Here is a 72,089-nt window from a genome sequence, read left to right as displayed (position 1 = left end):
CAACGAAAGTAAATGTTGGTTCTTTGAAAGAGTAAACAAAATCGACAAACCTTTAGCCAGACTCACAAAACAAAAAAGGGAGAAGACCCAAATAAATTGGATAGTAAACGAAAGAGGAGATATCACAACAGACACCGCAGAAATTCAACATATCATGCGAAGCTTCTATGAACAACTATATGCCACCAAGCTAGAGAACCTGGAAGAAATGGACGATTTCCTAGATACCTACCAACTTCCAAAACTAAGTAAAGAGGAAGTGGATAACATGAACAGGCCCATCACAGCTAATGAAATTGAAACAGTTATCAATGATCTCCCCAAAAATAAAAGTCCTGGACCAGATGGTTTTACAAATGAATTCTACAAAACCTTCAAAGAAGAACTAATACCTCTACTTTTAAAAGTCTTCCAGAAGATTGAAGACACTGGAATACTCCCTGCCAGCTTCTATGAAGCCAACATCACCCTCATACCAAAAGCAGACAGGGACACAACCAAAAAAGAAAACTACAGACCAATATCTCTGATGAACATAGATGCGAAAATATTGAACAACATTCTATCCAACCGGATACAGCAGTATATCAAAAAGATTGTTCATCATGACCAAGTGGGATTTATCCCAGGCATGCAAGCTTGGTTTAATATACGTAAATCAATGTGATCCACCATATAAACAAAAGCAAGACCAAAAACCACATGGTCATATCAATAGATGCAGAGAAAGCCTTTGGCAAAATACAACATCCCTTTATGATCAAAACACTACAAAAAATGGGAATAGATGGAAAATTCCTGAAGATAGTGGAGTCTATATATAGCAAACCTACAGCCAACATCATACTCAATGGTGAAAAACTGGAAGCATTTCCACTCAGATCAGGTACTAGACAGGGCTGCCCTCTATCACCATTACTATTCAACATAGTTTGGCAGTTCTTGCCATAGCAATCAGGCAGGAGCAAGGAATTAAAGGCATACAGATTGGAAGAGAAGAAGTCAAACTCTCCTTATTTGCAGATGACATGATAGTATACATGGAAAAACCTAAGGAATCTACCAAGAAGCTTTGGAAATCATCAGGTGGAAATCATCACAGTAAGGTGTCAGGCTATAAAATTAACATTCAAAAGTCAGTGGCATTCCTCTATGCAAACACTAAGCTAGAAGAAATTGAAATCCAGAAATCGATTCTTTTTACTATAGCAAAAATAACAATAAAATATCTAGGAGTAAATCTAACCAAGGAAGTGAAAGACTTGTATACTGAAAATTATGAGTCACTTCTCAAAGAAATTGAAAAAGACACAAAGAAGTGGAAAGATATTCCATGTTCATGGGTTGGAAGAATTAACATCATCAAAATGAATATATTACCCAGAGCCATCTATAAATTTAATGCTATCCCCATCAAGATCCCAACCACATTTTTTAGGAGAATAGAAAAAATGCTACAAATGTTTATCTGGAACCAGAAAAGACCTAGAATTGGCAAAACAATCTTGAGAAAAAAGAACAGAACCGGAGGCATCACACTCCCAGATCTCAAACTGTATTATAGGGCCATTGTCATCAAAACTGCTTGGTACTGAAACATGAATAGACACACTGACCAGTGGAATAGAATTGAGAGCACAGAAATGAGGCCCCACACGTATGGACATCTAATCTTTGACAAAGGGGCCAGACTATTCAATGGGGAAAGCAGAGTCTCTTCAACAAATGGTGTTGGAAACAATGGGTTGAAACATGCAGAAGAATGAAACTGAACCACTGGATTTCACCAAATACAAAGTAAATTCCAAGTGGATCAAGGACTTGGATGTTAGACCACAAACTATCAGATACTTAGAAGAAAATATTGGCAGAACTGTTTTCCTCATAAATTTTAAAGACATTTTCAATGAAATGAATCCAATTACAAAGAAGACTAAGGCAAGTATAAACCTATGGGACTACATCAAATTAAAAAGCTTCTTCACAGCAGAAGAAACCACTGCCCAAACCAAGAGACCCCTCACAGAATGAGAGAAGATCTTTACATGCCATACATCAGAGTTTAATAACCAACATATATAAAGAGCTTGCCAAACTCAACAACAAGACAACACATAACCCCATCCAAAAATGGGGGGAGGCCTTGGACAGAATATTCACCACAGAAGAGATCCAAAAGGCCGAGAAACACATGAAAAAATGCTCCAAGTCTCTGATTGTCAGAGAAATGCAAGTAAAGACAACAATGAGATATCACTTCACTCCTGGGAGAATGTCATACATCAGAAAAGGTAATAGCAGCAAATGCTGGAGAAGGTGTGGGGTCAAAGGAACCCTCCTACACTGCTGGTGGGAATGTCAATTGGTCCAACCTCTGTGGAGAACAGTCTGGAGAACTCTCAGAAGGCTAGAAATGGATCTACCCTATGACCCTGCAATTCCCCTCCTGGGGATATATCCTAAGGAACCCAGCACATCCATCCAAAAAGATCTGTGTACACATATGTTCTTGGCAGCACAATTTGTAATAGCCAAAACCTGGAAGCAACCCAGGTGTCCAACAACAGATGAGTGGCTGAGCAAGTTGTGGTATATATACACAATGGAATACTACTCAGCTGTAAAAAATGGTGACTTCACCGTTTTCAGTCAATCTTGGATGGACCTTGAAAAAATCATGTTGAGTGAAATAAGTCAGAAACAGAAGGATGAATATGGGATGATTTCACTCTCAGGCAGAAGTTGAAAAACAAGATCAGAAAAGAAAACACAAGTAGAACCTGAAATGGAATTGGCATATCGCACTCTGGGGTGGGTGGGTGGGGAGAATACAGGTCCATGAAGGATGATAAATGACATAGTGGGGGTTGTATTGTTAAATGGGAAACTGGAGAATGTTATGCATGTACAAACTATTGTATTTACTGTTGAATGTAGAACATTAATTCCCCAATAAAGAAATAAATAAAAAAAAAAAGAAAATGGCTTCCAAATCCTACCTAGAGACAGATAACTTACTACAATAAGCCCTTACCACCTTTGGTCAGGTTGGGCCCCTAATGCAAATCAGATATCTTGTCTAGACTAGTTCTGTGGTTACAACTATGACTGGTCATGTCGTTGAAGGAATCCATGGTTTAACTGAAAGACAATTTATGTTAAGGTCAGATTTTTCCTTCCCTTCTATTCTCCTTTTTGTTTTTTGTTTTTCTGGAATTAATGTGCAAGCTTAAATTAAATTTAATTAATTTATCTACCTGTACATGTGGGAAATTTTTCTCCTGTCTAGGGCTATTTGAATATGTATAACATTATTTGTGGGTCATGCAAATTATCAGTGTAAAAATTAGTACTTAATATTGCCTCCAAAAAGGCTCCAGTTGACTTAGCAGGGCCAAGTGAAATGATTTGGGTCAGGTGTTCCCTCATGCCTATATTAATGAGTGAGAAAGAGAGGAGAGGGAGAGAAAGGCTGAGCCATAAACCATCGCTGTGGCATATGTGGTGCCAGGGACTGAATTCAGAACTTCATGATTAAAAATACTGACCTCATGCTTGCAAATTGGTTATTTTACCTATTGTTCTACCTCCCAGGCTACAGCGCAGAGGCTTGTGATTGGTCAGAATAACTGGCATAAAAAGAAGCTCATATGTATTCCAGGAAGGGAGCATAATTATTTTGGAACATATAAAATTTAATTATATTCATTTATTTGACAGAGATAGCCAGAAATTGAGAGGGGGGAGATAGAGTGGGAGAGAGTGAGAAAGAGACACCTGTAGCTCTGCTGGACCACTTACAAAGCTTTTCCCTTGCAGGTGGGGAACAGGGGTTTAAACCCATGTCCTTGCCCATTGCAACATATGCACTGAACCAGATGCACCACCACCCGGTTCCCACATAACTATTTTGCAGAGGACTTTCAGGCTTAAGGCTTCGACATCCCAGGTTCAATTCTTAGCAGTGTCCTAAGCCCCAGATGGACAGTGCTCTGGTTAAGAAACAAATGAAAAAGAGCTTATAGGACACATGACTACTTCCTCATGTGTGTGGTGGCTAGGGAAGGGCACTGTTGATGGCAGTTTGGAGAGAATCCTCATTAGGTGCTGCTGGTATTGGCAGCAGACAAGGATTTAGCTTAGAAGTTACCTACCACCATCTAGAGACTGTGTCCATTGCCTCACTGACAGAAAGCTATCAAGCTCAATGCTGGACAGATCCAAGAAAGAACTAAAGCCATTCACAACACCATGAAACAGGAAAGCCAACTGTGCTGTTTGGGGGAGTGAATGGCTTGGTTACAGAGCTTAGATATTTGTTCCACCACAGTTTTAAGTCAGTACACATCTTCCACAAGAATATCTTGTTCTGAGGCTTCACAGAGAAAGGAGTTGCTTACTTTGAAACCACTGACTAGATTCTTCACAATGAAGATGACATCCTTAGAAATTTTCTTGCAAAATATTTTACCAGCACCCTGATATTTTTCTTTAATGTTCCTTTTAAAAAATTTTTTTTAAATAACACTGTTCTTTTATTTATTGGCTAGAGACAGCCAGAAGTCAAGAGGAAAGGGGGTGATAGAGAGGAGGAGAGACAGAGAGACACCTGCAACCCTGCTTCACCACTTGCAAAGCTTTCCCCCTGCAGGTGGGGACTGGGGGCTTGAACCTGGATCCTTACGCATTATTAACATGTGCGCTCAACCAGGTGCACCACCACCTGGCCCCTTTAATGTTCTTTTTTAAAAATATTTTTAATTGGGGGATTATTGGTTTATAATAAGTACCGTTATTGGGACATGTGTAAAATTTCTCAGTTTTCTGCAAGACACTTTCACCTCCAGTCAAGGTCCTCCTTCTCTAGGACCTGAACACCCTCCCCCCCCACCAGAGTCCTTCACTTCACTGTAATACAACAAACCCAGCCCAAGTTCTGTTTTGTGTTTCCCCTTCTGTGGTTATTTTCCACTCTTTCATGGGAGCTCACTCACTTTCTTCTTAAATCCAAACCATCCTCTTGCTACATACAAGGTCAAGTGCTAGGAGGTACCCCAGTTGGTAGGACACACAGATTACCATACGTGAAGACCCTGGGATTGAATCCCTGTATTAGTTCCATGAATGGTGGAATAGTGCCGTAGCCTCTCCCTTCCCCAGCCCTCCCCAATATATGTATGAAAGAAGAGGAAATCAGCCTACAAGTGGTGGAATTATGTATACTTCAGGTCCTGGCACAACACAGTAAGACAAAAAACTAGTACCTTAAGAGTTGGCAATTCAGGGGGCAGGAATAGAGTGGAAAAGTCAAGAAGCAGCTATGAAACATGTAAATATGGTTTGACTCAGATGGTCTTCTTGTTGGCTCCAGGTAGCAGCAAGAAACTCATAGCCATCCACTTATTGTGAATTTAAATAGCTTTACTTACTGTGTGTATAGGAGAATTTTCACTGTGTATTTTCAGCCACAAATGACTTTAATAATTTGAATGGGATCACCTTTATAGATTCTTTTTTTCTTGAAAGATTTTTTCTGTCTTCATCGGATGAAGATATAATTCAAATATTTTCAATACTGAACCCCAGGAACTTGGGTGAACTGGCAAGAGAACACACAAATCCCTAAGAAATGTGTTAAGTGGTGGGATTATAATTTCTTTACATTTTGGTAAGATTAGCCCAGACTAACGCCATTCTTGGTATTTAATTTAAAAAAAAATATTTATTAATTCCCTTTTTGTTGGCCTTGTTTTATTGTTGTAGTTATTATTGTTGTTATTGATGTCATCATTGTTGGATAGGACAGAGAGAAATGGAGAGAGGAGGGGGAGAGAAAGATAGACACCTGCAGACCTGCTTCACCACTTGTAAAGCAACTCCCCTGCAGGTGGGGAGCCAGGGGCTCGAACTAGGATCCTTACACCAGTCTGTGCGCTTCACGCCACATGTGCTTAACCTGCTGCACTCCCACCTGACTCCCTATTCTTGGCATTTTAAATTTTGTTGTTGGAGATACTTTGAGGAGATGTGAATGTTGAAGTGTGTGAGCCTTAAAAGTTTTCAGAATTGTAAACAGCAATGTAATTCTGTATGTCTTACTCAAACATCCAAAGTCTGATGTCCCCCTGTGTGTGATGTCAGCAACAGCCCTGTTGTTGGTAGGTGCCCATTACCACTCCCTCCCTCCATTCCCAGAAAGAAAATGAATGTCTCAGTCCTATAGGGTTCAAAACGTATTTGTTGAAATATCTGCTGAGTGGCCTAGGAGATGGTGCAGTGCGTAAAGCAGTGGGCCTGGAAGTTTGTGGCCCTGAGTTCAGTCTGGAGCACTGCATATGCTGGAGTAATTCTCTAGTAGTATTCATTGACAAGTAAATAAATATTATCAGTAAATAAATCTTCTGAAAAGAGAATAGTTGTTGACCATAGTAAAGCAAGTAGTGGAAAGATAATAGTCCTTCTTGGGGTGGGAGGGTCAGCTTTAGGTTCCTTTGCAAGAAGGGGTGAGAATATAAGACAATGGCACCCAGAAGGTAAAAGCCAGAAACAAAACAGAAGCAGAACAAGAACGACAGTTTGCAAGACAAAGAATACAATGTCCTACTTTGATTCTCAAACATGGTTCAGCCCAGGCCCAGGGCACACCCCATTAATCTGCAGCCTGTTTCATAGAGGGGAGAAAAGGTGGTGGAATGCATTTAGATATCACAAAGAAGGTAATCAAACCTTTCTGTGTGACTTGGACTTGCCTGAGACTAAAATATGTCCAAAGTTGTTTTAGGACAGGAGGAATGAGCAACTCCCAGGACCTGTCTCTTGCCCTTAACTCACTGGTTCTGTGACCACATCTAATCCAAGATTTTCTATTCATTCCCCCCCCCCCCCCAAATGCTCTGCTCCTAACACATTGGGGAAACAGAGAAATAACTTAATTTATCTGTTAAAATTGAATCATCTGGTTCAGCTTCCTTGTTTTATAAATGGGAACACCTTAAGATAAGAGACGTTAATTAGAGTCACGGGAAATAGAGCGGCATGTTAAAGCAAAGAGTTTGTAAGTCCAAGAACCCAGAAGTCAAGTTCAGTTCAGGGCAGTATCACAGAGCTGAGCAGTGCTCTGGTCAGTCTCCTCTCTTCTCTTTCTCTCTCTTTTTCTCTCTCCCTCCCTCTTACTCTCTCATAAAAAATAAATTTAAAATAGAGATTAAATATTCTATGACTGATATAAGAAAGTGTAGAATTTTATTTATTTATTTATTTGCTTATTTATTTAGCCTCCAGGGTTATTGCTGGGGCTCAGTGCGCTGCTCCTAGAAGCCATTTTTTATCTCCATTGTTGTTACTGTTATTGGGTAGGAGAAAGAAAACTTGAGAGAAGTGTGGAAGACAGAGAGGGGGAGAGAAAGATAGACACCTGCAGACCTGCTTCACCACTTGTGAAGCGACTCCCCTGCAGGTGGGGAGCCGGGGGCTCAAATCGGGATCCTTGTGTGGGTCCTTGTGCATCATGCGTGCTTAACCCAGTACAACCTCCTGGTCTCCTAATTCCTTTTATTTTTTATTACACCAGGATGTATGAGAGTGACTTCTAGTGCATTCCCCTTAATGCTAGTTTTTCCTTGTAAATTTTTTTTAAAAAAGGCTCTTTTTGCTTAGGTTTCATAAAAGTGATACACATATTTGGTTATTAAAAACCTTGGTAGGGAAAATAGCAGAAGAGAAAGGACTAGCTAGTCATGCAGCATCAGCCACGAGTCCGTAAACGTCAGTTCACCAGCATTTAGCATTCATGCCGTAAGATCCAGGGAGAAGAGAAGAAGATGTAAAAGAAAAGCAATCTTTTCTCCCCCCAAAAATATTTCTCGTTTCATTATGATTTGTGAAATGCTTGATTTTAAACGAATCATATTAAATGGCACTGGAACATTGGTGGTGAGTTTTACCCTCTGTTTTTAGTAGTATTTATTCATTTGTTTATTTTTTATTATTTAAACCTTTCCTTTCTTGCACGCTTTCTGTCTCGTTCTTTCTTTCTTTTAGCCACGACTCTCAATGTTGGGGCTTGGTGCCTGCACAATGAATCTGGTGCTCCTGGTGACCGACCATTTTTCTTTTTCAAGTTTATTTTAGAGCAAAATTAAGAAGGTGAGGAAGAGGTAGATAGATAGAGAGGGAGAGGGAGAGGGAGAGGGAGAAAGAGAGAGAGAGAGAGAGAGAGAGAGAGAGAGAGAGAGAGAGAGAGAGAGAGAAAGCTGTAGCACTGCTTCACTGCTTGTAAAGTTTCCCCTCTGCAGGTGAGAGGACCATTGCCTTGAACCGAAGTTCTTGCTTATAGTAAAGTGTAGGTGTAGTTAAGTGTGCCACTCCCTAGTCCCTCCAGTAGCATTTGGGAGTATTGAAACTATACTTCTAATCTTATAATATTGTACGCCACTATTAAATAAAAAATGTAAAGTTGCCATGACAGGACGCGTGTGCGTGCGTGTGTGTGCGTGCGCACGCACACACACACACACACACACACACTCACACACCCACACCCACACACACACACAAGCAGAAGTATCCTCTAGAATACTGGGTTTTTAGAAGTAGTGCAGCAATTCTCTGCATTCATGACAGTAGGTACCACTGCTTGAGTTGCTAGAAAAACCCCCAACCCTTCTCATTTTTTTTTCAATGATGGAAAAGCTTGACTTTAATGTTTGGAAAAAATGATAAAAACAGATGAGACTGCATTATTTGATTCAAAAAATGGGTGGCATTGGAGGTGCGTATGCTAAGTGAAATAAGACAACTACTAGATGGCTCTGTACATGTGTAAGATAAAGAATGAACTTGAGAGAGGCAGACTGGGAGTATGGACTGACCAGTCAACGCCCATGTTCAGCGGGGAAGCAATGACAGAAGCCAGACCTTCTACCTTCTGTAACCCACAATGACCCTGGGTCCATGCTCCCAGAGGGATAGAGAATGGGAAAGCTATGGGGGGGGTGGGATATGGAGATTGGGCGGTGGGAATTGTGTGGAGTTGTACCCCTCCTACCCTATGGTTTTGTTAATTAATCCTTTCTTAAATAAAAAAAAATATATATATATATAAAAAAAAAGAAAAAAAAAGAATGAACTTGCAAAGCAAGAAAATGCGGGGCCAGGCGGTGGTGCACCTGGTTGAGCACACACATTACAGTGCACAGGGACCCAGGTTCAAGTTTCTGGTCCCCACCTGCAGGGGGAAGGCTTCACAAGTGGTGAAGCAGGGATGCAGGTGTCTCTGTCTCTTTTCCTCTCTATCTTTCCCTCCCCTCTCAATTTCTCTCTGTCTCTATCCAATAATAAATAAAGGAAAGGTTAAAAAAAACCCTTAGAAACCAAAATAAAAAATGGTAACTAAACTGTCTCAGACTTTATGAGAACTATGGTCGTTAGGGATTAAGCACAGGACACTAGCACACACCACATGTGGGTATGTGTGAAATTATGCCCTTAATGTATTATTATGTATACAGCACTGTTAAATTACTAATAACAAAAATTTAATTAAAAACATAAATATGTTTATGAATAAAAAGGATACTTATGGTATGTCTGGGGTCATAGAAGAAAGGTAAATATAAAGAAATGGCTCAAGTCTTTCATGGCTTGTAAGTGCCCGAGACAATACCAAAATACTTTAAAAAATTTATTTATTTATTTATTTTCCCTTTTGTTGCCTTTTTTTATTGTTGTTGTAGTTGTTGTTGTTACTGATGTCATTGTTAGATAGGTCAGAGAGAAATGGAGAGAGGAGAGGAAGACAGAGAGGGGGAGAGAAAGACAGACACCTGCAGACCTGCTTCACCACTTGTGAAGCGACTCCCCTGCAGGTGGGGAGCCGGGGGCCTCCAACTGGGATCCTTATGTTGGTCTTTGTGCTTCGTGCCATGTGCACTTAACCAGATGTGCTACCGCCCAACTCCAAACATAATACTTTTGAGGACAATAACAGAATCCTTAGAACAAATGTATATAGCCTCCTAGACTGATATTTGGAGGGACCATCCACCCACTTCTCAATCTTTTCTGGTATCTTACTTTTTCAGGTTCATATATGGCTTTATAATCACAGGTCAAAATTAAAGTAAATAAATTGTTTGATGTTCCTTTAAAACTAAATGTAATGCTTAGAACCATAATTAGCATTTTAGTATAATAATCGCCTAGGAATAAACTGGTTTTGAAGTTTAATTGAAATGTTTCACACATTTCTGTACCTTTTGTAATCTGTGGAATTTACTTTGGCATGCTTAAATTATTGGAGTGCACTTTGTCATGCTAGATGAATGAATGACACTGAGGAAATACGGAATAACTTTTTTTTTTTTTTGGCAAGGAAGTACTACTGTATGTCAATGCAAATGAACAGGGGTAGGTATATTGTATAATATAGTTCATTTGGAGAAATGCTGTCACCTCTAAGATACTTTAAAATATAAGGTAACAGGATAGGACCTAAGATCCCCAAAGAAATACTAATTTGACAACAATAGGGGTGTGACTTTCAAGGCTGAAATAGCTTATTTCTGCTAAGAATTAGGATTTTTCAGTAGGTTATCATTTAGGGAACTGCATTTTCTTTGTGATGTTTACAGAAATCCACCTGTCCTTTTCAGGACAACCAGAATCTTAGCTATTTATATTTCAATGAGTACACCTTCATTAACTGAAAATGGAGACTTTGAGTTTTCTAGTTTGGTAAAGTATATCCAATTTCCAAATCATGCCTTTCTTTTAAATATCTCTATTTTTCTATGCAAGTATTTGTACACTATGATAAAAAGATAGAAATGAGTAATAACTTAGTGAGTCCACAATTTCTATCAAACTGCATGCATTAACCCCTTATGTTAAGCTGATTCCTAATCTTTTTTTTTTTTTTTTTTAAGGAGAGTGTTAATAAGTGTGATCAGAAGATTCCAAGGAGACTCTCATCTTCCCACTTGTGGGATGATAACTAGAGTTCTTTCCAGGAACAAAAATGTGACTGACTTTTCAAGAAAATAGTGAACAATTAGTACTAGATTTAGACAAATTAAAAAAGGTATTTTTCTTTGAAGGAATCCAGAATAACCTTGGGCTATGTGGGAGGGGATCGTGCTTTATCACTCATCAAGCATGATTGGTGCATGAATCACAATTACCTGAATGTATTTATGAGTGGCTCCAATCCAAGCATGTCGTTTTGTCAACAGTAGAGAGGTCAGGGGTAGAGGTCCCACTGTCAATCAAGTGAAGGTGTTAAGTATATAGAAAATAATCTACCATATTACACATGACCCATGTATAAATGCACTCTCTGTTTTCTTTAGTTATTTAATTTTTAAAAAAATTATCTTTATTGGATAGAGACAGCCAGAAATTGAGAGGGTAGGGGAGACAGAGAGGGAGAGAGAAAGAGAGACACCTGCAGCACTGCTTCACCACTTGCAAAGCTTTCCCTCTGTAGGTGGGAACTGGGGGCTCGGACCTGTGTCCTTGAGCACCGTAACGTGTGCTCCATCACCCAGCCCCAGTTATTTAATTTTTGCCACCAAGCCTATTAGTGGGGCTTGGTGTTTACTTGATGATACCATAGCTCCCGGTGGCCACCCCCAGTTTCTTTTTTTCCCCCTCTTCTACAGAGGTAAGAGAAAGAAAGAGAATGATAGAGAGGGAGAGAGAATGGGAGAGAGATGGAGGACAGACACCAGACACCTGTAGCACTGCCCCACTGCTTATGAATCTGAACACCCTGCACTTGGGTGCTGGGGGTCGGAACCCAGTTCTTTTCTCATGGCAGTGTCTGCTCTCTGCCAGGTGAGTCATTACCAGGCCCCCACTTTACATGTTTTGATTTAAAAAAAAATATTTTTAGGGAGAGTCAGGCAGTAGTACAGCGGGTTAAGCACACGTGGCGCAAAGTACAAGGACCAGAATAAGGATCCCGGTTAGATTCCCCTGGCTCCCCACCTGCAGGGGAGTCGCTTCACAGGCGCTGAAGCAGTTCTGCAGGTGTCTATCTTTCTCTCCCCCTCTCTGTCTTCCCCTCCTCTCTCCATTTCTCTCTGTCCTATCCAACAACAATGACATCAATAACAACAATAATAACTACAACAATAAAACAAGGGCAAAAAAAGGGAATAAATAAATATAAAAAATAAAATAAATATTTTAAAACTTTAATATGTTAAGACAGAGAAATTGAGAGGGAAGTAGGACAAAGAGGGACAGAGATAACCTGTAGCGTTGCTTCACTACTTGTGAAGCTTTCCTCCTGCTGGTAGGGACTGGGGACTTGAACCCCAGTCCCCCAGTCCTGGTGCATGATAATATGTACACTTAACTAGGTGCACCACGGTCCTGCCCCCTAACTTTGTATGTCTTTAAAAGTGAACATTTCTGCATTTAAATTATATCATCTTCCTTTGTATTGTTAGCAATATGCATCCTAACTTGACTTTTCCTCTCATATGAACAAAATATAAGATTTAAAGAGCATTTTGATATCAAGCACTTTAATATAATATATGCATCAGAGAAACTGACATACATTTTTCTGGTTTTAAAATACATTTAAGCACAATGTTACTTTTTTGCTTTATTCTTTATAAAAAATTGTGAGGCAGGACAAAAGAGCTCGCAGGGGCTGACTCAGTGGTAGAGCAAATACCATGCATGGAGAGGCATGGTTTCACCCCTAGCACCATGTACGTAACAAGCAGAAAAAGACCAAACACCACAAATCACAAAGTCATGTTTTTGGTCTCTCTCACAAAAAACCCAAAACAATAAAAGAGGTCTTCTGTGGAAAACGGGTTGGAAGTTCCTGAAAACATTATCAACAGACCTATCATATGACCCAGCAGTTCCTCTCTGAGGAGTCCATCCAAATACCTATCGGAACAGGCCTATGCATACTCATGTTTATGGCAGTATTATTAGTAATAGCCGATGCTTGAAAACAGTCCAAATGTCCACCAATGAAAGGTTAAAGACATCATGGCATATATACACAATAGAATAGTACACAGCTATAAGAAATGACCATGTATTTCCATTTGCAACAACACAGAAGAAAGTACAAGGAATCATACTGAGCAAAATAAGTCAGAAGGAGGATGACTACCAGATGATTTCATACACAGATGGACTCTAAGAGGCAAAGTAAAGGACAGTAAAGGATGATTCCTCATTGGAATGTAATCTAATACAACAGATTCGGGAACTCCCCAGGGGGAAGGCAGAACTCCCTATAATGGAATAAGATGGTTTGGTTGAGAGTGAAATGTGTTGATGCACATTATAAGAGTTTTAGTGCCCTTGTTAACTAGGTAGTGTAGGGAAAGGCTGGTTATACTTTAGTAGGTATACTTGGTCTCATTTACCTGTGTAAGCATAGATTCTCTGGATGGTGGGATGATAGACAGCTTTTATTTCCTTCTAATTCACTATACTTTATGAAATAAGTATGTAATCACTCTAGAACTAAAAATGCAGCTTGATGCATTGGGGGGAGGGGCTTTTGTGTTAAACATGAAAATACGCTTCTGAGTAGATGATGAAAATCTGGGGTGAGTAACTTGTAGGAAGAGTAGGAGAAATCTCTCAGTACTGAGACCTCAGTTGTGCCAGCAAGATAGCTCACCTGTATTGCGTACCTGCTTTTTCAGGCAGATAACCCAGGTCAGAGCCTAGCTTCCATTATATTGATGGAAGAATATACCACTTCATTGCTGTGGTATCTTTCCGTTTTCCTTTCTTTCCTTTGTCTCTCTGTTCCTGTCTCTTTATAGCTGAAAAAAAAATTTGGGGTGGGGGCTGGATGGTGAAAACAGACAAAACAAAACAAGTTTTTGATAAGTAAGAAAGCGGCAAGCTGAGGAGGCTGTCAGACCTAAAAAGTAAATCTAATGATAAGCTACATCTGCTTTTTGGTTTATAAAGTTCGATCTTTAAACATTTCCTAGCTAAGATAAATAACTTTCTTACAACAGGATATGTTGCCTAAGGGTTGTTGCTCTCCAAGATTATCTCCTGACGGGCAGCAGAAACAAACCAAGATGAAAAAAAAAAAAATGAGTCCTCAGTTGTGAGAGTGAAGAGATGTAGGTCAGGGTTGACAGCGCAGTGACTGGGGCATAACTCATGTCAGACATTCTGTGAGTGCAGTGTGTTTAAAAGTAAACACACAGTGCTTTGTGACCATTCTAAACATCTTCTAAGAGTGTGTCTGTGGCCATTGTCTTCACTTTTGTCATGAAGATACATTTCTTAATTGACTTGCGTGGAAGGCTACTACTGACACTTTAAGGGGGTGGGATACGGAGTTCTGGTGGTGGGAATTGTGTGGAGTTATGCCCTTCATATCCTATGGTTTTGTCAGTGTTTCCTTTTTATAAATAAAATTTAAAAAAAAGGTGAGTAAAGAAGAAATAGTTTCTCTTCTGAATACTTGCAGATATACAAGAGAAGAATTGAAAATCTTAGTTTATGTAAGTGCAAATTATGAAATGTAGCTTTCCAGTAAAGCCCTGCATGGTCATGTGATGATTCAATTAATTAAATACACCTTTCAATGGATTTCAGGCCACTATCTCTGACCTGAAAAACAAGTAAACCTTGACTTTTGGAGATCACAGGCTTTAAGAATATTCATTACTGAAGCTGGGGAGACAACATAATGGTTATGCAGAAAATTCTCCTGGTCGAGTCTCTTGGGGTCTGAGATTTAATCCACACCACCACCACAAACTAGAACTGAGCAGTGCTCTACTGCCTCTCTCCACCTCTAGCTCTCTTTCATAAATAATAAATAAATAAATAAGTAAAAACAATTATAATAAAGATGGTCTATAGTGGAGTTCTAGTGATGACAGTCCTCCCCCCCCCTTCCAAAAAAAAGAGGGGAAAAAAGCGTATGAATTCATTTGATAACCCATCTCAGATAGCAGTGATGGAGAATTGTCAAAAAATTTGCCATCCAGGTTAAATTTTTTTCCCCTAGTAAAGGCATTATATTAATAAAACTAAACACAAATAATTCAAATTCTCAAAATTACTTTCCCCTACAAAAAGATCATCATAGAATTATAGTTTTTTTTCCAACCACAGAGTAACAAAGGCAGGGGGAAGATAGAAAAGGCACAGAAAAGTGGATTTGAGAAATAATGTTTTGCATTTAAAGAACTTGAATACCATTACTTTTCATCACTTAACTTTTCAAAGAACACTTTCCCCTTCCTTATTTGCATGTTTCATTGTTTTCCAGCCTTTATACTGTATGCTTAAAATGCAAATGGAATAATATAAGAATAATGAGAATACTTAGAAATGTTCTGTTGAAAAGAGCCTGGTTTCCATGTGATTAAAAGGAGGTGAGACTTGGTAGAGCAAACTGGATATGATTTTTTTTTTAAGCTCTGATTAGGGAATGCCCTTGCCATCCTTTTTTCCTTTGTGATTTTGTAAGTTAATATTTCTCTTTCATGACTCTTAATTTTTAGTCACTTTTCTTATTGTTAACATTAGTTGCCTATCAATCAGCCAACCTTTATGCAGCGGACAATCACTGAGCACTTATTAACAATCATTGTCATATCTCAAATGTATATTGCACAGTTAACTAACTACAGAGCGTAATACTTGACTAGGGGACAAATTTGGGGAAACATCTGCCAGTCTCCTGCCGTAGCTTCTTTGATTTCTAGCTTTCAAATTAAATAGACTAAAAAATAAGGGTACTTGCATTTCAATCCCAACTCTCATTTCCCAAACACGTAACCTTTTCTTTTCTTTTTTTTAAATTAATTATTTATTTATAGAAAGGAAACCATAGGATTGATAAAACCATAGGATAAGAGGGGTACAACTTCACACAATTCCCACCACCAGAACTTCGTATCCCATCCCCTCCCCTGATAGCTTTCCTATTCTTTATCTCTCTAGGAGTATGAACCCAGGGTCATTGTGGGATACAGAAGGTGGAAGGTCTGCCTTCTGTAATTGCTTCCCCGCTGAACATGGGCAGTGACAGGTCAATCAGTACTCCCAGCCTGTCTCTCTCTTTCCCTAGTGGGGTGGGGATCTAGGGAAGTAGACTAGGGAAGTCATCTGCCCAGGGAGGTCCTGTTGGCATCATGGTAGCGTCTGGAACCTGGTGGCTGAAAGAAGAATTAACATACAAGTCTAAACTGTTGAACAATCATGAACCTAAAGGCTGGAATATTGCAGATGAAGATTTGGGGTCTCCATTTTGAAGATAGCTAGTAGGTCTGTTTTAGTTATATTCTAAAGGGCCCATGACTATACTATTTTTTTTTTTTCCCCTGAGCCTGACATCTGACATGTAGGTGGATCCAAGTTATTGTCTGGGGAGATGATGTCATGATTGGAAAAGGACCAGAAAGCTGGATCAGGGAAGAAAATAGCTCCCAAATAGGGGAAAGGTGTATAAATATTTTTGACTGTAGACCCCATTGGTTTGATCTGGGGCTCATTTTCAGCTTAGGAGCCTATGTGACCTCTGCATCCCTGTAGATCTGAGCTCATCTTCTGTGGTCATGAGTAGGAAAGTTCCAAGCTGCCCCAGTTTCAGGACCCATCTTCCTCAGGTGGTAGATAGAGTATGTTGTCCAGCCTCCCTTGGGAGGATGGAATATTCTCTACTGTTATTGACCCACATTGAGGGCAAGGTCCTATGGGCGCCTACAAAGGGGTCTATTATAACCTTTCTAAGACTTATTTTTTTCTTATCTGTAAGTTGGGATAATGATACCTTTCCTTGGTGACTGATGATTAAAATAGTACAAATAAAGTGCTTCTCAAAATACTTTGGGTGTTTGTTCTAAGTTTCATCTAATGATACAATGAAAGGGGTATGAGGTAGACAGGTCTTTTGGGATATGGTTCTTTCACATTAAATATGTGATGGTTCTGGACAGATTCAGATGAGTTGATTACTCTTTGAACATGTACTATATGAGTTATAGTCCCAAGAGGGGTGAATCCAGTGACATGCTAGGAAGCACAAGTTTTTATAGATGCATAGGCAAGGCATGGCAAGTTCTTCACAAAAAAGGAAATAATATTCTACAGCATAGGTGTGCAGGTAAGAAACGTCATGTGAACACAATGCAACCAGGATCTCTCCCGAAACTCACTTATCCCTAAAGGAGTACAGACACGTGTGACCAGTGGTTGGAAGAGGGATGAGGAAGAAATTCTCATAACTCAAAGGCCATACTTGGCTCTGAACTGGAAGTCAAGTAGCCTGTTTCTTTTTTTTTTTTTTTTTCAATGCTCAAGCCATTCACACAGAATGGAATAAAACTTTATTCTTTTAGATTTGACACATAAAAGGAGATGCTGAGAAAGCACTTGTCATCTCTAACAGAGAAGCAGTGCAGCTCTATTTCATGAACGACTGCACAATTAAAGCTAAAATAATATAAAAATAATTTGAAAAAAAAACACCCTTTTCTGTACATGTGCGGATAAAGCAAATAAGATAAATGTTTTTTTTTAATTTTTTTTCCCTGCTAGCCAGAAAATGAGTTTCTATTCATTTGGGTTCTGAAGGTCAGTGTACCCCGCCAGCCTATACATGATGTATGGTAGTGGGTGTATAATCTAAGCAATGTGGTAGCCCCATAACTTCCCATCTAGTTTGTCTAATCGTTAAACTATTTTATCAGTTAGAATACTATAATACCACACTGAACGACTTTATGTATTTTTGATATACTAGGAATGTTTACACATTTATTTGGCTTTTGTAAAGGACTGAAATATTACAGGTAATATATTATCTAGCTTTTATTTATTTATTTATTTACTTTTTAAAAGAATATGGCTCATTATATAAATTGGTTTTCTGAGTTCCAAAGCATAAAGTCTATTTTCAAAAGTAGCTTGTTTCATTACCTGGGGTGAGAGAATACTAAGGCTAGCACTCTGGTTCCTCATTGGATCTCATCTCTCTGAGACCACTGACTGTCAGTCCAGTGCTTGGCAGAATCTAGATTTAGCTACTAAACAATGGGGGAGATAATTTAGGGTCTATCCCTAATCTGTCACTTTCTGTTGTGTGACCAAAACATTTTGTTTTTCTTTTTTTTTTCCCTCCAGGGTTATTGCTGGGCTGGGTGCCTGCACCATGAATCCACCGCTCCTGGAGGCCACTTCCCCCCCCTTTTGTTGCCCATGTTGTTGTAGCCTCGTTGTGGTTATTATTATTGCCATTGTTGATATCGTTCATTGTTGGATAGGACAGAGAGAAATGAAGAGAGGAGGGGAAGACAGAGAGGGGGAGAGAAAGACAGACACTTGCAGACCTGCTCCACCGCCTATGAAGCGACTCCCCTGCAGGTGGGGAGCCGGGGGCTCGAACTGGGATCCTAATGCTGGTCCCTGCGCTTTGCACCACATGCGCTTAGCTCACCACCCGACCCCCTACATTTTCTTTTTTTTGTGTGACTTCCTGCTTTTTATCTCTCTCTTCTCCTTCTTACCTTATATTTTCAATCACAGGTGAGTGATTAAGTGAAAGAATCTCCATGTAGTTAAAAAGCCCTCAAGGCCTGTGGGGAAGATAAATCACAGCCAAATTCCCTGTTGAATTATAAGTGTGTATCAGCTGCCTGCTTCATCCCAGGGATTGAGGTGAAGTCATAGTAATAACAACAACAACAGTAATAATAATATAGATGAAATAAATTGTTAAAATTTACAACTGGGAATTCTTTTTTAAAAATTTATTTATAAGGGAGTCGGGCTGTAGTGCAGCGGGCTAAGCGCAGGTGGCGCAAAGCACAAGGACCAGCATAAGGATCCCGGTTCGAACCCCGCCTCCCCACCTGCAGGGGAGTCGCTTCACAGGTGGTGAAGCAGGTCTGCAGGTGTCTATCTTTCTCTCCTCCTCTCTGTCTTCCCCTCCCTCTCTCCATTTCTCTCTGTCCTATCCAACAACGACAACAATAATAACTACAACAATAAAACAAAAAGGGCAACAAAAGGGAATAAATAAATAAAATAAATATAAAAAAATTTATTTATAAAATATAAAGTTAAAAAATGTTGACAAAACCATAGTATAAGGGGTACAATTCCATACAGTTCCCACCACCAGAGTTCTGTAGCCTATCTGCTCCCTTGAAAGCTTTCCTATTCTTTATCCCTCTGGGAGTATGGACCCAAGATCATTATGGGGTGCAGAAGGTGGAAGGTCTGGCTTCTGTAATTGCTTCTCCACTGAACATGGGCACTGGCAGGTCTGTTCATACTCCCAGCCTGTTTCTGTCTTTCCCTAGTGGGGCAAGGCTCCATAGAGGTGGGGTTCCAGGATACACTGGTGAGGTTGTCTGCCCCAGGGGAGTCAGGTTGGAGTCATGGTAACATCTGCAACTTGGTGGCTGAAAAAGCATTAAGATATAAAGCAGAACAAATTATTTAATAATCAGGAACCTAAAGGCAAGACTATCACAGATGAGATTTGGGGTCTCCATTTTGGAAAAAGCTAGTAGGTTTATTTTAGGTATATTCCAAGGGAATTCCTATTTCATTAGGAACTTTGTACTGACTCACTGCAGACTGCTGTGTACTTTTGGTTTCAGGTATATATTTTGCCCTAATTTATATCTATATGAACATATGCTCTATCTCACGGGACCTGGTATATATCTAGGTTATGGGACTTTGTTAGGAAGTGAACCATCTGGAATGGAATTGGAGAATACCATAAAAGGAAAGGTCTCACCCGAGTAATGAGGGTGAAGTGTTGACATTCCACGCCTGATGTCTCTGGACACTGTGAAGTGAAGCATGCTAAGGTGGTACTCATCATGTTGATTAGGTTGGGATCAGTGGATGCAATATTATTTGGTATGAATTGAGAAAAGCATGCAGCAAAGTGAGCTCCACCCTAGACATTTCAGGACTGGGGGAAATATAGGCTCTATAGAGGAAGCGGGAGGTTCCTGCTATCTTAGGGTTAAGAAGACAATAGATAGTTATTGCTATAATCACATTATTTAACAATTGGGTTAACTTTGAAAAATCCCTTTGTTAGGATTTGCTGTACCATACACAACATCACCATAATTTATGTCCTTTGACATTATTTGTATATAGCTGTGCCACTGGTTGCTTCTGTTCTCCCTGGTCTAAGCTTTTAAGAGAGTCAACATATCAAAGACTTAGCCTATGTATTAAAAAGACTCAATCTGGGGAGTTGGGCAGTAGCACAGCAGGTTAAACACAGGTGGTGCAAAGTGCAAGGACCAGCATAAGGATCTCGGTTTAAGCACCCGGCTCCCCACCTGCAGGGGGTTCACTTCACAGGTGGAGAAGCAGGTCTGCAGGTGTCTGTCTTTTCTCCTCCTCTCTGTCTTCCCCTCCTCTCTCCATTTCTCTCTGTCCTGTCCAACAACAACAACATCAATAACAACAACAATAAAACAACAGGGGCTGCAGAAGGTTCAACCTTCTGCATCCCACAATGATCTTGGGTCCATACTCCCAGAGGGCTAAAGAATAGGAAAGCTATCAGGGGAGTGGATGGGATATGGAGTTCTGGTGTTGGGAAGTTTGTGAAGTTGTTCCCCTTTTATCCTATGGTTTTGTCAATGTTTCCTTTTTATAAATAAAAAATTAAAAAAAAACAAGGGCAACAAAAGGGAATAAATAAATAAATATTAAAAAATAAAAATAAAAAGACTCAGTCTGTGCTTTAAAAACTTTGAGACATACAATCAATTTTCCCCTCTCATATTAATTAAATAGTTATTTATATGACTTCACATTAATAGGAATGTACATAAATACCATTCCCACCACCAAAAGACTGTATCCCATCCCACCCCCCTGCCTCGTGAAGCCGAACATCCACCCTCACCCTCACCCTCACCCTCACCCCAGGGATGTTACCTTGGTGCCCTACTATGTTTTTATTATTATTATTATTATTATTATTTAAGGAGACATTAACAAAACCATAGGATAGGAGGCTTACAACTCCACACAATTCCCACCACCCAATCTCCATATCCCACCCGATCCCCTGACAGCTTTCCCATTCTCTATCCTTCTGGGAGCATGGACCCAGGGTCATTGAGGGTTGCAGAGGGTGGAAGGTCTGGCTTCTGTAATTGCTTCCCTGCTGAACATGGGTGTTGACCGGTCGATCCATACTCCCAGTCTGCCTCTCTCTTTCCCTAGTAGGGTGGGTCTCTGGGGAAGCGGAGCTCCAGGACACATATGTTGTCTTTTTTAGGTCTTTCTGCTTATTTGCTGCACTTATTGGGTCACTGCCAACTATTGTGCACTTTTGCTTTATGGTGTATATTTTCCTCTAACTTATGGCTACATGTGCATATTTGCTCTGTCTCTTGGGCCCTGGTCCATATATAGGTGCTGTGGCTTTGTTATGTAGTGCACCAATTGAAATGGAGTTAAGGAGTCCTATAAGCTAGGAAAGGTCTCATCAGACTACTGGAGCTGAAAGGTTGACATCACAGGCCTGTCATCTGTGGACACAGTCCGAAGTGAAACATGTTGAGGTCATACAGGTTGCATTGAGTGGGTTGAGATCAGCAGATGCACTATCAACTGGTATGGGTTGAGAGAAGATTGCTAAAAAATGAGCCCCACCTTTGAGGCTCCAGGACTGGGAGAAATATGGGTGTTATAGAGAATGGGGAGTATTCCTGCTATCTTTGGGTTTAAGAGGGCAATAGATAGTTGTTATTATAACCAAGCTATTTGGAAATGTGGTTGACTTTGAAAATCCCACTATTAGGATTTTCTGTATCATACAAGACCTCACCATGACTTATGTCATTTAATGCTACATAAAGCCACATATAGCTCTAGCTAATCTGGTGACACAGCCAGTTGCTTCTGGTGTCTCTGGTGTAAGATTATAGATAATTTAATATTTCAAAGAAAAAGTCATTATTGGAAATGTATTAACAATTTAAGCCCACTGTTAAAATTTAATCAGGTTACCAGTTTGAAGCCTTAAGTGATTAGATTAAAGGAATATAGACTCATAACTGGGGTCTGTGCAGGAAAATTTTGAGACATTCAATTTATTTTCCCTTCTCATACTGACTTATAAGACTATAGGTTAATAGGAGTGTATATTAACACCATTCCCACCACCTAAGGTCTGTGTCCCTACCCTCACCCCCCTTTAGGTAGCTGAAAATCTACCCTCGTCCTCTACCTAGGGCTTTTTACTTTGGTTCAATACTCCAAACTCAGTCCAAACTCTTAAGTAACTCACTTAGACCAAGTTAAGTCCAGGCAAATGTGATTAGTGGATTGAAAATAGGTGACAGAGAGACCCTTCAACACTCAAGAAACAGTGTGCAGCATAAGAGGGCATCATCTTGCTGTTCCACTTGTCTACTTCTCTCCTCAATTTGAACATAAGTGACCCTTCCTTTTATCTTCCAAAGGCAGTGGTGTTACCATTAAAATAACATCTCCACCTTCTCTTGAGATACACCAAAGGTGACTGACTTCTGGTGTCTAGGAACCAAAGCCCAGAGGCTACCTCACACAATATCTGGACATCAACCCCTAGGGCACAGATTTCAAAAGTCACTAAATATAGTAGTGGTGAAGTAAAAAAGAAACAGTGAAATGGACCTGGGAAGAAGCCCAGAAAAAAAAAAGTCCCAACAAGCCAGATGCAAGAATAAGGAAAATATCCAAATATTAGTTGATATAATAACCACAGGAGTGAGGAAAGCTTTTGAAGGTAATATCAGAAATAGGGAACCTTTGAAAGAAAACACTATATTTAAATAGAGAGCTAAAAGCTGAAATAGATGAGTTAAGTGTACAATGAGCTGAACAAGCTAACATATTAACTAAACAGGGTAAAAAAAAAGGATGAACTAGAGAAAATAGCTGAGGGAAGTAAAAGAAGAATAACTGAAGCAGAAAACAGAATTAGCAAGACTGAGGATGAATTAGAGAAAACTAAGAGTAGTAAAAGGGCTAAAAAGGAGATCAAGAGACACTTAACATAACAACAGAGACGCATGGGATAACCTCAGAGAAATAATATATGCATTATTGGCTTGCCAGAAGAGAAAGGGAAAATAGCATAACATGAGATATGATAGAAGAAAGCGTCACCACTCTAAAAAACAGAAAGGACATGAAGATCCAAGAATCCCAGAGAGTCTCAAAGAGAATCAATCCAGACTTACAGTCACCAGGACACATCATAGTTAGAATGGATAGGAGAAAGGATAAAGAAAGGATTCTGAAGGCCACAACAGAAAAACTGAGTCACATAAAGAGGAAAACCCATAATATTATCAACAGATTTCTCCACACAAACTCTAAGAGTCAGAAGAGAATGGTAAGGTATGTATAAAGAGCTTAACGAGAAAGGCTTTTAGCCTAGAATACTATATCCTGCTAGATTGTCATTCAGACTAAGTGGAGGTATAAACAATTTCTCAGGCAAGTAATAGTTGAAACAGTCAACTATCACCAAACCTGCTCTGCAAGAGGTTCTAAAAAGTCTTCTTTAAACAATAACATTATCACCAAAAACATGCCATGTATCAGAACACTCATAAAAGTTTAGATAATATCTAAACATCTTAAATCTATACTAATATGTATATTATATGGTAATATAATATATCTAAATATCTTGAATCTGTAACAATTAATAAATGTTAATGGCCTGAATTCACCCATTAAAAGGCACAGAGTAGGAAGATAGATCAGAAAACACAACACAACCATATGTTGTCTGCAGGAATCCCACCTGATTAGGTTGGACAAACATAGACTCAAAGTGAAAGGATGAAAAACCATCATTCAAGCTAATGGACCACATAAAAGGGCAGTAACAGCTGTTCTCATATCTGACACAATAGACTTTAAAATAAAGTAACAAAAGATAGGGATGGACATTATTTAAGGCTCAGAGGATCAGTCAGCCAAGAGAACTTAACAGTTATTAAAATCTATGCACTCAATAATGGGAGCCATCTAGATAGGATATATACTGAAAGAACTATGAAAATATATCAACAGCAACACAGTAACAGTAGGAGATTTCAGCACCTCACTCTTTTAAACTGACAGATCATCTTGACAGAGAGTTAACAAAGAAATAAGAAAATTAAAGTGTTAGATAGATTAGACATACTGGATATTTTCAGAGTCCCTCATCTCAAGAAACTGAGTACACATTCTTTTCCCGTCCACATGGGACATTCTCAAGGATAGACCATATGTTAGGCTACAAAGACAGTGTCAACAAATTCAAGAGCATCGAAATCACCCCAAGCATTTTCTCAAACCACAGTGGAATTTAACACTTAAGAACAAACAGAAAATTAGTAAAAGTCCCAAATTATGGAAAATTATCAGCACACTATTTAACAACTACTGGGTCAAAGAGGAAATTAAGAAAGAAATTAAAATATTCTTAGAGTCAAATGAAAATGAAGCTATCAGAATATTTGGGACACAGCAAAAGCAGTACTAACAGGGAGATTCATAGCCATACAGGCACACTTTAGGAAGCAAGAAACTTCATGCTTGTTTGTGGAAGCCTTACATGTTTTGGTGTGGAAAGTCTGAGAGTGTATGGGAAGATGTAGTGAGTTAAAGTTTCAAAAGAAGTGCGGTATGATCAAACTGTCCAGGTCTAGCATGTTATGGTAGGGTCTGTGGATTTCTTCAGAGTATCAGAGAGATGTCCATCAAGGGTGTTGGCAGAGATAAGGCTATACAAACAGCAACCCTTGGCTGAATGCCACCTATCAAGTAGAGTTTGTATGACCACTTCAAATAGACCAAAGTTAATGTATTATCAGCTCTTGTTTTAACATAAAATAGTCACACAATGTTTCATTGTGTCAAAATATTTAAGTTGACTCTCTTTATATGGTAGCCAGCAAAAGACGAGAAGGTCATCGTTGCTGTCTTTCAGTTGCAAACTTGGGAACATCTTTTGATTCTGTTATTCTCTTTCCACAGCCAGTAGTTATGTGATGTGCAAATTTTGTCTTTACAATAAAAATTTTCCCTTTTTCCTAGTTCAGTACCTGGTCACTCTACTCTAGATTCAAGAAGTAATTGTGTGTGGCCTCTGATCCAGGGCCTTTCTGTAGATGTAAATATTCATCTGAATATTGTGCCTGATTAGTCTTGGTAAACAGCATTTTATCATCTTACTTTACTATTTAGAAACCTACTATAGTTTCCTATTAGCACCTGAATCTAGGTCACTATTTTCAGACTGCTTCAAAAGTTCTGCATCAATGGGTCCCTCCCTACAACTATTTAGTTTTCTCAGAAACTATGTATGATATTCAGATTCACCTTCTTTTTGTCTTGTTTTTAAATTTTTAATTGTGGGAAAATAAAATCAACATAAAAGTTAATGTCTTCAGCATTTTTAAGTGTAAACTTAAAATATTCAGCAGTGTTAAATATATTTATGTTCGTGTGCATCCACAAATCTCCAGAAACTTTTTCTTCTCTTTTTGTCTTTAACACTAGGCCTTACTCCTACAAATCCAGCCCCTCCATCTGTTTCAAACTGCTCCCCACACATGGAGTTGAGATTCTCTTTCTTGTCTCTTCCTGTTTAAATCTACAGCTAAACTCCAAGAAGAGAAATTCTATATAAAGTATACTCTATAAAAGAGAGCTAATCAATAAATGGTGCAGAGCCCCAAGATGACTGCCCTGGAGAGTGTGCCTGCTGCATTTGCCCAGCCCCAACCATACAGGGGGAATCTTTCTCTCTCACACTCTGTCTCTGCCTCTCTTCCTTTATATCTGAAAAAATCAGCCCAAGTGAAATGTCTGCAGTGACAAAATAAATAAACAAATGGTCAAGCCCCAGTGTGGCTATAGTTTCTATTGTTAGTCAACTGTAGCTTACATGTTGAGAGTACTTGTAATGCATGATACTAAGGCATATAGGTCATCTTGCCTAGTCCTCACCATGCCCTTATAAAGTAGATACAGTGGGTGTTCTTATATATAGTTTTCAGATGAAATCTAGGAGTAACTCTAAGGTACTTGCTCCAGATGCTGTAGCTAGTAAATGGCATAACTGGTATTGAATTGCAACAATTTTGGCTCCTAACACAGGCCCCCCCCTACTATTTCTGACTGTATTGATTATTTGCAGCATATCTTGTCTCCCCAAATAAGAGCAAAAATTCTTTGAGGTGTGACTTCGGAGGTGGCACGGTGGATAAAGTACTGCACTCTCAGGCTTTGCATGTACCAGAGTAAATGTTCCAGTTCTTCCTCCTTCTCTTCTCTCTCATTAATAAACCAATAAAAGTCTTTTAAAATACATTGTTGGGAACGCAACGATTGCCACCTCAACATGCTTCACCTCAGACTGTGTCCAGAGACTTCACGTGTGGAAGGACAACCCTTCAGCTTCATTACTCAGGTGAGACCTTTCCTTTCATAGTACACTCTAATTTCATCTCAGGTGGTTCACTTTCTAACAAAGTCCCAAAACCTAGATATACACCAGTTTCTATGAGAGAGAGCATGTGTTCACACGTATCCATAAACTACTGCAAAATATATACCTGAAAGCAGAAGTTCACTAGAGTTTGCAGTGAGTACCCCCCTAACACTTCCTCTCCACTATTCCAAGCTTTGGGTCCATGATTGCTCAACAATTTGTTTGGCTTCGTATGTTAACTCTCTTTTCAGTCACCAGGTTCCAGATGCCATCAGGATGCCGGCCAGGCTTCCCTGGACTGAAGACCCCACCAATGTGTCCTGGAGCTCAGCTTCCCCAGAGACACACCCTACTAGGGAAAGAGAGAGGCAGACTGGGAGAATGGACCGACCAGTCAACGCCCATGTTCAGCGGGGAAGCAATTACAGAAGCCAGACCTTCTACCTTCTGCAACCCACAATGACCCTGGGTCCATGCTCCCAGAGGGATGGAGAATGGGAAAGCTATCAGGGGAGGGGGTGGGATATGGAGACTGGGTGGTGGGAATTGTGTGGAATTGTACCCCTCCTACCCTATGGTTTTGTTAATTAATCCTTTCTTAAAAAAATAAATAAATAAAATAAAAAAATGGAAAAAATAAAATAAAATACATAAAATACATTGTTGGGAGGCGTGGTGGTGGTAGCGCAGTGGGTTAAGTACATATGCATAAGCATAAGGACCGGCCTAAGGATCCCAGTACAAGCCCCCGGCTCCCCACCTGCAAGGGTGTCGCTTCACAAGTAGTGAAGTAGGTCTGCAGGTATCTATCTCTCCCTTTTTTGTCTTCCCCATGTCTCTCGATTTCTCTCTGTCTTATCCAACAACAAGGACAGCAATAACAACAAGGGCAACAGAACGGGAAGAATAGCCTCCAGGAGCAGTGGACTCAGTAGTGAGGCACCGAGCCCCAGTGATAACCCTGGAGGCAAAAAAAAAAAAAACTAAACTAAAAACAAAAAATCATTGTTTGAAGACAGCACTGACTGGGATAGTCTTAAGCTCCATTTGGTTTATAGCTTAGTTTTGCATACAGAGATTCCGTTTCAGGTGGCTGTGTGGTGCAATGGATAGCTCACTGGCCTAGCGACAGAGATTCTGTTTCTTAGGTATGTGTGACTATATTGTTAATTATTTTATGTTATCAAATATTTCATATATGTATGTGACTGTGGAATAGATTTTTTTCATCCTCACTCAATTCATCTGGGTACATGGGAAAATTCTTTCTTCCTTACTACTGTCTCCCCCCCCCCACACACACACACACTGAAAGAGGTCATCTGGCATTCTCTGGCCAGTAAGTTGTGAATGGTGGTGTCATGGGTCTTTTCCAACTTGTTCTTCTATCACCCTGGTCATGGAAAAGAAAAATGTGTAGAGATGGTGAAGTCTTAGTATCTAGGCATCAGAGACTTTGCGTAAGGTAATCCACTGTGTCGTCATAAATCACGGAGATCTCCATTTTGAAGGTGCAGCAGTCTTTCATGGCAAAGTGACCTCAGTTCCCACATTCTATCCCTGGCATCAGTGTTAGGCAGAGCTGAGTAGTCATTATTAATAATGCAGAATGCTCAGGCATATAGGTTCTTTTTCCTGGTCCTTAGTGTATCAGTGTACATCAGCCATGTTTAGTGGCCAGCACACTGGCTTCTCAAACTCTTCTAGTTTCCCTGGAAAAATAATCATGACTTTATTCTTAATTTACAGTTGGTATAAAGGAGGAGCCAGAGAAGTTTAAGGAATGACCTTGAATCACTGCTCAAAGCACTCTGTTAATCTAAAGCTGGGTGATCTTTCTCCATACGTTTAAAGACTAGTATAAGAAATGTAAATCGGGTGCTAAAGAATGCAGATTAACACGTCAGCCTTCTTGACTTGAACAATAATATCTCCCAGCTTCCAAGCTCCATCCTACCTCACAGCCATCTTCTCTTTCCTGGCTTTTACCAGGCCAGGCTACACTGTTTTGCCAGAATACAAAGATCCACTTGAAGAACTGCGATGGGCTTCTGTCTTCTGTAGACTTCTCAGACTTCTTTGCCTGTGTGACAAAGAAATGAGGATCAAGTGTGCTGTCGTTCTAAAGCCTGGGGAAATAGACCAGCTGGCAGAGCCCAGGACTTGCATGCCTTCGATTACCAGTTCCTTATGTTGTGCTAGTGCAGCTTGTACTGGGAGTAGTGCTCTGACCCTCCTCTCTCTCTTCTTCTTCTCTGTCTTTGCTATGTGACATTCTGATTATCTTAAATGAAATAAATATACAAATCTGAGAGAGAGAGAGATAAAGAAACATGTCTATAAACAGAAAAAGAGCATAACTTTGTAGTGGCTTTCAGTCCAAAATGCCAAATGAAGTTTTCCTGTTGTTTCCATTTAAGTCGTTTTCCAAAATGTCAAGGTTATTAACCATTAATAATCTTATTAATAATCACAAATAAAGTCCAACTATAAGTATCAGATTTTCTTCCTGTCTTTCCCCAAATTTGATAAAAAAAATATATATATATAGTTTTATTTATGGACAAAGAGGCTGCATTATGGAGGTGGACTAATTATGCAATTCATCATCAAACATCACAATGCGCAACTATTAGGAAAAACTGAGAGGGAGGCTCAAATGATGTTCCTTGGGGGAATTTTTATTGCAGAAATGAAAGATACCAATAGACTCACAGAAAGTTCCATGAAACAAATGGAAAAAAGTGTTACACTGAAGATACAGATAATTTGGGAAGCTGTAGCCATCTGGTTATGGTCAAAATAGCTGCTTCTGATGTCCTTAGATGGTACAAATTACTGGCAGACCTCAAAAACCAAAGCAAGAATCCATTTTGAGGATCAAATTCCTTTTGCTTTCAAGATATGTTTACAGAGGAATTAAGATGAGAAGAAACAGAGGAAGAAGTGAAGTGTGGAGAGAACATATCACCAAAGAGGTCCTTAATTTGTCCAGTGATTAACATTAGCTGCATTTGGATGAGAGGCACATGGATATCCCAGGACTTTCCTTTGATTTTTCCCCCCATCTTACTGTTGGCACTAGCACTCCCAGCTTCCCACTGTTCTATAGTTGGTACTCTGCTAAGGCGATCAAGAGGCCTTTGCAACTATCTTAGTGGTCCCCACCCATGCAAGACACTAACTGGTGGCTAACAGTCAGTTGTATATAAGCACAGCTGCTCCTCAGTCATATGGGGGAGGAACTTTATAGGAGACGGACAAGGAGGTTGGGCAAATTAAGTTCTTGAAAGGACTTCACATGGGTATTATGATGATTTGAGCATTAACAGTCACTGTGTCATCCACAGGTCAATAAAACCTTAACACGCTAGCTCATTGCCAAGCTACTTCAAAGCAGAGTATGAGAAGATTGCTTGCTGACTCTCTCCTCCCTTCAGCAACTGCATTATTGTCTACCTGACACCTGCAGCTCCTGCTTCCCTACCCCAAATGCCCTATTTTTCTGAGTATGGTATCCTCCTCCCCCCTTTTTTATATTTCTTTATTAGGGGCTTCATGTTTTACAGTTGACAGTAAAATACAAGTCTGTACATGCATAACATTCCCCAATTTTCCACATAACAGTACAACCCCCACTAGGTCCTCTACCACCATGTTCCAGGATCTGAGTCCTCCCCTCCCCGCCCCCCCAGAGTCTTATAATTCGCTGCAGTACACCAACTCCAGCTCCCTTTGTTTTAATTTTAGGTCTTTCTCTTCCAGTCTCTGCTATCTTCCTCCTTCCTCTCCCTTTCCAATACCTTACGACTGACTCTGCTCTGCTCCTATTTTGATTTCTGGTTCCACTGTCTATAAAAATCAGAAACAAAGCTCTCATGTGACTTCTTTCAAATAATAAAGAGAGAAAGATAGGAATATTGAGGGTTGGGATTCCTTTTATTTTGAGGGCAATGGGCCCTACACATACATGATTTCATAGCTCAGAACCATTTTTTCATTCCTATATCTATGAATGGGTATAAATATGGAGAGAGACACACCACTAGAGCTGTTAAAGTACCTCTGATGTTATGTGAACTGGTGCCATGGTAGTGTAGGCACCGTACTCAGTAAGTTCTCTCTCCAGACTAGGGTTGCTATTCTTGTCTGTTAAAAAATAACTTGAGGGAGTCGGGCTGTAGTGAAGCGGGCTAAGCGCAGGTGGCGCAAAGCACAAGGACCGGCATAAGGATCCCTGTTCGAACCCCGCCTCCCCACCTGCAGGGGAGTCGCTTCACAGGCGGTGAAGCAGGTCTGCAGGTGTCTTTCCTCCTCTCTGTCTTCCCCTCCCTCTCTCCATTTTTCTCTGTCCTATCCAACAACGACAACAACAATAATAACTACAACAATAAAACAACAAGGGCAACAAAAGGGAATAAATAAAATAAATATAAAAAAATTTTTAAAAATAATTTGACTACTTCAGCAGATAATTTTTCTGTATTGTTAATGAAAAAAACATTTAAAACACTTTTTTGAACCCACATAGGTATATGTCAGAGTGACTATGTGGAATTTTGAAGAAAGCAGCATTTATCTTACAGTGATTTCTAGTCAGTCCTCTCCCTGATTTCTAGTTAATTCTCATATTTCTTAATACATTGAAAATGCTGAATATTATTCTTAAGCCTGCAGTTGAGATGGAACTTGATGCATACATTATTTTGATAAAATTAAATAGTCTTACCCAAGTGATTACTAGATAACATTCCAGAAATTCCCGTGTGTTTCTGGTCACTTGACATCTTGGATAGGTTCTTGGAAGGGTCAGCATTAGGCAAAAGGGGATGTGACAAAATTTAGTCCTCCAATAATGTTTCATTCAGCATTTGTTAATGACTCTGCTCAGTAATATCTAGAAGGTCAGTCTACGTCTGTATTTGTTAGGATAGACTGCCTTTAGAATAGATGCCCAAATATATTTGACAAAATCCCAGTGGAAGTTTATTCCTTGCTCACATGATAAGGAGCAAGTGAGTATATCAGAAATCATTAAGGGGACAGTGATGGCTCTGCCATCTTCACCATGTGGCTCCCAAGTGCACTGCTGGTAAGGAAGGAAGGCATAGTGGGGCATGCATAGAAGGTATGTAAATGCCAGTCCAAAAGTGGCATGCTCACATTCCACGTCTCACAGCAGATGAGTGCCTGCCTATGCTCCTGGGAAGAAGTGGATAACATAGATTTAGGGAGTAGTGGAACTTTCTGCCATTTGTCCATTTGCCAGTGACACAGGTTGTTGTGAAATGTAGGAATATACTTCACTCAAAGCATGTATTTTCCCCTAAAAATGGCTTAATGGGGAGCTTTCTTTTTTTAATTATAGGATTTTTTTTTTTAATTGGGGGATTTAATGGTTTTTACAGAAAATACATGTTGTTGATACATGTGTAAAATTTCTCAATTTCCTTTTTTAAAAAAATATTTATTGAATTTAAGTATCTTTGTAGTTGCTTAAAAGATTTAAAAAATTTTATTGGTGATTTACTAACTGATTTACAAAATTACATGTCAACAGGGGAATAATTCCACACCATTCCCACCAACAGAGCTCTGAATCTTCAGTCTACCCCCTGCAAGCCACTGCAATTCCCTCAAGGTTGTAGACATGTGCCAACCATCATCTCGACAACGATCTGTCCACATTTGTAGATAACTGCCCCCCCTTTTCTTCCTGATCCAATCCTCTGTTCCATTCCAAGCCACTCATGACAACATGACCACCTCCATATGTCCCTCTCCCTTTCCCCATCTCTCTCTCAGGTGCTCTCCTATCACTTCTTCCTCTCTGGGAATATGGATCAAGGTTGCTTTTGAGGTGCAGAAGGTAGGAGTTCTGGCTTCAGTAATTGTTTCTCTGGGGGACGTGGGCATTGGCAGGCGTTCCATACCCCCAGCCAGATTGTATCTTTCTCTAGTGGGCCAGAGGGAGCTCTCTTTTCTTTCTTTTTCTAAAAATTTCTTTATTGGGGGATTAATGTTTTACATTTGACAGTAAATACAATAGTTTCTACATGCATAACATTTCTCAGTTTTCCACATAATAATACAACCCCCACTAGGAAGGAGCTCTCTTTTCTAAGACATTCATAGAACTGTGACTTCATCCAGGGAAAATATTTATTTTCATATGTGAGTATACAAAATGCCAACACTCTGTGCTCCTGTCCCTCTGTCCCCAAACTAAAAAAAGAACAGCATTTTTGCCTGCATTCCCTGAGACAGCTAGTTATTTTATATTCCAAGGCTAATGATTAGTTTTTTAATAAGTGTACAACATAGCTTCACTTAATCCAATATATTATTATTAAAAACATTTGTTGAGTATATATTGTATCGGTCTGCTCTTTATCACTGAGATTGGTGTTTATACTCAGGGAATGATAAAGCTGTGAATCTAAGTCACTTGTATTGAAGCCACACCTTGTAAGTGTCACTCATTATTAAGATGAGCATGATTCTTCTTTGAACTTTTCTGGCATCTAAAAATGAAATAAATGCACTTGGGAAGGGCAGGCACTAGGAGTAAGAGGCCTTCAAATGACTTAATGACCTTGTTCATTACTGACCTTAAATTGTATGTAATCTAAGGGTGGGCCCTTATTGCTGTATGACTGGAAGAACCAGTTATGTTTCATACAGAATGACTTTGTTCATCTAAAACCAGCAGTGAAGTCTTTGTCTAGGCTAATTAGGTGGGTAAAAGGGCAAAGCAAGCGACTCTGCTTTGGACCCAACATGATTATGTAGGTTTATGAAGAGTAGTGAACACTTTAGATAACTGAAACGTTATGCATTGCTTCTAATTACTTCCTCCATGGGTTTGGAACAAGGTGTGTCAAGCCAGTCAGTTTTTTCCTCCCCTTTCCCTGGCTCACAGCCTCTGTATACTCCCCATTCCAAAAGAGACTCTAACCACTGGACACTGGAAAGAGAGTACTGTGAAGCTGAGTAATACATAAATGCTAAGAGGCCCCAGGAACTGTGAGTTAACAGCAAATAATATTTTCTTATCTTTCAGGCTTATGGCACAAGCAAGGCTATAGAAACCAGGTTGGGCTCTGAAGCCAGCCAGAACCTGGTGCATGTCTTCCTGACAGGACATGCCACCTATGTGATTTCTAGCATTTATTTAACTTTTCTGAGCCTTGTCTTTTCCACCTACGAAAGGTGACTGAGATACTGCAATTGCCCTTTGTCACAGAGTTGTAAGAATTAATGAGATTTGATGTGTGATATTCCTACTTGAGTGCCTGGCAAGCACTGAGCACTTAATCAATGTTCGCTGTAATTATTATCTATGAAAATTTTACAGGCTGATTTCTTCCTTCCATGTTCCACACCCTTCCCTATTTCCAGATAAATACAAAATGGACACATTTTGTAGAGTTTCCTCAACCAAGAGCTATTTAGTAGATATTACAATAGTTCCTAACACCCTCTATGACCTTAGGGAAGAAACAGCTTGGTACTTCAGTGCAGCTCTTTCTTCTCAGCTCTATTTTGTTCTTGAGATAGCTGTTCTATTCACACACCTTGCAATCTGTGAAGTTAAAATTAACCTATTTGCCAACCTGCGTCTCAGCGAGAAACTGAAAAATTACACCTTCTCTACGCACTAGACAGTATTTTCTAGTGCATCTTTGATGAAGAATATGTTAAAGGAAGAAATAGCTTAAAGAGAAAAGACTGAGTTCTATCTGCACTTAGTTTATTCCTTTGGAAGAGTCCTCTGCAAATGTCAGAAGCTGGATTGAGAGAACAGGATGTGACATGGAAGTAGCTCAGTTTCGTCTCCACACACGTTTTTGAAATGGGGACTCAAAGTGTGCCAGTGTAACTGTCAGATTTGGGCATATGGAACAATCTAAGGAATCTGACTCTTTCCAGTAACAAGTTTAACAACTTCCTTTTAAGGGAGAGAAAGAAAAAAAACACTCATTATGCTCACAGCCAATAGTTATCTTCAGTCAAAAGTTCAAAGCAGTCCAACTGTCCATTTTCTATCCAAGATGACATTTCTCTAACTTATAGAAGAAATATCAAAGCTGACTGGATGTTGCCACCTCTTCATCTCAGGTACCTCACACTGCCCTGGTTGTTTTCTGCCTTCCCATTATTTTAGTGGCATATAAAATGCCAGGGTGAGGGCAGCTGAGTATTGTCATATCTTTCTTCAATGGCTCACACCATTGCAGTATTATCTGTTATTTTCCATCTCCTTTGGTGGGACATTGTGAAATATTCTTCAGTCCTTCAATATTTATCCCTTCTTGTTTTCTCCTGCTCTTCTCATGTCATTTTTAGAGAGTCTGAGGTTCCCGGTTTTTCTGTTAAATTGTATTTATTGTAGTTTTCTTGTATTTTATAGAATAGAGAGAAGATGAGAGGAGAAGGGGAGATAGAGAGACACCTGTGAAACTGCTTCACTACTCGTTAAGCTTCCCTATTGCAGGTAGAGAATGGGGCTTGAACTGGGGTATGTGGTCAACATAGTGTTCTACCACTCACCCAACGTTCCAGGTTTTAGATACTAGAATCCATAGGGATGGAACACAAACTGGTGGCTTGGGAGAAGGAGGAGAGACCTTCATGATCTCACTGAAGAATTCCTAAGTCACCTCCAAGCTACTTCAGACCAGATCCTTGGACATATGGTAGGGTGAGAACAAAATTACGAACAATCCTGTCTTACCTAGTACAGTGAACCTCAAAGATCAGATGTTGAAGATGTCTACTTAGTGGTTAAAATGAAAGTTCACATAGGCTACACTTTTTGAAAGTTTGCATTATTCTGCTTTGCTTTTTTTTTTTTTTTTTTTTGAGATGCCTCTATTAGTACCTGTTTTCACTGACCGAAAGAACTTTAAAGAAGATCTTCAGCTTTATGGTGAAAGGTGAAAAGTAAAAATAACAGGGGTTTGTTTTGCAGCAGCTATTCTAGAAGTGGCATGCACCCTAAGCAGAATAAGTTACCTCCAAATTTTTTCTGTAGAAATTACTTTCTATAGTGGTCTAAGTTTCCTATATGTTAGTGTTATTTTAGGTTTTATATGTTGTTTGGTATAATTTAGTAGTATACTTTTTTGGGGCCTGGGAATATTAAAACATTTTTCCATATAAATTGATGATTGCATCTTTTCTTTATACCATTTAAACTTATAAACTTCATAGGGATGCTCTGTCTTTTTTTTTAGTGCAGTGACCCTGAACTAGGCATATTCCTTTGTACTGCAATAGTAATGTATGTTTGACTTGGTAGTAAAGTCATTTGGCTTTACTACACTCATTTGGCTCTGGTGATAATTTAACTTCTAACAGGTTTGGTTTTTTTTTGTTGTTGTTGTTGTTTTACTTTTAATAGTGATTTTTAATATTGATTTACAAGATTTTAAGATAATGGGGGCATAATTTTATATAATTCCCACCACCAGATTTTGGTGTTCCATACCCTTCATTGGAAATTTCCCTATTGTTTGTCCCTCTGGGAGTGGGGACCAGAATTCTTTCTGGGGTGCAGAAGGTGGGAGTCCTGACTTCTGTAATTGCTTTTCTGTTGAACATGAGTGTTGGCAGGTTGATCCATACCCCCAGCCTTTTCCTATTTTTTCCTAGTGGAGTAGGGTTTTGGAGAGGTGAAGTTCCAGGAAGCATTGGTGAGGTTATCTACCCAGAGAAGTCAGGATGGAATTATAGTAGCATCTGGAACTTGGTGGCTGAATGACAGTAAGATAGAAAACAGGACAAAATGTTTAGTAAACAGGAACCATGAAGTAGGAATAGAGCAGATGAAAGTAGAGACATTAGTGTAAAAGGAAGCTAGGAAATCTATTTCAGGAATGTTCCTAGTAGCTGATATCTAAATAATCTTTGCTTGAGCTTGGTAGCTAAATTAGCAGTGGACTAGAAATATTGTCTGGGAAATGGTGTCAGAGTTGAGAGTAGAACCAGGAAGCAGGATTAGGGCAGAGAGATGCTTGCAAACTTGAAGAAGATATATAAATGCAGCTAAGTGTTTACCACAATGATCTAACCTGGGGCCCATATCTACTCATATTTAGCACTGGATCCTGTACAACCTTAGAGTCCTTGTCAAACTGAGCTCTTTAATTATTTCACTAAGCATAATTGCCTCTCGTTCCATCCATTTTTGTCTCAAAGGACACAATATCATGTTTTTTGATTGCAGAATAGTATTCAGTGGTGCATAGATCCCATAAATTCTTTAGCCAGTCTTCTGTTAATGTTTATTCAGGCTGCTCCCACCTTTCAGCTATTTGAATAATGCAGATATGTACATAGGGGTGCACATGTCCATTCAGTGTAGTGTTTTGAGTGTCCTTGGATAACTGTCTAAAAATGGTATGGCTGGATCATAAGGCAATTTCTTTTTTATTTGTTTAAGGACTCTCCAGAGACTTCCAAGGGGCTTGCACCAGTTTGCATTTCCACCAACAATGTAGCAGAATCTCTTGTTCTCCAAAACCATGCCAACACCTGTCATTTCCTGTTTTGTTCATGTAGGCCATTCTTACATATGTGAACTGGAATCTCAGCAAAGTTTTACTTTCTCTAATGATAAGAGAAGTGGACCATTTCTTCATGTCTGTGGGCTCCAATTTTTATTTTTTATTTTTTGATTATTATGAGCCAGCAAAGTCCTATATATGTGAAAACCGGTTTGACTTTTTTGCTGCTTTCAGCTAAAAAAAAACACAACCAAAAACCAAAAAGCAGAAGGTGACAGATGAGTTTCTGGCTTAAATACTTTGGTATCTACTTGTAACTCCATTAAGCAAGGAAAGTTGGCCAGTTAGGAGTTTTTCACCCATTTCCCCCACTTCACATATCATAATTAGTTTCTTAAATTTAAGGTTGCTTTTCTTTTTTAAACTTTCATTTACATATTCAAATATACTTGTGTGAAAAAAATACCTTAAATCAACATCCGTTAAAACCCACTATATGTAAAGAGACTAGTTGATACTTAGCTTTGAAGAAGTCTTGTGGGTAATTGAAACTGATTGGAGAGCTCCAGAAATTTATGTGTAGGTTAGAAGAGTGGAAAACTGAATTTGTTAAAGATTTGTCTTATTTTCTGGATGTCTTCCTTATTTTAGAAGGGTAATTCTGCATATTGGTATTTTTTTTTTTCTATTGAGATTGTGATCAAGCTAAGAGAATATAAATCTTGCATTTGAAGATGGTCCAGGAAATATTTATTGTAAACACTATAAGTTTGGACCTTTTTGAAATTTCATGTTTTTTTTTTCTGTCTCTCTTTCTTCTTCTCCCTCTCACCTCTTTTTTTTTTTTTTTTATGCCACCAGGGTTATCCCTGGGGCTCAGTGCCTGCACAATGAATCCATTGCTTCCAGCAGTCATTTTATTTAATTTCTTTTCTTCTTTTTTTCTATTTTCATTTGATAGGCTAGAGAGAAATTGAGAGGGGAAAGGGAGATAGAGTGAGGGAGGATGATAGTTACCTGCAGACTTGCTTCACCACTTGTGAAGTGTAGCCCCTGCAGGTAGGGAATGAGGTCTCAAACCCAGGTCTTTGCGGATGGTGATATGTGCGCTTAACTAGGTGCCGCTGCAAGGCCCCTGAAATTTCATGTTTAAACATTCCAAGTAAGATTAAAATTAGTATTATGTTCTGTTTGAACCAAAGCCTCTGGAGCTCTAAAGGAATCAGATTACAAAACTGCAAATCTACTTTTCTCATCACGATTCAGCATTCACTGAACTGGGTAAATGGCTGGGCTTAGGAATTCTGTAAATAAGTACCTTTGGTTTTCTTCTAGATTGCAAATAAGCCTACTAAAAAACAAATCTTAGCTGCTTTCTGTTGGAGAGGAAGGGTAGAATAGCTATTTTGATATTTGCTTGCCTGGTCACCTGTTTCGTAAGTTTTTTTTTTTTCCATTAAATTTTATTTATAAAAAGGAAACACTGACAGAAACCATAGGATAAGAGGGGTACAACTCCACACAATTCCCACCACCAGAACTTCGTATCCCATCCCCTCCCCTGATAGCTTTCCTAGTCTTTAACCCTCTGGAAGTATGGATCCAGGGTCATTATGGGATGCAGAAGGTAGAAGGTCTGGCTTCTGTAATTGCTTCCCCACTGAACATGGGTGTTGACAGGTTGATCTATACTCCCAGCCTGTCTCTCTCTTTCCCTAGTGGGGTGGGGCTCTGGGAAAGCGGGGCTAGAGGACATTTTGGTCAGGTCATCTGCCCAGGGAGGTCTGGTGGGCATCATGGTAGCATCTGGAACCTGGTGGCTGAAAAAAAGAGTTAACATATAAAGCCAAACAAATTGTTGTCTAGTCATGAACCTAAAGGCTGTAATAGTTCAGATGAAGAGTTGGGTGGGAGGGGGGGGAATCTCTGTTTTGTAGATAGTTAGTAGGCCTATTTTAGTTATATTCCAAAGGGCCCATGACTATACTGGTTTTTTTTTTTTTTTCTCTGAACCTGACATCTGATATGCAGGTGGATCCAAGTTATTGTCTGGGGGGATGATATCATGGCTGGAAAAGGAACAGAAAGCTAGATCAGGGAAGACAGTAGCTCCCTAATATGGGAAAGGGTATAAATATTATTGACTGTAAACCCCATCGATTTGATCTGATCCTGAGACCATATTCAGCTTAGAAGCCTATGTGACCTCTGTGTCCCTGTAGATCTGAGCTCACATTCTGTGGTCCTGAGTAGGAATGTTCCTAGCTGCCTCAGTTTCAGGACCTCTCTTCCTCAGGTGGAACATAGAATAGGATGGAACATTCAGAGGATGGAACATTCTCTGCCACTGTTGATCCGTGGTGACAGCAAGGTCCTATGGGTTCCACAAAGGGGTCTATTGTGTTGTTCCTGATAGAGATGACCAGTAACAATGGAGAGAGGGATTTATTCTTTTTCCCCCTCTTTTATTTGATAGGACCAAGATGCATGACTTTTCCAAGTCAGTTTTGTTGACCATATACCAATACTAAATCTGTTCTCAGTCTCCATTCCCCCTTCTGCTTATCTTTCACAGCAAAGCTGACAAACCCCATTTTTCTAATGTTTTATTCTCTACTAAGTTCAAGGAGCTTCTTGACCTGGGTTAGCAGGGTATGAGAATGGTAGCGGTGGTGCGGCGCAAGCTAGGTAGGAAAGTTTGGCTCACTAATTGAGAAAATGAGAACCAGGTGAGCTCCAAATGTGGGTGTGATGTTTGTGTAGCCAGAAATTTCCATCTGTAAGAATTAAGTAGAGATGGAAATCTGTGGCCATGAGATTCAAGAGCCAAGAGATTGGGAAAGAAGTTCTGGAAGATGGAGATGGAGAAAGTGCCCAGGATTTTAGAGCATCTTTAGTAGTTTTTTTTATCACTTCTACCTGTCTTCAAGGATGGCTTGATCTGGGTCTACTAGGTAGTCAGTGATTAAATAAAAAAGAAAACTTCTTTATCAGGAAAATTGTGATTCTGGATGATGTTTTTGGCTGCATACTGATCAGTTTTTTTTTAGTTGATTGGAATGCTCATTGAGAGTTGTCATGTCTTACTTGAGGTACTATTTTAAATTCATAGACCTTTTATGAACCTTATATTTCAAGGAATGAATATTTCTGTGGAAAGTTCTTGATGTACTTTAGTCTGATAAATTTGTCCTGTTATTAAAATGATGATTCCCTTGATAAAGCACTGGAAAAATTATAGAAATACAGATTTTTTTGCTGGCTCAAAACAGATTTCTTTGTCACTTGCCTGAATAAGAAAGACTTGGAATGAAGAAACCTGTAGGGAAACTAGTCAGAATTTGTTTATTTTCCTTCTTATGCTGATAAGAAGTACAGATTCTTATTCCTGTTTATGTCCACTCCTGAATTCCCCTTATCCTCCTTCACTTGATCTGAAGTCAGGTTATAAAATTTAGAATTGTATGTATACTTTTATGACAAATGCTATCTACAGATAAATGAAAATGGGGTTGGGGTAGATAGCATAATGGTTATGCAAAGAGACTCTCATGCTTGAGGCTCCAAATCTGCAGGTTTAATCGCCGGCACCACCATAAACTAGAGATGAGCAGTGCTCTGGTAAAAAACAAAAGGAAGGAGGGTTTGGTGGTAGCACACCAAGCTAAACACACATATTACAGTACTCAAGTGCCTAGATTGAAGCCCTTGTTCCTCACCTGCAGAGCAAAAGCTTCAAACATGGTATAGTAGGGCTGCAGGTATCTCTCTCTCTCTCTTTCCCTCTGTCTCCCCACTCCCCTAAATTTCTCTGTTTTTTTTTTTTTTAATTTTTTATTTAAGAAAGGATTAGTGAACAAAAGCATAAGGTAGGAGGGGAATTTCTCTGTTTTTATAACCAATGATAAATAAGGATAAAGAAAAACAAATTGACTAATAGATAGGTGTATAGGTAGAGAAAGAAGTATAGCTATTTGGAAGGTCCCAGAAGGTTTTATTGAATTATTTCTCCACACTGTCAGGTCAGGACAGTTTGACTTCCAAGTCACTACCATTTACTACCTTCCAAATTCTAGAAACTTAATCATGACTGTGACTGATTTAAGCTAATCCTGGAGATCCAATTCCTCTTGACAGAAATTGGGCTAACCATGGAAGTATGAACCATTTTGATCAATGAGATGTGAGGATAATTGGACAGGAGGCTTTGGAGAAAGATTTGGCTTTTGGACTTAGAGTCAAATATAGCAGGAAAGAAAATTTCCCCAGTGGAATTCACATATATGCTTATGATGGCTGAAATTATTGCAATCTTGAGGGAAGGCACAAAACATGTTGAAAAAGAAAAAGAGGAGAGATAAATGTCTGGAGATGGATGACATCACTGATTGGCTGACTTAACTATCCTAGTGATGCTCGGAAAAAGATTCTTTTTATATGAGACAGTAATTATTATTGTTGAAACCATTCTGAATTCTTTTTTTCTTTTACTTTTAGTCTAAAAAATTTCAAAACAAGAGACAAGGGCAATTAATTAGGTCAGTTTCTCACAATGTCTAACTCAAAGTATTATTTCCTGTTTCTGTTCAGCAATTCAATGTGAACAAATAAACAAGGGAAATTTGAAAACTATCTGTATATTTGTGGAAGTTAATGACCACATTATTATCAAAATCTCAGGGCAAAATGGATCTAAAAGAGAATCATTGTCTCTGCTTATAGTCCTGCAGCTCCTATTTAAGGAAGTTGTGAATAAATAGCATGGAGGTGAGAGAAAATGCTATTGAACGGAATATTTATTTGATGAAACATCCTCCATTCCCCCAGCAACACACTCTTTAACACTTGTTCATCTATTGGACTTGATTCTACTGTTGGCATTGGGAAATCACTAGTAGGGTTCTTTGCACTTCCCAGCTGCTTGGGAATGCTCTATTGTTTCCACTCAAAACCAGCTCTCATCTATGACTACACAGACCAGCTATCTTGATTTTCACAATGACTATAAAATGTCTTTATGATAGTCAACAAGCCTTGATCGATATTGGATGATAGCTATGAATATAAATCTAATGAAATCTGAAGAAATACAAGATTAAGATATAGTCATTTTATTAGTTCACTAAAGTGGCTCTAATAAGTCACCACAAATTGGTGATTTTAAAACAACCTAAATTTGTTCTCTCACAGTTTTAGAGTTTAGAAATCTCAAATTGAGGTGTCAGTAGGGTACTCTACTTTTTTTTTTTACCCCCAGTATTTTATTTGTTTATTTTTAGGAGATTAATGATTTACAGTATGGTTGTTGGCTTATGGACACAATTTTCCATCTCACCATGATAGGTGTTTGCAAAAATCCTCTCATCCCTCAATTAGATCCTTTTCCATTGTCGTGTACCAGGACTTGAAATTCTGAATCCTTTTTAAATTCTTGTACTCTTTATTCTTTTTTCCTTTTGCTCTTCTTGACTTTTTCTTCACCCTCTCCTTCCCCACCAACCGTCTTCTCTGTCCTCCTTCCTCCCCCAGAGTTTTTTTTTTTTTTTTTTTTTTTTACTTTCATGCAATACACCCAACCAGTCTAAGTTTTACATTGTGTTCCCCCTTTCTGTTCTTGTTTCTTAAGTTCTGCCCATGAGTGAGGTCATCTCATATTCATCCTTTTCTTTGTGGCTTATCTCATTTAACATGATTCCTTCATGTTCCATCCAAGATGAGATGAAGGAAGTGACTTCATAATTTTTAATAGTAGAATAGTATTTCATTGTGTGTATACACCACAACTTCCTTAGCTACTCATCTGTGTTAGACACCTAGGTGCTTCTAATTTGGGGCTATTACAAATTTGTGCTGCTATGAACATGGGTATATATGTATATTTCTTTGGATGGGTGTGCTTGTTTCCTTAGGATATATTTCCAGGAGAGATATTCCTGGGAGAGCAAATAGATTCATTTCTAGCCTTCTGAGAGTTCTCCAGACAGCTCTCTACAGCTCTGGGACCAGTTTACATTTCTACCAGCAGTGTAAAAAGGTTCCTTTGCTCGCAGAATCTCTCCCACATTTGTTGTTATTGTCCTTTTAAAAAATATTTTATTTATTAATGAGAATGGAAGAGAGAGAGAGAGAGAGAGAGAGAGAGAGAGGGAACCAGACATCACTCTGATACATGTGCTGCCGGGGTTTGAACTCAGGACCTCATGCTTGAGAGGACAATGCTTTATCCACTAAGCCACCTCCCAGACCACGTTACTGTCTTTATTTTAAAAATTTATTTTATGGGAGTCAGGCAATAGCGCAGCAGGGAAGCACAAGGACCGGCAAAAGGATCCTGGTTCGAGCCCCCAGCTCTCCACCTGCAGGGGAGTCGCTTCACAGGTGATGAAGCAGGTCTGTAGTTGTCTATCTTTCTCTCCCCCTCTCTGTCTTCCCCTCCTCTCTCCATTTCTCTCTGTCCTATCTAGCAACGATGACATCAATAACAACAACAACAACTACAACAACAATAAAAAAAACAAGGGCAACAAAAGGGAAAATAAAATATAAAAAATCAATAACAACAACAAAAGTAACTATAACAACAATAAAAAACAAGGGCAACAAAAGGGAAAATAAATATTAAGAATTATTTTATTAGTGATTTAATAATGATTGATAAGACTTAATAATGATTTAATTTAATAATGATTGATCAGAAGTGTACAATTTGTTACTGACCTATCTGATGTAAGACATCTGCACAGGAGTGACGTGGTATCTCGTTGTCTTAACTGGAATTTGTATGATAATCAGTGACTTTGAGCATTTTTTTCATATGCTCATTGGCCCTTTGGATCTCTTCTATTCTTCTTTAGTGAATAGTCTGTTCATATCCACTCCCTACTTTTGATTTTTTTATTGCTGAATTTGATGAAATATTTGTATGTTTTTGGGTATTAACTTTTTGTCTGATGCATGGCGTAACAAGATATCCCATCTGTAAGGACTGGTGGTTTCTTTTGCTGTGCACAAACTTTCAATTTGATGTAGTCTCACTGGTTTATAGTTGTTTATGTTTTCCTTGCAAGTGGACTTGAGTCATTGAAGATGCCTTTAAAACTTAGGTTGGAAAGAAGTCTGCCAATGTTTTCCTCTGAATATTTGATGGTTTCTGGTTTTAACGTCCAAATTCTTGATCCATTTGGAGTTTTACTTTTATGTGTGGTGAGGTGCAGTAGTTCAATTTCAGGGTCATACTCGTTCTCCCTTCCAAGTACCCTGCTTAGCTTCTGAGATCAGACAAAATTGGCGTGTTCAGTGTAGTGTGGGCATACACTTACTTTCTAAAGTCTCTAAGGAAGAATCTTTTCTTAGTATTCTGTAGCTTCTGATGGTTGATAGCAATTTTTGATAGTCATCAGTTTGTGAGAGCATAACTCTGCTTTATCTTCTTAGAGCTGTCTTTCCTCTGTGAATTTGTGTCCATATCTTTATAAAGTCTTAAAAAAAATCAAATCACAATCTTCAGTTACAAATGGTCATACATTTAAAGGATCACACTGTTCAACCAAGGACAGCCTGAAACTGAAGATTATTTATTTTAGTTGAGCTTGCGTGAGCCTTTATTAGTGACTGTGTTGTTCTTCCTGGGAAACCATGTGGCTCAAAGAGGAGAAAGTATTTTGATATGTGTGAGTAGATGAGAGGATTTCGTGGATGAAGTGATCTTTAAATGGGTTTCTGAAGTTTGGGCAGGACTGAGCTTGATTGAGGAGACAGAGTAGTATGTTCTGGATTGGAGAGTTAGGGTCAATTCATGAGCAACAACTATTATTAGTAGCTCTGTTTTAATTAATAATTAGTTACTTGACCAAACTTTACTCACTGGGACATGATTTCTGATTATGTATGTAGTCAGTGTAGTGCAAGGGTTCCCAAGGGCTAGCCTTTTCTGTGTGACTGGGAGGGGTAGTCGTATGGAAAGAAATTGTATATTCATCGTGAGGGCAGATGATGGAGGATTTCCTTTTGCAATGAATATAATCTTTCTCCTTGCAAGAAAGAAGTTCATTATAGTAGAACAAGAAGATTTTTCATTTTAAATCATTATGAAAGCTTAATGGGCTATAGGGATGTCTTACCTGGGAGGGTACGTGTTTTGTCATGCTTAACCTAGGCTTCAGCCCTGTCCCCACAGTACTGGGGGGAGCTTTGGTGTTGTGGTACCTTCTTTTCTCTCCCTCGGTTCTGTATCTCTGTCTCTCTATCTGAAAAAGTCATTCTTGAGCAGTGAAGTTCTAGTGAGAATTAAAAAAACAAAACAAAACAAAAAAAACAATAGCAAAAATCTCAAGAAAGAAGATCAATGATACTAAAAGTGTGATTGGTGGAGGTCAAACTTCTTTTTTTTTTAATAATTTTAAAAAATTATTTTTATTTATTGGATAGAGACAGCCAGAAATCAAGAGGGAAGGGGGTGATAGAGTGGGAGAGAGACAGAGAGACACCTGCAGCCCAGCTTCACCACTCATGAAGCTTTCCCCCTACCGGTGGGGATCGGGGACTCAAACCCGGGTCCTTGCACATTATAATACGTGCGTGCGCTCAACCAGGTGTGCCACCACCTGGCCGTGGAGGTCAAACTTCTAAGTCAACTTTAGATGTCTATTTTTTTTTTTTTATGTAAACCCAAAGGAAGAATTTAAATCTTGCTCATAATTGTCTACAGTTACCTTTTGTAAATGGTGAATTTCTTTTTTTCTTTTTGACTATCATTAATATTTGTACTCCTATCTGAATTTGCTGTCACAGAACTTTTGTGATGGGTGTGGTGTAGATATGACACCATGTTATCTTACAACTTTGTTAAAACATTAATAAGTAAATAAAAATTTCCACTGAATGTCTCATTCACTGTTGCTTTATAGCAGATCATTTAGGTGCTATAACAACTAACAACTATTTTGAAGTAAATATAGCATGACTCCATATAAAACAAATCAGTAACTAGAGAAGTGTTTTTTTCAGTTTTATATAGAACCAGTTGAGTATTTTACTTCCCTTTCATTTATTTATTTTTATTCCTTAAAGTTTTATCAGTGACTTAATATTTATTTATAAAATCATAATATTGCAACATTCCTACCACCAGAGTTCTGTCCCCATTCCCACTGGGAGCTATAGTAGCTCTCCCACTGTTATAGAAAGGAGTTGACTATTAGTTATAAAATGGGAACACTGACAAGACCAGGATAAGAGGGTTACAAATCCACACATTTCCCATCACTGGAAATCCATGTCCCATTCCCTCCCCTGATAGCTTTCTTATTCTTTAACCCTCTGGGAGCATGGACCCAGAGTCATTATGGGGTGCAGAAAGTAGAAGGTCTGGCTTCTGTAACTGCTTCCCCACTGAACATGAGCATTGACAGGTTGATCCATACTTCCAGCCTGTCTCTCCCTTTCCCTAGTGGGGCAGGGATCTGGGGAGGTGGGGTTATCTGCCCTGGGAAGTCAGGTTGGCATCATGGCAGCATCTGGAACCTGGTGACTGAAAAAGAGTTCAGATAGAAAGCAGAACAAATTGTTGACTAATCATGAACCTAAAGGCTGGAATATTGCAGATGAAGATTTGGGGTTTCCATTTTGGAAAAAACTAGTCAGTCTATTAGGTATATTCCAAAGGGCCCATGATCTGACTAGTTTTTTTCTGCGCCTGACATCTCATGTGCAAGCTATTGTCTGGTGGGATGGTGTCATAGTTGGAAATAGGATCAGGAAGCTGAATCAGGGAAGAGAGTAGCTAGCTCCCAAGTATGGGAAAAGTACATAAATATTGTAACTGGAAACCCCATGGATCTAATCTGGGGCCCATGTTCAGCACAGGGGCCTATGTAACCTCTGCATCCTTATAGTTCTGAGCTCACATTCTGAGGTCATGGCTAGGAACATTCCAAGCTGCACCAATTTCAGGACCCATCTTCCTCAGGTGATAGGTAGAGTATGCTATTCAACCTCCCTTTGGAGAATGGAACATTCCCTACCATTGTTGATTCACATTGAGGGCTAGGTCTGATAGGGGCTCACAGAGGGGTCCATTATGTTGTTCCTGATGGAGATGACCAGTGACAGTGGTGAGAGGGATCTGTTAGAGGTCTAGGCCCATCATGTCTGTGTGGGAATCCCAGGTGTCCCTGACTAGGGACCCAGGTGATGGGGTGGACTGGTAGTGCATCGTTAAAGTGTGCAGTCTCTTGCCCTTTTTCAGCTTTTGTAGTCCTTACTTTGTCAGACAAGGATAGCTTTGGAGTCATTGAGGGGCATACAATAGAAGGTAGGTGAGGAGGGTATCTAGGTCTAAGTAGAGACTATTTCATTAGGTACTTTATGGTGTCTTTTTAGATGCTTTCTAATTTCTTATAGAACTCTTTTTGAAACTCTCCTTTTGTGTTTGCTAATTCTTAGTGAAATATTCTTTCAACTCTTGAATATGCTTTTCCATACAATGCTTAGATTCTTGAACAGTCCTCATAATGAACTTTCTGTAGTTTTTCTTTAATAGTCCCTCTATCTCTGTATTTTCTTGGAGTCCCTTCATTTCATTTCTATCTGTCTGATTTGGCATTTTTGGTGGTTTGTTTCTGCAGTATTTCTGTGTATGCATTTATTGTTCTGGTTATTGCTGGCCCACAGTGGTACTATTGTTGTAGTCTCTGGGTTTTGCTTTGTTTATGTATTATGTAGAGGAGGCATGTGGGCTGTGGTGATTTTGTTGTTGTTGTTGTTCCCTTGAGCTGCTTTGTTCTCCACGTGGTGTATAGATATGATTTCTCTGTATAATTTCAATTTGAAGCCAGTCCTCAGAGGTTTGCTGCTGGGATGCACCTATGTTCATAGAAGCATGGCTTTCTTTACAGTTCAGCTACTACCAACTGCCCCAAATTACCTTTATGCCTTGGTGGTAGATTTGACTTCTTTTGGTCATAAATCCTCCTTGCTTTTTTTTTTTTTTTTAATATTTTATTTATTTTATTTTTGAGAGAGATGCAGAGAGAGAGACACAGAGAGAAACACCAGAGCCCTGCTCAGCTCTGGTTTATGGTGGTGCGGGGGACTGAACCTGGGACTTTGGAGCCTCAGGCAAGAGAGTTTCTTTGCATAACCACAATGCTATATACCTCCCCTCCCTGCTTTTTTGGTGTGTTATTGCCTGTAATTCAGTAGGCTTACACTGGGGTTAAAAGTCTTAAGTTTCCTCTTCTCACCACCAGCATTGTGTTACATTGACTACTGCTGTGCTTAAATGATGTTGTGTTCTCAGGAGCTCTAATTATTTGTATGTGGTTTCAGTCCCCAGCCCTTTCTCACCCAACCATGAGTGAGAGCACCCACCTAAGGCTGTGGTGTTTCTGTGGATGTCTTAAGTATAGTTGGTGAATTTTGATAAGTTCAATAGTTGTAGATATATGTTGTTATGGGGGAAAAGTCTGGTTGCTGTTATTCCATGACCACCTGGACAGAAATTCCCTTCCTTTCCTTTATATAACTTCTTTCCCCTATCTATATATAGAGCAAACAGTTTTTAAATGTATCTCTAATTTCTAGAAGCCTTCACAGTCTTCTAGAGCAGCTCTAAAAACTATCTCCAGAAATAAGTCTCTAGGCAGCTTACTAATTTAAATCAGCCTTTCCCAAATTTACAAGTGTAGTGTGCTTCAGAATGATATCTGTTTCCTTCCCTACAACCAGAACTCTAATTTAACATACTTTTGATCATTTTTGCCATTCACAGCACCCCTATATAGCCACTGAAGTTTGTTCCTAGAACCTGCAGTTAATATGGAAATGTGTCTCTTACCTGCCATTGGCTTTTTTTTATAAGCTTACATCATATTTTCATGTCAAACACTGGGTTTCAGTGTAAAATTATTTTCCCCCTGTATTCTATAAAAAGTGATAAAAAATAACTATTGACATTTAAATTGATGTGGCTGAACAAAATATGAAAAACGATATGTCTGATAGACAAAGAGAAATTGCTAAGTGGGGTTTATGCAGTAGAAAGACACAGACACCAGTTACTAGAATAGATGCTGGGTGTAAACATGTGGCGCAGCTATCTTGGTATCAAATAACAATTCCCTTTTCTATATCATTCTCGGTGTTACCCTAATTTGTTCAAGTTCAGGGACAATTGGTAACTCTTTTCTGTGTTACAGTGTTAGAAAGGTGTCTCACTTCCTGAAGTGCTGAGCAACTTTTCTCATCGAAAAAAGCTACCACTTCTACTCTGAGAATCATTTTGCACCGATGTTATTCAGTAGACCTCTCCAGTTTATATAAATTTTAAATTGAGTGAGGGTTTTGAGAAAAAGTCTCTGAAAAGCTTCTTGCAGATCACCTGTTCTTCCATAGAAATTGAAGAGAAATCAAAGACTGGATAGAAATGAGAACTAGGTGATCCTTTTAGCTAAAGTTATTATGAAACATCTGGAAACTTTAGGGAGTCGATAGAAGTAGAGAGTATTTGAAGTTGACCAAAATGTTCAGTAATCAGTGTTCTTTTGTGAACTGAGATCAAGAGAATTTTGCAAGTTCTGTGACGTAAAAGATGATGTCTGTCAAATTATGACATCTTTTGCACTTCATTCACTGTCTAGCACATAATAAATGTTCCAGGGCTGAATAAATGAATGACAAAATGAATACCTTTGAGATCTGCACACAGTTGAATCTTACTGGTAGATGGGAAATACTTGACAATCTACCACTAGGAATTCATTTCTTTTTTTTACTTGACCCTCTCCTCCCCACAGCTTCTATTGAAACACAAATACTTACAAGTGAGGTGATATAGTAAACCTCCAATGCTTCTAATATATATATATATATATATATATATATATATATATATATATATATATATTATTATTTTTTTTTTTCTCACTTCAGGGTTATCACTGGGGCTCGGTGCCTGTACTGCGAATCCACTGCTCCTGGAAGCCATCTTTTTTCCATTTTGTTGCCCTTGTAGTTATTGTTGTCGTTGGATAGGACAGAGAGAAATTGAGAGAGGAGGGGAAGACAGGGGGAGAGAAAGATAGACACCTACAGACCTACTTCTCCACCTGTGAAGCGACCCCCCCCTGCAGGTGGGGACCTGGGGGCTGGAACCAAGGTCCTTATGCCTGTCCTTGCACTTTGTGTCATGTGCGCTTAACCTGCTGTGCTACCACCTAGCCCCACTTCAAATATTTTATTGTGAGGAAGGTTCTCAAATCATGATGCCACATAACGTTTAATGGAGTCAAATTATTGCAGAGAGGATGAGTAGAATACAGGAGATTAATTTGGTCTAAGTATTTTTCCTAATGCTGATTTGTAAAAAAAAAAAAAAAAAAAACCCTGCCCCAATTGAAGTCTCTGCTAGGAGTCCTTGCAGTTTTTTTGAAAGTAGCACAAATTATGGGAAAAGGATAAAGGTAGTTGGAGAGGGAACTTTTTTTTTTTCTTATTTGACCTAGTTTTCTATTAATAAAATGTATTTATTACTTAGGCAATATTTTTCCCAGCAGGCAAATTATTACTAAGAGCACACAATTTAAGCTAACATTCTTTTTGCTAAAGGCCCCAGTTATAACAGGTGTTATTAAGGGTAATAAGTACTTGAGGAAGAAGAAAGAACAATTTTTCTATTGGAACATTTGTGGAAAGTCCAGTCAATGCAGTTAAGAATTATGTCAAGTGCCTTATTTTTCAGCTCTCAGGGAAGATCATGATCTGTAAATGATTTTATAGAGCTTAAGTAGGGACGAATTCTGGTAGATACAATTGAAACATTCCTGTGGATGATTATGCCCTTGAAAGTAATGCCATTGGGGTTATGGAAGAGGGATATTTACATGTAGGAATGAAAATGTTCACAGCATGTTTACTCTGTGGTGGTGTGTGCTTTAGATTCTTGAAAATAAGAGAAATTCTGTATATTTTTAGATTAAAATAGGGTATAATAAAAAAGTGAACTAATTGAATCAGATGATAGTTTTAATGTCCTGGAAAAGCACTGGCTCTTGGAAGATTTTCATGGTCACTAATTTTGGCTTTCCCCCTGGACCTGGATTTCTGGGGTGCATGGAATTGGAAGAGTATCAGGAATGGCATTCAGATTATATTATGTTATATCAGAACTCATAGTCTAACAAATCTAGGACAGAGTACTGGGAGGTGACACAGTGGATAGAGTGTTGGATGCTGTGGCATTAGGTCATGAGTTCGAGTCTTAACCATCTCATTGCCAGATTGTTTCTTTGATTTTCTCTCTCTCCCTCTGTCTTCCAAATCAATCAATAATCAATCAGAAAGATAACGCAGTACCATTATAAAAGCCATTTATTGTAAAGTGTCCAAATATATATACTACGTGAGTTACAAGGTTCCTCTTTAGGCTCAGGGGACCATATAGTCTTCTTGCTCACCAATTTGAGTTAATTTTAATTTAATTTTTAAATATTATTTATTTATTATAGAATAGAGATAGAAATTGAGAGGGGGTGGGGTGAGAGCTAGAGGGAGAGATATTAAGAGACATCTGCAGCCTTGCTTAACCAATTACAAAGCTTTCCCTCTGCAAGTGGAAACCAGGAGTTTTAACCGTCATCCTTGCACACGGTAAAGTGTGCAGTTAACCAGGTGTGCCACTGCCTGGGCCCTCCAGTTTGAGTTAACATTTATACTAGGTTGTGCTTTCATTTCTTTGTCACTCTGAAGACTTATTCTGTGCTCTGTTCCAGGGCTGGATATTCTGATTTTGAGACCATGGAGGTCTTTGGATTTTTATATTCTTGTAGTTTGTATGTTTTAGTAGAGGTGACACACTAAATAATAAATAAAAAAAGATACAGGGGCCAGGTGGTGGTGCACCTGGTTGAGCACACATGTTACAGTATGCAAGGACCTGGGTTCAAGCCCCTCCCCCACAGTTCCTGCAGGGGGAAAGTTTCCTGAGTGGCCAAGCAGGGCTGCAGGTGTCTCTCTGTCTCTCTTCCTCTCTATCTCCCCCCTTCTCTCTTGATACCTGGCTGTCTCTATCCAATAAATAAAAATAATAAGAAATTTTAAAAATTTAAGGTGCAGATATAACATTTGAGATATTGTTTCTGCTATAGAGGAGTGTCACAATAGTGGAAAAGATGTCAGCAAATTCTTACTAGGTACATCAGTATGAACTGACAGTATTAGAGGCTTAGAGGTATCTTTCTTATTTTCCCCTATTTTATTGGGGTGAGTCAATGGTTAATGGCATAATTGTTAACATATAGTTACAACCTCTCATCTCTTTACAATAGATGTCTGCAAGATACTCTCTCCCTCAACCTAGGTTTTTTCCATCATCATGCCCCCATATCTCTCTCCCCCATCTCTTTCCTTCCTTCCCCAGAGTCCTTTGCTTCGGTGCAATACACCATACCCAGTAGAGGTGCCTTCTGAATCTCTACTTAATGTTCAGTTTACCCTAGACATTTTATGAGGGAGTCCCTAGACTTCAAGCCAACTGAGGAGCTCTGGAGACTTCTTGTTTTTTGCTTCATCCCGTTCCAGTGATGTCAACACATATCCTACAGGAGAAATGAGTATGCTGGTAACTTAAGTCATTGACACAAGAATAGTTTGTTGTTCTACAGAAAGCAGACTCTACCTCTCCTGATGGACTCTTCCCTCCCTGCCCCCTAGATAAAGGGTGATGTATAGAGAAAGAGGAGAGACTCCACACCTCTGCTCAACCAGTTATGAAGGTTCTGCTTTGAAAGCGCTCCGTGGTGGTGGTGGGCTCAAACTTGGGTCCTTAAGCGTGAAAGTGTGTGCTTTACTGAGTGAGCTGTATTTGACCCCCTTCCCATCACTTTCTGCTTCATATTTTAAAAGAATCCCATCTGAGCAGAATAATGTATGTGTATATATGTATGTATATATATGTATGTAATAAAACAGTTGGACAAGAAAATCAAGGTCCTGAAATGTTAACAAGATTTATGAACACAGGGAACAAGGCCTTATAGAGGCAATTGAAATATGTGACAAGCATTAGCATTTCAGAGTAGTGATGAGTGATTTGTATAGATTGATGTGGCTAAAAATTAGACTAGGCGTATTAAAAGCTGAGATCATTCAGGCTTAGGAGCCGCAGAATATGAGCAATTATGAAGCAGTTAAGCCATTAGATAAAACTGGAGATGTTGTGAACTACCAGAGCAAAAAGGCACCTCCGTGTGACCGAGAGTTTTATCACTAGCATTCTTCTCTCAAAAACATAAACATTAGGAAATGTTAGTGCCAAAGGCAATGGAGATGCATTTTACAGGCAAACCAACTCCCATGTTGCTGAGGAACAGCAAGTTCATGCCGAGAAAGTCATTTCTAACAGGGCACACCAATTGTGTGATCAGAGTGGGGGGAGAAAGCGATTAAGGCTTGCTTTTTCTCCTTGGGGCCGAGATGGGCTCTGAATAACACAGAATCCTGTGGAGAATGGCTCACCTGCTTTCTGTCATGCTCCTGTAATTGTGCATTTGGACTAGCTGCCCTCATCAACTGATCCCTCCTGTGGAAAGGATTATAAACATGGGTAATGCTACTTATGTGAAGATGGTTACTCTAGTCCCATTCTACTTGGGCATTCAGTACTTTGGCATGAGAGGATTTCAAGAACACACTACATGAGGGAAAAATAATCCTAAGAACATCTGTTCTTTTGTCAGTAATTGTGATGTGACTGCATCATCCAATAGTAAGATTATTTCATTAGGAAAAGGTCAAGACAGTCTTAATGTAGATCTGTACCCTTGCGGTAATGCTGAGTGTATATGTATAAGTCTGTTTCTGAGTGGCCTAATTGTCAGTAGAAACATCTAATATATATTGTTAGAAACAGAGAAAATGAGAGGGGAAGGGAGATAGGGAAGGAGAGAGAAACACCTGCAACACTGCTTTACTGCTTGTGAAGTTTTCCCTCTGCAAGTGGGGCCTGGGATTATGAAACTGGTTCCTGGCACAGTGTAATGTATGCATACAACCAAATCTGCCACCATGCAGCACTGAAACATGAAAGTATTTGTTAAGAATCTACTGTAGAGGAGGCAGGTTTATATATTTAGTCAAGAGGAACAGGGTATTAGAGTAGAAAGATCTTGACAATTAGAGTTACAATACTGGCATAGCCTCTAACTAAAACAAATAAACAAACAAACAAACAGAAAAAAAACGAAACAAGTCACTTGACCAAGTTAACAAACCTAAGGAAGGAGATTTGTATTTTACCAGTGTGAAAAATGTGTGTATAATGTACATATGCTCACCTGCCCATCTGTGCCTGGAAGTGATTATCTTTCACATCCCCTCGAAACTCTCAAGTTTTATGGCCTATGCATATATACTTTATTTATATATTTTACCCTTTTACTAGTTCTTGCATAATATACTTTCTGTTTACTTTATTTTCTTTTTTCTACATACAATTTAGCCACCAAATCCTACTTGCTTATACTTTGAAATATCTCTCAAATATCTTCCTTTTAGCCAAATGTTCTCTATCAGGAAGACTAGTGATTGGAGAACAGACTCTAGATAAGAAGAGATTGGGCTCAAATTCTTCCTTTTCTATTCGGAGCTGAGTTGCTGCTTTTTAACTATTATTTAGACTGTGTTAAATTCAGTTTCCTTATCTGTAAAAATAGATGGTGACTTCCTACCCCCTTGAAGTATTGTAAATGTGAAATGAAAAAAAATGCATATCAAGTGCTTAGTAAAATGTCTTCTACAAAAAGTCTAAATGATAATCCTTATGCTATTCTATTAATAATAGTAGGAGTTGTATTACTTTCCTCTAATAAGCAATGTTATTTTCATCCAGTCATCCTCCTCATCAAGTTGGTTTGCTAGAGAAGTTCTGTAGCTGATGTTCCTCGGAATGTTTACTGAACATCTCTTATAACAGAGAGCTTTACTATATAGTACACTCTTAGTAGCTTCAACTGTGTTTCAGTTTGGAGAGCTTCTATTGCTTTAGATTTAGTTTCACTTTTTCTTCTTCTAGAGTTTGCCCTTCTTCCGTAGCCAGTTAACAGCGTCAGGTTGAGCCCGATGTAGAGTTTCGAGACCTCCTTTGAATCTGGAGAGGTGGCAGTCGTTGACTATGTGGGTCATAGTCTGTCTGGAGCCGCAGGGGCAGTTTGGGTGGTCTCTGGCTCCCCAGCGATGGAACATAGCGGCGCACCGGCCATAGCCTGTTCCATAGCGATTGAGGAGGGCCCAATCCTAACGTGCTAGGTCAAAGCTGGGTTGACGCTTGCAGGGGTCTGTAATGAGGTGTTTGTTCTTTACCTCAGCTGACTGCCAACTCTGTTTCCAAGAGACTGGAACAGAGAAGTTCAGTGTAGGCGTAGGGGACCAGATTGGGTGGCGAGACGTCAAGCGTTGGACAGGGTGGGCGAAGATATCCGCGTATACTGGCAGGTCCGGTCGAGCGTAGACGTGGGAAATGAACTTAGATGATGCCGCATCCCGACGAATATCTGGCGGGGCGATGTTGCTAAGAACTGGCAGTCATGGAACCGGGGTGGAACAGATGGTTCCAGAAATTATCCTCATGGAGGAATATAATTTGGAATCGACCAAGTGGACATGGGGGCTACGGAACCATCCTGGGGCACAGTATTCTGCAGTGGAATAGCATAATGCCAGAGAGGATGATCGCAGTGTGGAAGCGCTCGCGCCCCATGAGGAGCTGGCCAGTCTTGCAATGATGTGATTCCTCGCGCCCACCTTTGCTGCAGTTTTTATGAGATGTTCGTGAAATGACAGGGTGCGATCGAGAGTAACGTCAAGATAGACTGGCTGGGCTTCATGCCGGATTCTCGTATCGCCAAGCTGCACATTAAGCTCACGCGAGGCCGAGGCATGGTGTAGATGGAAAACAGATGCTACCGTTTTTGCAGTGCTAGGGATTAGTCGCCATTTTTTACAGTAATCAGATATCAGAGACATGTCTTTCGTGAGTGTTTCCTCGAGGATGTCGAACTTGGATGCCTGAGTTGCACTATATATTTCTATCACTAGGCCGATCACTGGGGCTAAGTGCCTGAATTCTTTCACCACTCCTGGAAGCCAGTTTTCATTTTTCCTTCTAAATAGTGGGTAAAAAACAAAAACAGGGATACATAGAGAAAGAGACGGAGAGAAGGAGAGAGAGCGCAGCACTGCTGCGCCACTCAGGAAGCTTGCCTCCTGCAGACAAGGACATCACGCAGTGGTCAGGGACGGGAACTTAGTTCCTCTCTCGTGGTAACAGGTATACTCTACTGGGTTAGTCATCTGCTAGTCAGATAGATTCATCTTCACTACTTTTGTTTTTTTTTTCCTTTTGCACTGTTTAATCTGTTTTCCATCTCAGACACTGATTTTTCTTTAATCTGTAGAAATGTATTTGACTATACATCTCTGTGCATTAGTGATTCTTAGACAGAGCTGATCTTGCCTCACAGGAGACAAATGACAATGTATAGAGATTTTCTTTTTTTTTTTTTTTTATTACAGTAAATGTAGTGGACACTGCTGGGATATGAGTGGTTTAAATCACAGTTACTGTTAAATATCCTATAGTGCAAAGGAGAGTCCCCTCCACTCTCCACTAGACGCTACCATGATACCTTTCTGACTTCCTTGGGCAGACAACTTTACTAGTGTGTCCTAGAACCTCACTTCCCCAGAGCCCTATCCCACTGAGGAAAGATAGAAACAGGCTGGGAGAATGGTTCAGCCTGCCAACATCCATATTCAGCAGAGAAGCAATTACAGAAGCCAGACCTTCCACCTTCTGTATCCCAAGAAGAATTTTGGTCCATACTCCTAGAGGGATAGAATAGGGAAACTTCCAGTGGAGGGGACAGGATATGGAACTCCTACAGACTTGTAAATCTTTATTAAATCACTAATATTAATAAAAAAAAGAATGCACAGACACTAAACAGGACTGTAATAAATACTGTAGAAAAAAAGTATTTGGTCCAAAATGACAGTGATACCCATTCTGAGAAATCCTTTTGCACCTTCTTGAAAATACAGAATATGGTTATATATTTGCTTTTAAAAAATATTTATTTATTTATTTTTTCCCTTTTGTTGCCCTTGTTGCTTTATTGGTGTAGTTATTATTGTTTTGTTATTGAAGTTGTTGGATAGGACAGAGAGAAATGGAGAGAGGAGGGGAAGACAGAACAGGGGAGAGAAAGATAGACACCTGCAGACCTGCTTCACCACCTGTGAAGCGACTCTCCTGCAGGTGGGGAGCTGGGGCCTCGAACTGGGATCCTTATGCCGGTCCTTGCACTTTGCACCACATGTGCTTAACCTGATGCGCTACCACCCGGCCCCCAGTTATGTACTTGTTTTTATATATCTGAAAATAATTATTTTTAGTGTGTGTGTAAGAGAGAGAGAGAGAGAGAGAGAGAAAGAGAGAGAGCAGGAGGTAGAGAGAAGGAGGTAGAGAGAACTCCTTCCTATTACTTATGATCTGGTTTTTTTTTCCCTGCGTTTCTTAATTAATAGCAAAGAGGATTGAATCTAGTACCCTATCTATGAAAGGCATATGGTCTATCCTTGAATCAGTTCTCTGACCCATAGCACTTTGTACACAATACGTACACTTTTGTATCATTTGTGCAATTTTGAATCATCTGTTGTTATTATAATTATTGTTATTATATTTACTTTTTTTTTTTTTTTTTACCAGAGCACTGTTTATTTCTGGCTTATGGTGGTGTGGGGGATTGAACCCAGGAATGCAGAGGCTCAAACATGAGAGTCTGTTTGCATAACCATTATCTATCTATCCCCGCCCAGAGTCTGCTTTTATTAATTGCTTTCCCCTTTCCTTTTTTTTTTTTTTAATTTCTTTATTGGGGGATAGTGGTTTACAGTTGACAGTAAACTAGTTTGTACATGCATAACATTTCCCACATAACAATTCAGCAGCCCCACTTCTGCCATCATATTCCAGGACCAGAACCTTCCCCCCATCCCAGAGTCTTTTTTTTTTTTCCTTTTTTGCATTATTTATTTGTTTATATAAAAGGAAACACTGACAAAACCATAGGATAAGAGGGGTACAACTCCACACAGTTCCCACCACTAGAACACATATCCCATCCTCTCCCTTGATAGCTTTCTATTCTTTAACTCTTTGGGAGTTAAAGACTCAAGTCTTTTGGGAGTTAATGACCCAAGGTCATTGTGGGATGCAGAAGGTGGAAGGTCTGGCTTCTGTAATTGCTTTCCCACTGAACATGGGCATTGATAGGTTGATCCCTACTCCCAGCCTTCCTCTCTCTTTCCCTAGTGGGGCAGGGTTCTGGGGAGAGAAAGCCTTTGACAAAATCCAACACCCATTCATGATCAAAACACTACAAAAAATGGGAGTAGATGGGAAATTCCTCAAGATAGTGGAGTCCATAGAAAGCAAACCTATAGCCAACGTCATACTCAATGGACAGAAGCTGAAAGCATTCCCCCTCAAATCAGGGACTAGACAAGGCTGTCTGTTATCACCATTACTCTTCAACATAGTACTGGAAGTTCTTGCCATAGCAATCAGGCAAGAGAAAGAAATCAAAGGAATACAGATTGGAAGGGAAGAAGTCAAACTCTCACTATTTGCAGATGATATGATCGTATACATAGAAACACCTAAAGAATCCAGCAGAAAAGTACTGGAAGTTATTAGGCAATATAGCAAGGTGTCAGGCTACAAAATCAGTGTACAGAAATCAGTGGCATTTCTTTATGCAAACACTAAATACAAAGAAGACATCCAGAAATCACTCCCATTTACTGTTTCAGAAAAATCAATAAAATACCTAGGAATAAAGCTGACCACAGAAGTGAAAAGACTTGTATACTGAAAACTATGAGTCACTATTCAAGGAAATAGAAAATAATACCAAGAAATGGAAAGATATCCCATACTCATGGATTGGAAGAATTAATATCATCAAAATGAATATTCTCCCCAGAGCCATATACAAATTTAATGCAATACCCATCAAAGTTCCACCAAGCTTCTTTAAGAGAATAGAACAAACACTACAGTCATTTATCTGGAACCTGAAAACACCTAGAATTGCCAAAACCATCTTGAGGAAAAGAAACAGAAATGGAGGCATCTCACTCCCAGGTCTCAAACTATATTATAAGGCCATCATCATCAAAACAGCCTTGCACTGGAACAAATATAGGCACACAAACCTATGGAACAGAACTGAAAGCCCAGAAATAAGCCTCCACACATATGGACATCTAATCTTTGATAAGGGGGCCCAAAGTATTAAATGGAGAAAGGAAGCTCTTCAATAAATGGTGCTGGGAAAACTGGGTTGAAACATGCAGAAGAATGAAACTGAACTCACCAGAAACAAAAATTAACTCCAAATGGATCAAGGACCTGGATGTTATACCAGAAACTATCAAATACTTAGAGGAAAACATTGGTAAAACACTTTCCCACCTAAACCTCAAGGACATCTTTGATGAAACAAACCCAATTACAAGGAAGACTAAAGCAGAAACAAATCAATGGGACTACATCACATTGAAAAGCTTCTGCACAGCCAAAGAAACTATCACACAAAGAGACTCCACACAGAATGGGAGAAGATCTTCACATGCCATACATCAGACAACAGACTAATAACCAAAATATACAAAGAGCTCAGCAAACCTAGCAACAAGAAAGCAAATATCCCAGAGTCTTTTACATTGGTGCACTGCACCAACTCCATTCAAAGTTCTGCTTAGTGTTTTCCCTTCTGATCTTGTTTTTCAACTTCTGCCTGTGAGTGAGATCATCTCATATTCATCCTTTTCTTTCTGACTTATCTCACTTAACATGATTTCTTTAAGCTCCAGCCAACATAGGGTGAAGAAGGTGAACTCACCACTTCTGATAGCTGAGTAGTATTCCACTGTGTGTATAGACCACAGCTTACTCAACTAATCACCTGCGTTGCTTCCAGGTTTTGGCTATTACAAATTGTTCTGCTATGAATATAGGTATACACAATCTTTTTGAATGGGTATGTTTGGTTCCTTCCCCTTTCCTTCTTATACTTTTTTCATATGCTTGATTTTTTTCTTTCTTCCTCCCTTTCTTCCCTTATTATTTTTTTGAGTGTGTATTCCTATGATTTTTATCTTACTTAGTGATGAATATTTTAAAATGTATACCTGAGTTTTGTTCTGAATGCATTTAAATTGCATTGTCCTGTAGTTTTGTTTTTAAATGTTGTTAAATGATCTCAGGTGGTTCACTTTCTAACAAAGTCCCAAAACCTAGATATACAACAGTTTCTGTGAGAGAGAGCATATCTTCACACGTATCCGTAAACTACTGCAAAATATATACCTGAAAGCAGAAGTACACTAGAGTTTGCAGTGAGTATCCCCCTAACACTTCCTCTCCACTATTCCAAGCTTTGGGTCCATGATTGCTCAACAACTTGTTTGGCTTCGTATGTTAACTCTCTTTTCAGTCACCAGGTTCCAGATGTCATCATGCTGGCCAGGCTTCCCTGGACTGAAGACGCCACCCACCAATGTGTCCTGGAGCTCAGCTTCCCCAGAGACCCACCCTACTAGGGAAAGAGAGAGGCAGACTGGGAGTATGGACCGACCAGTCAACGCCCATGTTCAGCGGGGAAGCAATTACAGAAGCCAGACCTTCTACCTTCAGCAACCCACAATGACTCTGGGTCCATGCTCACAGAGGGATAGAGAATGGGAAAGCTATCAGGGGAGGGGGTGGGATATGGAGAATTGGTGGTGGGAATTGTGTGGAATTGTACCCCTCCTATCCTATGATTTTGTTAATTAATACTTTCTTAAATTAAAAAAAAATGTTGTTAAATGGAACCATAGTAACTTTTAGTCTAAGGATAACTTTTTTCTTACCTCTGAGTTAGCAGCCTTATTAGTAGTCTTCTTGATGCCCTGTGTATTAGATTTTCTCACTTGCAAGGGTCAGGTTGGAGAAGAAAACTATTCCCAGATATGTGAGAACTCAGTGGGTTCCTTATCAGTGGTCTTTACCTAACCTGAGTAATGTCAACAGAAGACATTGAGAGATCCTCTGTAGGATCTTTTTTTTTTTACATTTTTAAAAATTATCTTTATTTATTTATTGGTTAGAGACAGCCAGAAATTGAGAAGGAAGGGCAGGATAGAGAGGAAGGGAGAGAGACAGAGAGACACCTGCAGCACTGTTTTACCACTTGTGAAGCTTTCTCTTTATAGGTGGGGACTGGGGGTTCAAACCAGGTCCTTGCACATTGTATCATGTGAGCTCAATCAGGTGCACCACCATCTGGCCCCCCTCTGTAGGATCTTGAATGCTATCTGTGTGACTCTCTCCTGTCTGGCATTGTGTGCTTTATAGTTAAGCTACTTTGGTTTCTCTTCCTGAACATTGAACTGTATTTCCTTAGCGTAGGGGCAGAGCTTCGGTCTGCATTGGTTTCTTCTCTGTGACTGCCTAGAAAATTTTCAGTCAGTTAAATGGGAGAGGCAGATTTTGCTAATTTTCTTCTCTATTTGGAGATCACTACCTTGAGCTTTCTGTTGTCTACTATTGTATAGGTTTAATATATTTTTTTAAAGTTATTTGAGATGTGTGTGGATATCCCTTGTCTCTTATCCTCCATCAGTGCTAGAAGTAGAAACCTATGATAGACTTTTAGGCTATATAGACAGTGCTTATATGTATACATGTTTATTATAATACTTATCATATCAATATGTAACTATGTTATTTATAATTATAATGAATATATAGATATATAATTGAAATATATTACTATAAACTACAAGTATTTTAAGTCATTTATTTATATGTTTAATCATTAATTTACTTACATATTACATATTAAGTATAATGCATGATACAGCAATATACGCTGTTCGGGGAAGATAGCATATGGTTATGCAAAAGACTTTCATATCTGTTGCTCTGAGGTCTCAAGTTCAATTCCTGTAGTACCACCATAACCCAAAGCTGAGCAGTGCTCTGATCTCTCTATTCTTCTCATTAAAATAAAATATATAAAAAGTAGAATGGAGACCCTCCCAACTCTTTATTTACACTACTCCAGCCTTTAGGTTCATGATTGGTCAACATCTTGTTTGGCTTTATATGCTAACTCCTCTTTTCAGCTACCAGGTTCCAGATGCTAGCATGATGCCAACCAGACTTCTCTGGACAGACGACCCCACCAATATGTCCTGGAGCTCTAATTCCCTAGAACCCCGCCCCACTAAGGAAAGAAAGAGGCAGGCTGGGAGTATGGATCGACCTGCCAATGCCCATGTTCAGCAGGGAAGCAATTACAGAAGCCAGACCTTCCATCTTCTGTATCCCACAATGACCTTGGGTCCATACTCTCAGAGGGTTAAAGAATAGGAAAGCTATCAAGGGAGGGGATTGGATATGGACTTCTAGTGGTGGGAATTGTGTGGAGTTGTACCCTTCTTATCCTATGGTTTTGTTGTGTTTCCTTTTTATAAATAAATAATAATAATAATACTTCTCTACTACTACTATGTTATATTTCCTATATTCAAAAGAGGTTACTATTTTATTTCTATAGTTATGATTCTAATCACATTGGCATCAGTCTTGAAACATAAGCCATAAAATAGATATTTACCAGAATAACCTTCCGATTTTTCTATATTGCTTCTCTTTTACTCCCCTTTCCATTTGGGACTCCTCTTTTGAGAATCTATATTTTAATGCTTCAGCTGTTCCATTTTTAAACCTTTTACTCTCCTGGATCCTATTACTTGCTCGACTAATTTGAACCTTTTTTGTTTGCACTTGGCCTTTTCTGCAATTGAGTCTTAAAGTTTATGTATGACTCAATAATTTATATGTCTGTTTACTGGATACAATGTAATTTAATGGTGGATTTATATTGCTATATTTATTAGCTTTGAGATTTCTAACACAAGTATCCATTTTCTGCCCTCAGGGAATGCTCATGTTTTCATTGCCACTTAGGTATTAAAGAATATTTCTTTACATGCTTGTAGTAATATTTTTTTCTTTAGGTTTTTCATTAACTTATGCTTATTAAAAGGGGCAGGGGCAGGGGCAGGAAACATAATGAAAACTGGGCAAAGCAAAGTATAATACAACTGAGTTTTCCAGCTATCCCATGACTATTTCTCTTGATGAAATGATGTTTTCAGAGTTTCTAAAGGTGGAGAAATACTATCTTTTCATGGTTTTTGGTTACTAACCTGGAAGCAACTAATCCTTATACTATTATATTATGGCTTGGATGAGCTTGATCTGGTTAGGAGTTTGTTATGCTACTTCTTTTAGTATGATGCTTGGCAATAAAGCCTAGGATTTAGGTTGAATTGGCTCATGAGATTAGATATGGGAAATGTGGAGCCTTTCATCTTTTGGCTCCTAATTCAGAGCCAATCAAGAAGTCATTGGATTTGCTGACCTCCAGTTAGGAGATCCTGTGAAATAAGCTGTTGCTGTCAGTCCTATTTTTAATGGACAACAATCTCATAATTCAGTGCCACATGGTACCCTTTGTTCCAGAGGGTTGATAAATGGCTGTGAATTGAATGGTTTCTGGAAGCAGTTTCTCCTAGACAACTTGATAGGACAAACTATAGAAGTGAAGCCAAATATTATTACTGATACAGATATGTCATTTGAAGTTGTTGCAGGGTTGTGGGGCCCTGGTAGAAAGAAATGCCATGAAAGTCAGAGGAAGTTGAGACTTCCCATTGGCCTGACAACTCAGAGTATGGAAAGTGGATTGTAACCTTCAGGCCCAAAAGCCAACTATCCAATCTAGAGGTCAGAAACTATGAGTTGCCAAAATAGGTCTTGGAAATCAAGGCCAACAAGACAGTGAAATAGATACAAAATTGAATAGCTGACTGAATATATTAGCATCAGAGAGTCTGAAGTTGAGACTTACCCTCTTGACAAAGAGTCTTTTGCATGTTCCATGTGTAGGTGAGCCAGTTGAAGAATAAAATATATAGATTAAGTAGGTTAATGCAAAATGTGAATAGATGATAACAAATGGAAAGAGATTCTAATATACCTGGATCTAAATTATTTGAATCCAACACTATCTACCAGGGGGAAAAGAGAAAGAAACTTAATGGGGTGGGTGGTTCTGCTTTCAATTCTAATATATCAATCAATTAATTAATGAGATGAGAACCCAAGATATTCCTTGGGTTTAAGTTGATCTCTGTACTTTTTTTTTTACTTTATATATTTAGTGTGTTTTTAGGCAGACTTGTTTATAAGGCTATATATGTTTAGGAAGTGAACATTTACGCCTTCTTAAAAATTGTTAACACATTAAGTATCAAAGTATCAATATCCCTCCACCAAAGTACAATGGACCTTTCAAAGTATCAATATCTCTCCACCAAAAAGTAGCAAAATATCAATATCCCTGCACCAAAGTACAATGGACCTTTCCCATCTTTGCAGCCTGCTCCTTACCCCAACTGCATTTGGTAACCAACTCTGAAGCTGAAGTTCAAGGTTTGTCTTCATTTGACTTTGCTTGTTTCCCCTTGCTTTGTGTCTTTATTTATCTTATATTAATGAGTCCCTTCAGCATTTCCCATGTTTAATAAATTTTATGTAATTCCCTTTAGTAAAGAACCAGTTTAGTGATGATGAATTTCTTCAATTGTTGTCTAAAAAGTGCTTCTTTACTCTTTGAAACTTGAATGATAGCCTAACAGAATAAAATATTCTTAAATGAAAGTGTTTTCCATTCAGAATTTTGAATATATCCTGATTTTTCTGGTATATGAGTAACATCCAAGTATTGTAATTATGATCAATTACTTGAATATATGAATAGATGCATTATATTAAAAAAGTGACAAGGTAGTCTATTTCTAGGATATTCAATAATTCTTCTGGAAATGGCAATAAGAATTGCTTCAGTTACCATATATATAATCTCTTTATCTCCCTATTGATTTTTTAACATTTTCCCCCTTTATTGGAGGATTAATGTTTTATAGTTGTTTAAATCGCCATTGATTTAACATATAATTGTAGTTACTGCCCGTGCATAATGCTAGAAGGGTGACCTTGGTAAACTTCTAGTAAAATTTGAACTATAATTCTTTTTTTATTGATTTAATAGTGATTAACAAGACCATAGGATAAGAAGAGTACAATTCCCACCACTAGAGTTCCACATCCCCTCCCCTCCATTGAAAACTTTCCTATTCTTTATCCCTCTGGGAGTATGGCCCCAGGATCATTATGGGGTGTAGAGGTGGAAAGTCTTGCTTCTGTAATTGCTCCCATGCTGGATATGGGCATTGACAGGTCCACCCATGTGCCCAGCCTGTTTCTATCTTTCCCTAGTGGGTGAGGGCTCTGGAGAAGTGCTGTTCCAGGACACATTGGTGAGGTTATCTGCTCAAGGACATCAAGTTAGCATCATGGTAGCACCTGGAACTTGGTGGCTGAAAAGTATTAAAATATAAAGCAGAACAGATTGTTTAATAATCAGGGACTTAAAAGTAAGAATATAGCAGATGAGATTTGGGTTCTCCATTTTGGAAAAAGCTAGTAGGTCTGTATATTCCAAGGGGCCCATGACTTTGCCAATTTTTGCCTATTTCTTACAGCTAACATGCAGGTGGGCTAAAGGTATTGTTTGGGGAGATGGTGTCAGAGTTGGAAATAGGACCAGAAAGCTGTTTCAGGACAGATTGTAGTTCTCAAGTATGGGAAAAGTCTATGCATTTCATTAAGTATAACCCCCATCGATTTTATTTGGGGCCTATATTCAGTGCAGGAGCCTGTGTATCCTCTGTGTCCCTGTAGGTCTGAGCTTGCATTCCATGTTATAGCTAGAAACATTCTAGGCTGTACTCATTTCGGGACCCATCTTCCTCCAGTGGCAGAGTATTTTGCCTTGTCTTCCCTTTGCAGAGTGGGGCAGTTCCCATGATTGTTGTTCCAAATTGAGCTTAAGGTCCTGTAAAGGCCCACTAGAGGGTCCATGATGCTGTTCCTGATGGAGATGACCAGCAATAATAGAGAGAGGGATCTGTTAGAGGTTTAGGCCCATCATATCTATGTGGAAATCTCAGGATTCCGTGACTTGGGCCCTGGATGATGGGGTGGCCTGGTAGTGACCAAGAGAGCCATCATTAAAGAATGCCAGTCTCTTGCCCTTATCCAGTTTTTGTAGTCCTTACTTTATCTGACAAGGTTAGCATTAGAGTGATTGAGGGAAGTGAAGTTGGAAGTAGATGAAGAGGGTATTTAGGTCTCTGTAGAAACTATTTGATTAAGTACTTTACCGTCTCTTTTGTAGGTCTTTCTACTTGCCTGATACACTTATTCAGTCACTGAAAACTATTGTGCACTTTTACACTAAGGTGTATATTTCCCCCTTACAGGTACACGTGCACATGTGCTGTATCTCACGGGCCCCGGTCTATATCTAGGTTCTGTGGCTTTGCTAGGAAGTGCTCCACCCGAAATGGAATTATGGATTCCCATGAGCTAGGAAAGGTTTCATCCAAGTATTGGAGTTGAAGATTTGACACCCTGTCTGAAGTGAAACATGTTGAGGTGGTAATGGTTGCATTGATTTGGTTGGGATTAGCAGATGATATGGGTTGAGATAAGCATAAAAGAAAATGAGCAAAGTCCCAGAGGTTCCAGGACTGGGAGAAATATGGATTTTATAGAGAATGGGAAAAGTTCCTCCTGTCTTAGAGTTTAAGAAGGCAACAGCTTGTTATTATTATAACCAAGTTATTTGGAGTTTGGTTTACTTTGAAAATCAAATGGTTAGGATTTACTGTAACATACAAAACCTTACCATGATTTATGTCATTTAAAGCTACTTACAAATAATTGTATCTTATATACTGACAAGACCATTAGGCAATATAGCCAGGTGTCAGGCTACAAAATTAATGTACAAAAATAGTGGCATTCCTTTACACAAACACTAAATCAGAAGAGGAACATATCCAGAAATCACTCCCACTATCACAGCAAAATCAATAAAATATCTAGAAATAAATCTGACCAAAGAAGTGAAAGACTTGTATACTGAAAACTATGACTTGCTATTCAAGGAAACAGAAAATGATACAAGGAAATGGAAAGATATCCCTTGCTCTTGGATTGGAAGAATTAATATCATCAAAATGAATATTATACCCAGAGCCACATACAAATTAAATGCAATACACATCAAGGTTCCACCAGTATTCTAAGAGAATAGAACAAAAATTACAGTCATTTATCTGGAACCAGGAAATAATCTTCGGAAAAAGAAACAGGGAGCTGGGCAGTAGCGCAGTGGGTTAAGTGCACATGGTGCAAAGCACAAGGGCTGGCATAAGGATCCTGGTCTGAGCCCACAGTTCCCCACCTGATGGGGGTTGCTTCGTAAGTGGTGAAGCAGGTCTATAGGTGTCTCTCTCTCCCCCTCTCTGTCTTCCCCTCCTCTCTCCATTTCTTTCTGTCCTGTCCAGCAGCTATGACAACAATAACTACTACAACAAGCACATCAAGAGCAATAAAATGGGAAAAATGGCCTCTAGGAGCAGTGGATTTGTAGTGCAGGCACCAAGTCCCAGCAATAACCCTGGAGGCAAAAAGAAAAACAAAAAAACAAAAATGGAGGCTACTATAAGGCCATTGTAATCAATACAGCCTGGTATTGGAAGAAAATTAGATACACAGACCAGTGGAACAGAAATGAAAGCCCAGAAATAAGCCTTTACACCTATGAACATCTAATTTTTGATAAGGGGCCCTAAACGATTATGTTGAGTTAGGAGGGTCTCTTCAATAAATGGTGCTAGGAAAACTGGGTTGAAACATACAGAAGAATGAAACTGAACCACTTGATCTTACCAGAAACAAAAGTTAACTCCAAATGAATAAGGATCTGGATGTTAGATCAAAAACTATCAAATACTTAGAGGAAAACATTGGTGGAACACTTTTCTATTAAAGGATGTGTTTGATTATACAAACCCAATTGCAAGGAAGACTAAAACAAAAATAAACCAATGGAACTTCATTAAATTGAAAACCTTCTGCATAAAAAAGAAACCATCACTCAAACAAAGAGACTTCTCAGAATGGGAGAAGATCTTTACATGCTGTATATCAGACAAGAAGTTAGTAACTAAAATATATAAAGAGCTCATCAAACTTAGCAACAAAAAAGCAAATGAACCAGTCCAAAAGTGGGCAGAGGTTATGAACAGAATATTCACTGCAAAAGAGATACAAAAGGCTAACAAATATGAAAAATTGCTGCAGGTCACTGATCAGAGAAATGCAAATAAAGACAACATTGAGATACCACCTCACTCCTGTGAGAATGGCACACATCAAAAATGACAGCAACAAATGCTGGAGAGGTAGTGGGAACAAAGGATCCCTTCTGCATTGCTGGTGGGAATGTAAACTGGTAAACCCCCTGTGGAGAACATTCTTGAGAACTCTCACAAGTCTAGAAGTGATCCTTCCTTATGACCCAATAATTCCTCTCTTAGGAATATATCCTAAGGAGTTATGCAAAAAGATTTGTGTGTACCTATGTTTATAGCAGCATAATTTGTAATAGCCAAAACCTGGAGACAACCTAGGTGCCCAACAACAGATGAATGGCTGAGAAAATTGTGGTATATATACACAATGGAATACTACTCAGCTACTAAGAATAATGAATCCACTTTCTCTGACCCATCCTAGATGGAGCCAGCAGGAATTATGTTAAGTGAGATAAGTCAGAAAGACAAAGAGGAGTATAGGATGATCCCACTCATAAACAGAAGTTGAGAAAGAAGAAAGGAAAGGGAAACTCAAAGCAGAAATTGACTGAGTTTGAAGTGTTGCACCAAAGTAAAAAACTCTTGAGGGGACATAAGGATAGATTTTCAGCTTCACTAGAGGGGGGTGGGGATAGGGACCTTTGGTGGCAGGAATGGTATTAATGTACCTTCCTATTAACTTATATTCTTATAAATTATTAACTTATATTATTAGAACATATTGTTATATTCTTATAGCTTACATTTTTTATAAATTATTAACTTATATTCTTATAACATATTCTTATATTATATTATATTCTTATAACTTATATTCTTATAAATTATTAACTTATATTCTTATAAATCACTATTTAATGAATATGAAAGTGGAAAAATAGTTTGAATGTCTCAAATTTTTTGATGCATAGACCCTAGTTTTGAGTATATAGCTCTTCAGTCTAAGCACTTAAGGTTTCAAATTGGTCACTTGATTGAATTTTAACAATGTGCTTAAGTTGTTAAATTGTTAATACATTTTTAATAATGACTTTTAAAATATTAAATTACCTATAATCTTAGACAAGGGAGACTATAAGTAACTGGTGTTGAACTCTAATTCTAAGCAATATATTTTCTGACTTGTTCTTTGAGTTTAAGAATAAATTTCAATTATTAAAACAAAGAAAAATTGTTAAGAGCACATATTGTGGGAACAATGTGAATAGGCTGAAATTCCCTTGTAAAGAAGAATGAATGCTAGAGCAGAAGCCAACATGTTGAAACCAGCATTGCTCTACCTAGCTGATTGACCTTGGGGTCAGTTGTAACCTTTCAATTCTCAGTTTCTTCCTCTGTGATTGAGAAGGTTGATGCAGAACAAGTTCTGCAGTTCTTTAGAGTTTAAAGATTTGATTATGAGTTAAACACAAACAAAAACTCAGACTTTAATAGTGTTTCAGCAGATGAAAAAACTAATGAATATTTATTAAATTAGCTTCTTTTTTAGAGGTCTTTAATGTTGTGATATGTTGTTCATAGAAGGAGTCAACCTCAGGAATTTCCACTGAGACTCCTAATTTGCACCAAATAAGAAAGATACTGTATTCAGCTAGCTATATTGTTTGGAAGCCTCTTCTTCATTCATTAGTTGTCCCTAAAATTTAGGATAAATATATGTCACCAGGGGGTTGGATATTGGTAAAAAAATGTATATTCTGGCCTCAGAATGTAATAGTTATGAACACCTTAAGTAATTATAATGTGATTGTCTCTGAACTCTTTTTGAGAAACAGCAATTTCAGATTTGAATAAGTTGTCTTATCTTTTTCTTTTTCTTTATAAAAAGGAAACACTGACAAAAAACATAGTATGAGAGGAGGACAACTCCACACAATTCCCACCACCAGGACTCTGTATCCCATCCCCTCCCCTGATAGCTTTCCTACTCTTTACCCCTCTGGGCATATGGACCCAGGGTCATTATGGGGTACAGAAGGTGGAAGGTCTGGCTTCTGTAATTGCTTCCCTTTGAATTTGGGTGTTGACAGGTTGATCCATACTCCCAGCCTGTCTCTCTCTTTCTCTAGTGGGGTGGGGCTCTAGGGAATTGGAGCTCCAGGACATATTGGTGGGATCATCTTTCCAGGGGAGTCTGTTTGGCATCATGCTAGCATCTGGAACCTGGTGGCTGAAAAGAGAGTTAACATATAAAGCCAAATGAATTGTTGACTAATCATGAACCTAAAGGCTAGAATAGTTCCCATGATGAGTTTGGGGGGGGTGTCTTTGTTTTGCAGATAGTTAGTAGGCATATTTTAGTTATATTCCAAAGGGCCCATGACTATACTAGTTTTATTTTTTTTCATAATGAGTCAGAGATAATCAGCCCAATCATTGATTCACAAAGGCAGAATGTGTATATCCTTAAATCCATCATAAAATTATTCAAAGTCCTAGTTTTAATTTATCTAGTCCTTAGGAATTTCTTCTTTGTGTTAAACTTAAGCCAATCCTGCTTCACTTTTATAGTTACTTTTCTTTGTAGGCCCCAATAGTTGCAGTAAAAATTCTTATGGGATCATAAATCTTGGAATTGAAAATGATATCAAAGGATGGTTTTATTCAGTTCTCTACTTTTTTGTTTGTACTAGAATGAAATAAAATTTAAAAACAGTGAAGTGATTAGAAGACTAATGTAAAAAGATTTTTTTGGTAAGAACCTCAAAGGCATTTTGGAGTACTTAAAAAAAAATGATTAAAAAAACGAGGAAGCATTTAGTGATGCTTTGAGGCATAGCATTTTCCTAGTCAACAGTCTTAGGGAGTCATCTTTAAAGATAAACAACTGTCAGGGAGGTGGGTCAGTAAGTAAAATCTGCCCTTCTGGATTTTTTGAGGTGGAGGTGGGCCACCATTTATAAGATGGAAGGAAAGGGAAGTTTACCTAAAGAATTTTGCTATTGGGGGCTGGGTGGTAGCACACCAGATTAAGCGCACATAGTGTGACAACAAGGATCCTGGTTCCAGCCCCCTTCTCCCCACCTGTAGTGGAGGGAGGGTTTGCTTCACAAGCTGTGAAGCGGGTCTGAAGGTGTCTTTCCTAATCTCTGTTTTCTCCTCCTCTCTGTTTCTCTCTGTCCTATCCAACAACAATAGCAATAACAGCAATAACAATAATAAGGGCAACAAAAATGGGGAAAAAAAGATGGCCACCAGGAACAGTGGATTTGTAGTGCAGACACTGAGCCCCAGTGATAACCCTGGAGGCAATATATCATTATCCTCTGGTAACTGGTACCAGTAAGGCTCCAGCTAACCAGTACTGAGGTTTCAGTGCACAAAGACTGCCTGCCCTATGACCTAAGAATTGTTTTAAGGTGAGGCATGGGTTATAATTCCCCTTAGGGTATGGGGGTGAGGGCGAAGGTGAGGGGGCGGGTGGGAGAGAGTGGTAAATATTAAGAGTTTGTGAATATCCTTTGTTACAAACATGTATGGGCATGACTCTATGAGTTGTGTTGTTTGTTTTGTGTTCGTTGCTACCTTTCTTCTGGTGAGAATGTTCTCCAGAATTTCACTGTCTCCCGGAGGTCACATGAATGACTGTTGTCTATGTAGCATTTAGTGTTGTGGTGGATGATAATGGGCAATGATGTTTTTGTTCTCACGCTTTTGTGCTTCTGTCTTCAGCAAAGGTA

This window comes from Erinaceus europaeus, chromosome 18 (genome assembly GCF_950295315.1).
Source record: "Erinaceus europaeus chromosome 18, mEriEur2.1, whole genome shotgun sequence".
Classification (NCBI taxonomy): domain Eukaryota; kingdom Metazoa; phylum Chordata; class Mammalia; order Eulipotyphla; family Erinaceidae; genus Erinaceus; species Erinaceus europaeus.
Note: the sequence above shows the minus strand (reverse complement) of the source record.